The sequence below is a fragment of the Eleutherodactylus coqui genome, chromosome 8 (assembly GCF_035609145.1).
Source record: "Eleutherodactylus coqui strain aEleCoq1 chromosome 8, aEleCoq1.hap1, whole genome shotgun sequence".
Classification (NCBI taxonomy): Eukaryota; Metazoa; Chordata; class Amphibia; order Anura; family Eleutherodactylidae; genus Eleutherodactylus; species Eleutherodactylus coqui.
Window position 1 is genome coordinate 200,460,684 of NC_089844.1, and position 72,089 is coordinate 200,532,772.

Consider the following 72,089-nt stretch of genomic DNA (forward strand, 5'->3'; position numbering starts at 1 on the left):
ATTTCCCTTGTTTGAAAAAGATGAAGAGCCAGTTCCGATAGTGCCAACCACGTACGTTACCAGAAGAATGGAGAAATGTACTAGTACTGCGCCTGCCCCGATCTTCTAAGATGGATTGTCAGTGGAATTCCCATTTCCTAGGGATAGTGCAGAAGACCTTAGGTTCCGGCGAGGGCGCACCCTGTGGGGTGTTAACTTGTAAAGATAGAGGGTATGGATGCCCGGAAATGAGCCCAGGGAATCCATGGCCTCCTTCTGAGGTGAGTAGGGATCCCCCCTCCTAGGAGTAGGGCCTTACGGGCAGTGGGAAAACCCTGACGCAAGGGAGAGGCGACCGAGGAAGAGTGCAAGGCCTGGTGCTTGATCTCCATATTAAGTTTTTAGGGGGGTTTGTGAGGATATATGTATATATTGCCATATGTTTTTTATGCTTTTATACTTATATGTAAGTTCTATTCAATTCCAAATGAGAAAAACTTAATCTGTCGCCTTACATCAGATATTCCAAAAGCCTTGCAAGGCGAAGACCAAATGTATCTTAAACACCGCAAGGAAGAACCGGATACGAAGGCCGTGTGCTTGGCTGTTTTCCCAGAAGCGCCGTATCTGGATAACGACTGTTCAACTACGTATATAGCTTTCACTGTCTCAGGCGGAAATCCGGACTTTACATATATGCTTATGCGGTGAATTTGAGCCAATGAGACCATCATCCATTCCTAGTGATGAGACCAAAGGGTATAAGATCCCATGTAATCTGTAATAAAGTGTGCAGTTATGTCCCCGTGTGAGGAACTATACCAGACCTCCGTGTTTGGTGTCTCTTCTTTACCGCCGGCAGCGGGGCATTGGGGTGGGCCTGATTGGTGCTGTACGCAGAATTTCCCTGACACAACAGTGAGTGATACGAGGCCCTGCTAAATCTAAAGTCAGGGAAAATACAAGTAACCCCATTCTCCATAACTACAAATGTCTGTAAAGCAATCCTTTGGACACAACGCTCAGATAACTTAGACTGATGGGATTCTGTCTTGAGTAAACTTAAACAAAAAGAGAGCGAGAGTGTTGAAAATAAAGTTGCTTGTGATGTTGATGTACTGGAAGAACGTTATTTGAATGCTGAACTTAACCCTGCATCACAGTGGACTGTGTAATTTCTTCGTTATTTAACACATTGCTGAGTAAACTGTGTACCTTCAGTTTGCAACTAAGCTACAGTGGACTTGTCTCAATTATTTCATTACCATCTACTGAAGTTCACCCCCCAAAAGGTACTGGCGTCACCGTGACACAACCGTTAACTTAATTGCTAAAAGTTATTATCCCTGTTCCACTGCGCGGCTGAGCTGGGCCGTTTTGCCACCAGTGTAGGCAGAGTTTACAGAGCCACCCGTAACATCCATCTTTATTACCCGCGGTCTCCCACGCATTAGTCTGCCTGCCGCCTGGACGCCGGATATGTTATATCAATATACATATATTTACAGGATTATTATAAATTAGTTTCCCAACGTGAAAATCTCATAACTCACGTTTAATTTTCAAAAAAGTGCTAATAAAATCATCATGCCATCATTTCTATGCATCTCTGTTGAGTAACTCCAAGGAATCCACAACGCTATTTCCCACCCAAAATATATAAGCGCTGTGGAATTTGCAGGTTGCAGGGAAATTGGATTTGAAAGGGTTAAACATGAGCCAACGACTGGACGCGAACGAGCATTGTGTGGTTTTTGTTTGTCATTGAGTTTCAGCTGACATGAAAATCAACGCCAGGCGGTGTGTCGGTCGGGCAGTTTAAACACTGAATGATGAGCGCCCGAGCGACGCTAGTGCGAGTGAGCTGGTGATCTCGTCAACAGCTCGTACCATGGGACAAACGAGAATTGTGAGATTCTCGGCCCACGTAAAGGGCATTACAGTGTTTTTACTACAGCTGAGGATGACAAGCCGGCGCTGATATATCCAGCTATGCTGATAATTCCATTATGGTTCTACATCGAAGCTGTGCTATATTGGACTGTGGAGCTGTCATAGCCATCTTGCTAAAGCTGGACAGCAGTGATCAGATAAGCAAAAAGTAAATTGTCAGTGTCCCTGCTAGTGAGTCTATGGGTGAAGCAGCAGTGCCCTTCTTGCTAAAAGTCGCACTGTTAAAAAGGTACCTTTTTTGCCTCATTGCCAACTTGGAAAGTGGTGCACTATAATGGGAGAAGCACATTAGGCTTCCTAATCAGACAGGGATTCATTGTTCTGCATTCTATGTGCTGTGTTTGGTCTTTTTATTGGCACATTGTGCCAACACTGGGGCAGAACGCTGTGCTGTAGAGCCTGCATCCCAATTAATGGGGGGGGGGGGGGAGCTATTTAAACCATAGGATGTGTGCAAGGTAAGCATCCTTCTCTCTCTGCCTATTGCTGATCAGTGATTCTTTTGTAGAATTATATCTAGTGAGGACTTCAAAAAGACATCATGCATCTTGTAAGAATTGTGTAATACCACTTCCAGATGGCTGTCGAGATTGGCTTTGCAGTAAAGGTTTTTTTCTTTTTTGCCTAACCTTCCTTAGCATTGAAGGTAAGAGATTTTAATCTATAATCCTATCCTTCTCCTTAGGGGACTTTCTAAATTGGGAGTCAGCACTAGCTTCCTCTACCACCTATCAGGGAATGATGTCCTGGGTAAAGGACCTTGTTCGCACATCCATGAGGGAGCTACGCGAGAACTTGCAAGACCAGGGATCTTCTCAAGAGTGCCGATGGGGTAAAAGTCTAACTTCCTGCCCCTCTGAAAGAGATTTTCAAGTCAGTAAATGAAGTTGGCTGCTCCTCTTCAGAGGTGAGGAGCTAACAGAGTTGCAATTTCCTTTTGATCACATTGAGAAGATTTAAAAGCCTGAACTCACAGGTACAGGCATTGTTGATACCGGGTCAAGTCTCATTTCGCTAGGTGATGACAGGTCCAGGGATGATGTCTGCAACTAACAGGCTGTTTCATGGACTATATGGCACTTCAGGGTCCTACAGAAATGGTCCACATTCGGGAAAAGCTGAACATATGGGTTGATTATCTAAGCTGGTTTCAACTGATTCCAGGTAAATAGGCACTATACCCAAAAGTGTTTGCTGTCAGGTCAATTTTGGGTTGATCCCATCTGCCCACCAGCTGTTGAATGAGGGCCAACACTAAGCTTGAGAAATTTAACTCTATCACCGGGAGAAACCGTACTTGCTAGATGCCTTTTCCATCGTGCGGAACTTTCAGCTGGCTTCTGTGTTGCCTCTTGTGCCGATGGTCTCAAGAGTCGTGGCAAAGGTCAGGCAAGACCAAGCCCCAGTGTTTGCCGTCATACCATTTTGGCCGTGAAGAGCGTGGTTTCCCCTGCTCTTGAGACAAGAAACCTAATGGAGTCTTCCGCTTAGACCGCTCATGGTGTACCAGAACAGATTGTTGTCCAAGGACATTAATATATTCAGCCTGACGACATGGAGATTGACGGGCCCCTAATAGGGAAACCTAGGCCAGTCAGACTCAGTAGTCTCAACCTTGATGGCTGCCAGAGATGTTGCAAAAAATAAGGCCTACTCCATTATGGTGTCCACCTTTAAATATGGTGTGACCAAAGAAGGCTTTCAGCAGAACAACCCTCAATAGCAAACCTGTTACAATTCTTAATAGGATGTATTTGAAAAAGGGCTTAGACTTAATACTATTAGGGTTCAGGGCTCGACTTTATCAGCTTTCTTTGGAAGATCTCTTGCCAAGCACCCATGGTAAAAAAAAAGGGTTTCTGGTGGCCATCCAAAAGCTTTGTCAATCCACAACCAATCTTTTTTTCAAAACAGGACCTGCCGTTGGTACTAAGAAGATTGCATGAACCACTCTGAGCCATTGCAGAAGCAGAGTTATCATCTCTTACAGAAAGGTTGTATTCTTAGTATCAATTACATCGGCCAAGAGGATGAGTGAATTGCAAGCACTAGCTGCAAAAGAACCCTTTCTATTGTTTCACCAAGACAAGGTGCTACTAAGAACTCTCCTCTCATTCAAACCCAAGTGTCCTTCCCATACCAACATTGAACCATTCTTGAAGAAGGAAAGGCACTACAGACACTGAATGTATGAAAAAAAGGGGGTTTGGTACTGTGTTAGCCAGTAGAGCAAAGTGTGATTGTTCTCATTAAGAGAAACCAGTTAATCTTGTAGCTATGATACCTTTTAATGGCCAACAAAAATACATGATGCTAAATACATGATATACTGAAGGGCACCTTCAAGTCACAGCGTCACAGAATAATATGGGGGTATAAATTTATGGCAATGTCTGATACCCTCAAGAATGGAATGAACCTCAGCCCGAGATTTTTGCATAAGTGGAGAATATGAAAGGTCTGAAGAAAGTCAAGACTTTGTCCTCTTCACAACCATTGTCTGTGTTTTGGTTTTCTAATAAAAATTCTGAAATTTATTGTAGGAATGTTGCCATCCAATAGGTGGTGCTACAGAGCTAGTATTACCATCTTTCCATATGCAGTTCAAGTAAAAATAAGAGACATCATAAAACTGTCACATTCTGCAGCTCAGTGGACTAATTAAGCATCTGTGTCTTTGTTTAGATTGAGCGATAAACTAAAACCAAAAAACGTTGAGCGATCACCTTGCGCTTCAAGCGGGGGATGCAGAAGACAAGCCGGATCGCTTGTCTTCTGCATCCAGCTGTTCTCTGCTTGGAGCGCCGAGCTGTTATACAGCTGAGCGCTCCGAGCGGGGTATGAAGAACGCAGCTGGACAGCTGTGTTCTTCATACCTCGCCTGTCTTCAGGTAGCGGGATACAGCTGAAACAATAGTATCAGCTGTATCCCGCTGTGAATCACTGATAAGTTGTTGCTGAAGGATCAGCAATCAGTTAACGAAAACTGCACAATCTCAGTGCAGTTAGACCGAACGATTATCGCTCAAAAGATGGCTTTGAGCGATTTGAGGGAAAGATCGGTGTCCAAGTCAGCCTTAAGTCTCAAATTTCTGTTTGTGAACATTTATTTAGATCAAAAGGTGTATCTCCCACCCCTCCCCCTCACCTCCGCATCTGTGTGTTATAATTGTGTGCCATCCAAACCAGTTTCATTTTAGCCTGATGAAGTGTGGATAACAGAACCATCCGAAAGCCTGCTGTAACATCATGTATTTTTGTTAGCCATTAAAAGGTATCATATCTACAAGATTGCCTGGTTTCTCTTACTGAGAACAATCACACTGGACATTGGATGTAAGCAGAAGTCTAAGGATCTATCTGGCCCGGACAGAAGTCTTCTGGAGGACAGATCATCTTTTGTGCTCAATAGTGGCCCAAAAAAGGGGGATAAGACCTCAAAATTAACCATAGCTTGATGGTTGCTACCAGATCTTGTTATAGCAGAAAGGAATATTTCCCTCTGATGGAATTCAGGTTCATCTACTAGACCAACAGCAACTTTATGAGCAGGAGGTGCTCAAGTTCCAACTGAAAGCATCTGCCGGGTGACATGGTGGAGAACTCTTAATACCTCCATTTGCCATTATAGACTAGACTTCTCAGCAAGGGAAGAATCTTCCGTTGGACCTTCAATATAAAATTTTTGGTATTTCCCACCCTTAAGAAATTGTGCTATAATATACATACACACTAATATATATATATATATATATATATGAGCTGCTGTTTCAGATGGTAGAATTTATTATGCTAGCCTTTGTTGCTGTACTCCAAACAGCAGCACTTAACTTCCCTCCCAATCAAGTTTTTTTTTAGTTAATGTTTCTGGTACCTTCTTTTAAAATACACAAAGGGGGAGGGGCTTAGGACCCTTTTATAGGGCTGCTCTATACCTTTTAACTCTGTGTCATCTGTTCAAAACATGAGGTAGGGGAATAAATATGTATATGCGCTGCTTTTGAACTACAGGAAAGAACATATTAAACTCACCCTATATAACCACCTTATAATGTGGCAGGCTTAGGTACAGCGGATCTGTTCTAGTTTACCTATAAATAATGCAGTCACCATATAATGTACTCAATTAACAGCTCTCTACAGTGATAGTCATTACAGTGCAGTTACCTCCAGTGATCACAGGTGACATTTCAGCTTGGAATCGTCCATATACGGTTTTCTTCTCTCTATAGAGAATAGGGACTTTCACCTTACCCCCCATGAATGACCCAACTCCGTAATAGGGACTCCCTCTCCCCATATGCATGCCCCTACTGGGTAATTATGACACTCCCATATGCATGGCCCCACTCTGTAACAGGAACCCCCCCCCCCCCATGCATGGCCCACTCAGTAATAGGGACTCCCTCCTTACCCCCCCACAAATGACCCCACTCGGTAATAGGGACTTCCCCCCCCCCCCAATATTCATGGCCCCACTTGGTAATAGGAACTCCCCCCCTTCCCTCAAATGACCAAACTCAGTAATAGGGTCTTTCTCCCCCTTCCCCATCCCTATATGCATGGTCCCACTCGGTAATAGGGAATCCCACATATGCATCTCCCCACTAGGTAATAGGGACCCCGCCCATATGCATTTCCCCACTCAGTAATAGGGATTCACCCATCCTCCACATGCATGGCCTCACTAGGTAACAGGGACTCCCCCCAATGTAAATAAACCACATATTGGCTTAACAAAGCAGTTAGCAACCGAAACGTCTTTTCTTACATGGGCTCAATAAAGACTCAGTCCCTTTTATGGATGTGACAATTACCTCATATACACGGACACCCTAGGATACTGCTTTAGAGGTAACAAATGTGTGGGACCCCCCTCATATGCATGGCCCCAATTTGTAATACGGATACCCCATATGCATGGCTCCATTCAGTAATAGGGACTCCCCCCCCCCCTTACCACCCATTAATGACCCAACTCTGTAATAGGGACTCTTCACCCCCACCCCCCATATGCATGGCCCCACTCGGTAATAGGGACTCTTCCGTATGCATTGCTCCACTCGGTAATAGGGACACCCCCCTTACCCCTCATAAATGACCCAACTCATTATTAGGGACTCCCCCACCCCCATATGCATAACCCAACTTGGTAAAAGGAACTCCCTCCCCCCTCATCCCCATATGCATGGCCCCACTAGATAATAGGGACTTCCCCCTTACCCCCTGAATGACCCAACTCGGTAATAGGGACTTACATCCCCCCCCATATGCATGGCCCCACTCGGTAATAGGGACTCCTCCCCTCCCTCCCCTATATGTAGGCCCCACTAGGTGATAGGGACACCCACCCATGCATGCCCCCACTCGGTAATAGGGACTTCCCTGCCCCCATGCATAGCCCAACTCGTAATAGGGACTCCCTCCACGCATGGCCCTACTCAGTGATATGGTCTCCCCTCCCATATGCATTGCCCCACTCAGTAATAGGGTTTCCCCTCCCATATGCATGGCCCACTCGGTAATAGGGTCTCCCCCCCCCAATGTATTGCCCCACTCGATAACAGGGACCCCCCTTCACCATATGCATGGCCCTACTGGGTAATAGGGACTACCCCCCTATGCATGGCCCCACTAGGTAATAGGGACTCACCACTTACCCCCATCCATTGTACGTCTCTCTACCCAAGACAAGATATATCTCAAACTACACACTCAACATGTTGATTCTGGTGTGTGCATACACCAATAAATACCTCTCCCCAGACACGACTATCTGCCTTGGCTCTCGGTCCACAACAATGATGGTTCAGAAGTCATGTCTGAAAGAATCACACACTGTATACTCCTGACTGAAGGAATTAAAATGAAATTGAATCTAAATATTCATACATTCAGTAGTTTCCTGACACTCGGGAATAGGGATCCCCTATGTGGCCCCACTTGGTAATAAAGATCCCACTATGTAGACCCACCTTTATAATGAGACACCCTCTGTGGTCCCGCCTAATAATTGGACCCTCTGTGTAGGCCCATCTAGTAAAAGGGATCCCGCTACGTAGATCCACCCTTAGTGGCCCCACCTAATAATTGGACCCTCTGTGTGGCCCCATCTAGTAACAGAACTCCCTTTATCACCCCAGAACTGGTATCTGATCCATGGTGGAGATTACCTTCATCATTAATACACACAATAGCAGTCTGGCAATGTTACACGCATAGCTTCGTTACTCCTCCTCTCCCCGGTACTCGCTGTACTCCGAGCACTGGAGCCAGGAGGAGGAGTAAAAAAGCTATACGGTGCACATCGCACGCAGCATCAGACAGCTAGTGCGTGTATTAATGATGAAGGTAATCTCCACTACAGACCTAATCAGGTGTGGGGGTCATTAAGGTGCCGAAAGCCCGACAGCACTGTTACCTCCTCGCCCCCAGCCTAGACTTTAAGTAATGACCCGTACACAAATTGGCTGCCATTTACCTGCCAGAAGACGTATTCCTCCACTGCTATAAATCATGAAATGTCTTTATTTTTGGAACGGGGTAAATACAGAAGAAAAGGTGATAAGAAGTCATGGGGCAGTAATAGTATTCTTTAGGATGTCTGTCCATGTGCAATGCGGGCAGAGACTGGGAATGGAAGCGAGACAGTCAGCAGGTCATTGACTCAGACCTCGAAGCGGAAGGTCAGGTCGGTGTCAGACATCTCCCTCTTATAACAGGCATCAAGTAATTCATTGTGAGCCACAGTGAGATGGTTCTTCCAGTCGCCGCAAATTCCTAGAAAGGCAGAAGTGCAGGATTTAGTGACCATAAGTAACACGCTATCAGTAGTTAATAGTAACGCGGAAATAGACGGTACCTTTCCTCATGAAAGGAGAGACCTCGTGGTCCATAACATGGGTCGGGATGGAGCTGTAGTTGGCCATGTGGTTTTCCTTCATGGTCTTGAAGGTTGTACGCTGGTGGATCTTCTCCAGAACATCCTCAGGTAGATACTTCCCCATGTACTTCATCACCTTCCTGATCTCACGTTTTGAGTCCTGTACCAAGCAGATGGAGAAGTTTAGAAAACCGCCTCAACCCCTCATCCAAGGGTACGTCAAGGGTAAGAAAGTTGCACAGAATTTGTAGAGTATCATTAAAGGAGCTGTACAAGAATTTCAAGTTATTCCCTATCCACAGGGCAAAGTGTAACTTGCTGATCGATGGGTCTCATGTCCCCCATCCTCCTCAGTGCGATGTTACTGCACCCCCCAGTAAGGAAGAGACTGAATGAAGCGCTGGTCATATAAGTATACCAGTGATACATTCACTTCTCGCTCGGGTATTTCCATCAGCCCCATTGAAGTGAATGGAGTACTGACCGCACATGAGCAGCCAATGCTGCATTCAGAGTGACGTCACTGCGGGGAGAGAAGCGATCCCCATAAGGACAGGAGAGCAGGACATGGGAGTCCTGTTCTCAAGATTGAGGTGAGACCCCCATTAATCAGTTATTCCCTATCATGTGGTTAGTGGATAACTTGAAATTCTCTTCTGCGCAGCAACGACCCCAGTTGGGACTAGTTGAACAGTGAGCGTCTTCTTCTTGTTGAACTAAATGATCTGGCTCAGCAAAAAGCGAAAAAAACTGTCATCATTGCAGGTTATGTGGGCTTAGAGCGGCATCTATGGGTGTGTGGCACCGCTCCATGAAGTCCTACTTCCCCCACCCCCATCGTTTACTTACAGGAGCCGGCTCGTTAGCGGCCGGCCCATCACTACTAACAGGGACTGTGCAATTCTATGAAACCAAAGGTTACTCGGTGACTAAATGTACCTTCATACTGTGCAGCAGGGGTGCTATAACATTGCTGCTTCCTGGGTCACTGTACTGACCGCAGGAGACGGGAGAGAGGAGACATGTTAAACTCTACATAGAGCGCTCAGCATCAAGCAACAGACAGCGCAACGCATGTGGGATTGTTAGGCTGAAGCCTGTATTGGGTGGTGGCTGGGCACTTTAGTAAGCAGAATCAAAGAAGGGGCACTATAAGCAGATGGGGCCACAGAGGGGACACTAGTAGTAACTGGGGCCACAGTGGGGACAACTAGGAATTAGGGCCATAGATGGGGCAATATTACAAATTTGGGCATTAATAAGAAGCTGGGCCTTAGAAGGGACACTACTAGGAAGCAGGGCCACAGAGGGGACATTATGGGGAATTGGTAAAGTCATCTTGGTATTCTGGGTCGGATGGAGAAGAAAAGGGAAAGTGAACAACTCCAGTCAGAGAGGACATAACCTGTTATCATTAGAGGTAACGGTACTGTAATTACTGATATGGTCTGCAGAGAGCCTGTCTAGAGCAGATATCTACCACTATATAGCGGCAATATTGGTCTTTGTATAGTATTTTTCTCAGTAACAGTATGGCGGTATTATTTGGCTCTTATATAGTTTCACTATTAGCAGTACTGATCTTTGCAGTGGTCTTACTTTAGTAACACTATGGTGGTATTAGTTACTATATGGTGATACTATGTGATCATGGTGGGTCCTTTTTTTCTTGTTTAGAGGTTGGTATGTAGATATCTTGGTTCTGTTATCGTATCTATGGAATGAGCTTGGTTCTGGTATTGTCTCTGTAGTAAATATCAGATTATTATAGAACTTTAGACTCCTTGGGGGTCCACAGTTTCCAGACAGGCCAAGACCCTTGGTAACCGTAATCGGCCCCTGGTGTGCACAATATAGCTACTGATTTGGCTAACCCCCGTCTGTCTAATATAAAGTGAACATTATCTTGGTCATTTCCAGGGTGCTCTGCACTCGGATCTAATCCACAATGGATACCTAGGATGAGTAAATATCTATTGCTACCTCTAACAGGTCCTCGTAGAACAGGTAGAGGACGTCCTTCTGCTGTCTGATCTTCCACCAGCACTTCACATGGTCACTCCATGGCCCAAAGGCAACTATGGGAGAAAGGACAAGTATGAGCATGGACAGGACATCTAGAAGGTGCCTGCTGAGGGTCGTAATTCTATAACAGCGGGGGTCTCACAGGCTGCAGACCACCGGTTTAGTAACTGGTATGTGTTTGGTAGAGGAAGCATTTCCTTGCACCAGAGAAGGCTGCAGTCTAGTTCCCCTACTACAGACCCCTATAGGAGTTAACCCTTATGCTACCAGCATAATGAGAGGATACATTACTTGTACCTGTTCCTTTTAGGATCTTCTGGATATTCTTCAAGCGTCCCCGGATCTGGGTGCACATAGGACATGCGATAAGAGTGATAATATGACACAAATACATCCTTAGGGTTCCGAGCCACGTAAATTATCTGCAGGGAGAAAAGGCGACAAGAAGTTACTGATTCTGCCATGAAAGGAGGGCGAACTAGAGATAGAGATGTGATCGGCCTGATGAGGGAACACATTGAGTTATGAACCAGGCTCTACGCAAGAGAGATGGCCCTGGGTATAGGAGCAGGGGGTGATCAGGGTCTACAGGAGGGGAGAAAGCTATTGAACGTGTATGACCACCTTAACTCCTTGACACTAAATGGCATACATATACGCCCAGCAGCAGCAGGGTTTGTATGGATGGTGAGCCCATCCTGCTCCATACACAGCGAGGGCCAACTGCCTCTGACACCATCCACAACAACTGCAAGCAGCAGTCACACCACTTTTGACAGCGGAATTCAAATGACCCAATCGGCATTAGGGTGTCCCGAATGGCTCCACAGTGATGAGATTGTGCAACACTCCAGAGGGGTGACCCTGGGCACCTGGCTAACGTGAAGAGCTGGGAAGGTTAAGTGCTGACGTGTCACTCGCCATGCTCTGGTCCCGGAGGGATGACATGCTGCCAAGGCCAGTGTAGATTGCATGCCAGGCTTCAACACTCCTTTGGCTGGGAGTGCCAATAAAGGGGATGATAGTGGTGTGTGTGGGTGTTGTAGTAGATATCACTTGTGATGCAACCGTTCCCACATACCATTATTCTATGCGGCGGAGTAATAAACACAGAGATAGATATAGATATATAACCTCGAGTCCTTAGGAACAGTTAAGGCCCAGTATAACTTTTACCTGAAAAAAGACTTGCACAGGTATTACAGGTACAAGTCACTTGACGTACTGACAGGCTATAGCTCAGAGGTAGGGAGGATACACAGGATCAATACAGTCCAGAGGAGGAGGAGGGGGGAGGGGGTAAGGAGTCCCCCCACAGACTCTTTGGCAGGCAGTTACTCCAGAAAAGGCTTAGCCTAGATACACCCCACATACGCATGGGTGTCACAATCAAGCACCTCTGTGCGGTGATCCTAGAGTCGGATGGCCGCATAGAAAAACACCTGTATTGTGAATGGGTACCTGCTTTTTTTTTTTTTAAGAAGTTGGGGTCGGTTCTCTCTCCTCACATCAACACTACATGGTGAACATAATAAACATTTAAATACTAATAAATAAAAAAAGGCAAAATTGCACTTCTATTGGTCATCCCATCTCCAAGTAGAAACTTAATGAAGTGATCAAAAAGTCGTAAAAAAAATAAAAAAATAAAATTATATATGTATAAATTTGGTGTCGTCGTAATCCCACTGACCCATGGAATAAAGTTATCATGTAATTTTTGCCGCTGTGTGTACACTGTAAAAACAATTCCCTCCCACCAAAGATATTGAAATAGTGTCTTCTTCCATTTTACACCATATATAAATGTTTACATTAATGTGAATGATACATTAAAAATAGTAGAATTGAAAAATATAACTTGCCCCACAAAAATAAGCCCTCAGACAGCCACATTGTTGGAAAAATAAGAGTTAAGATTTTTTGTAAGTTGGAGAAGAAGCAAAAAACAAAACAAAACAGTGCCTTTAAGGCACAGGTATCAAACACAAGGACCGCTGCCTCATTTTATGTGGCTCGCGGCGTGCCGACAGACGCTCACCACTGTAGTGATTACCAGCTGGGGTGCCGTAGCTCCCCACTGGAAATCACGTTGGCAGCGCTGATTCTGGCGCACACTCTGACGTCAGTGTGCAGCCAGGATCCTCCTCCCCTGAGTCCTCTGCTCCTCAGTTCCGCAGGAGAGGACTCAGGGAGGAAGTGTGCCAGGCTACACGCTGACGTCAGTGTGCATCCAGGCTCAGCGCGAGCAGAGGAGGAGCGGTGCTGACAGCAAGGAGGAAGTATATGGGTTGGGGTTAATATTGTTATGGGGTTAATATTACTGACGGGGATTTATTACTATGGGGGGTTACTATTACTGTGGGGGTACCCTGTTACTACTGGGGCTACTATGAGAGTCACTATGACTACTGCGACCACTAGAGGGGGGTGAGGGTGTCACCATTAGGGCTCGTTCACGAGGGCGTAATAGTGTTTCGGTCGTACAAATACACTGCGTATTTCCACAATAGAGAAAAAAAAAAACACGCAGATGGGCCCACTGAAATGGTGCGCAAATAAGCAGTGAATACACAGGTTTCCTGCGCATTCACCATGTATTTGCGCGGCCCATTCACTTTAATGGCCTATTGCGGTACGTAGTATGTAACATAATAGGTCATGCTTTGTGAAAATCTATATTCATGTGAATGACTCATTGAAATCAATGGTTTCTATTCACTGCATATTTTGTACGCAAATACGCTGGTGTGAACAGGACCTCACTATACTGTCTTACAATCGGCCCTTTGAAGGTCACTATAAGCCTGATGTGGCCCTCGGTGAAAAGGAGTTTAACACCCCTGCTTTAAAAGGAAAAAGAGACTGTGCAACTCTTTATATAGGCTGTTTGCAGGCAAGTAGGCAGATTAGGTTCTACAGCAAGACCTGGATACATTGCAGTAGGGGGACCAAACTCTACAAGACAGATTTTGCTCAAGCAAGAAATGGACCAGACTCTTCCAATAGGCACTGCAAAAAAAACAGACCAGGTTCTAAGGGAAGACAGATAGCAAAAGTATCAGGCTGTAAAGAAGGAAAGACCGACCTGTTATATGGACCAGCCTGTTATCTAGAGAGAGGTAGACCTCATCATACAAGCCTTCTATACTGATAAATCAAGAACTACAGCAAGAGTTATAGGCCAGCCATTATAGCATAGGAGGGAAAATGTAAAAGGCCTGGCTATAAGGGGAGGAAATACGGGGATTCACACCAAAGTGAAGGAAATCAAGACTCCATATCAAACCAGACTCCAGTGAGATCAGCTGTGGTCTACAAAGAACTCACTACCTTGGACTTCTTCTACCAGAAGCTGCTTGGCAGGAGGTGCACGGGTAAATGAGTTTTAATCACACGGGGAGAGTCCATAGCATCAAGGATCTCCGTTCCTGAGGAAGAGGTGACAAGTTGGACTTATGTATGAAGGAATGTGATGACAACATAAGACATGGACTCCTACAAGGCCGATGGTTCATCGAGGTTTTGGTGTTACCTGCTCATTTATTGGGAAATTCAAACCCCAAAAAACACTGTAAAATAACTTTATTGGCACCACTTACCTGACGACATGTCAGGCACCGCATACTCCAGAAAGGGCACCCGCTCAAATATGGCTCCACGTTGGCTTTTTGCAACATCTCCATTTTGGAGCATTAAGTCCACAACCTTGCTCACCCAAGTGGTACCTGTAAAGAGTCAACATCTATTGAGCATGGTCATGTGAAGGTCCCCGTTGTCAATGGTAATTAGAGGAGTTGTGGGAATTGACACTGTGCACGGTGCCAATAGTCATGGGTTACTGCTCTACGACTTCAGTTATTGAAAACAGTCTGTAACTTTTGTTGTTAAGTGCAGTTATGCTAGAGAGATAATTCCACACCAAGCCAGGTACGTCTCCTGCCATCAAGCACACCATGGACACAGCTCAGCCGTACTGGAGGAAACGGCTGGCATGTCACTCACCACCAAGGGTGCTCAGCAGCTGACCAGGAGGAACCCGCCCTGCCGGCAGCCTCCCGAGTAGCTCCTGCAGCCATCCAGAAGGCACCTGCCCTGCCGGGGGCTTAAGTAGCCCCTGCACCCATCCTAGGGAAACCCGCCCTGCCGACAGCCTCCTAAATAGCCCCTGCACCCGACCCAGACCAGGAAGCTTCTCTATTCTGCCTGCCCCAGTCTTCCACACCAGTGTGGAAATCACCATGTGTCAAGCAGCTTAGGCTGCCTGTCCACGGGCATTGCGGTCGCCGCAGGAAACGGTAGACGGATCTCCCCTGTCAACCTATCTGACAGCTAGGCTGACCATGGAGAATCACAACTATTCGCGAAAGCTTCAGACAGCGTGATTTGCCAGCGATTTACCGCCAGCATCACGCCCGTGGACACCAGATGCATTTATGCAAACAAACCCATTCAAGTCAATGGCGGCACCAGGTTACGACCGTTGTCACACACGAACATGCCCGGTTGGAGGCTCAGCGGCGCAAGCCAGCGGTCGGTCTGCTCTGTCAGACCCTGCAGCAGTTCGTGGGCCATGTGCCTCTTCTCTCCTAAGCTGAGTAGTTTCAGCACGGCCTGCTGACGCTTGCCCACCGCTGTGCTGCCACGCCGCGCGACACCAACTCCTGGCGACGTGCTGCTGCTGACACATCTTGATTGCGAGACAGAGGTTGCGTAGGAGGAGGAGGAGGAGGGTGGTTTAGTGGAGGAAGCATACACCGCCGCAGATACCACCACCGAGCTGGGGCCCGCAATTCTGGGGGTGGGTAGGACGTGAGCGGTCCCAGGCTCTGACTCTTTCCCAGCCTCCACTAAATTCACCCAATGTGCCGTCAGGGAGATATAGTGGCCCTGCCCGCCTGTGCTTGTCCACGTGTCTGTTGTTAAGTGGACCTTGGCAGTAACCGCGTTGGTGAGGGCGCGTACAATGTTGCGGGAGACGTGGTCGTGCAGGGCTGGGACGGCACATCGGGAAAAGTAGTGGCGACTGGGAACTGAGTAGCACGGGGCCGCCGCCACCATCATACCTTTGAAAGCCTCCGTTTCCACAGGCCTATACGGCAGCATCTCCAGGCTGATAAATTTGGCTATGTGCACGTTTAACGCTTGAGCGTGCGGGTGCGTGGCGGCATACTTGCACTTGCGCTCCAACACTTGCGCTAGCGACGGCTGGACGGTGCACTGAGAGACATTGGTGGATGGGGCCGAGGACAGCGGAGGTGAGGGTGTGGGTGCAGGCCAGGAGACGGTAGTGCCTGTGTCCTGAGAGGGGGGTTGGATCTCAGTGGCAGATTGGGGCACAGGGGGAGAGGCAGCGGTGCAAACCGGAGGCGGTGAACGGCCTTCGTCCCACCTTGTGGGGTGCTTGGCCATCATATGTCTGCGCATGCTGGTGGTGGTGAGGCTGGTGGTGGTGGCTCCCTGGCTGATCTTGGCGCGACAAAGGTTGCACACCACTGCTCGTCGGTCGTCAGGCGTCTCAGTGAAAAACTGCCAGACCTTTGAGCACCTCGGCCTCTGCAGGGTGGCATGGCGCGAGGGGGCGCTTTGGGAAACAGTTGGTGGATTATTTGGTCTAGCCCTGCCTCTACCCCTGGCCACCGCACTGCCTCTTGCAACCTGCCCTGCTGCTGCCCTTGCCTCCCCCTCTGAAGACCTGTCCTCAGTAGGCGTAGCAAACCAGGTGGGGTCAGTCACCTCATCGTCCTGCTGCTCTTCCTCCAAATCTCTGTGCGCTTCTCCCTCGGACTTACTCCAATTACTACTACCTGAGTGATAGACAACTGTGTCTCATCGTCATCGTCCTCCTCACCCACTGAAAGCTCTTGAGACAGTTGCCGGAAGTCCCCAGCCTCATCCCCCGGACCCCGGGAACTTTCCAAAGGTTGGGCATCGGTCACGACAAGCTCCTCCAGTGGGAGAGGATTCGGAACCATTGCTGCCCATTCTGGGCAGGGGCCCGAGAACAGTTCCTGGGAGTCTGCCTGCTCCTCGGAATGTGTCATTGTAATAGAGTGAGGAGGCTGGGAGGAAGGAGGAGCAGCAGCCAGAGGATTCAGAGTTGCAGCAGTGGACGGCGCAGAATTCTGGGTGGTCGATAGATTGCTGGATGCACTTTCTGCCATCCACGACAGGACCTGCTCACACTGCTCATTTTCTAATAAAGGTCTACCGCGTGGACCCATTAATTGTGAGATGAATGTGGGGACGCCAGAAACGTGCCTCTCTCCTAATCCCGCAGCAGTCGGCTGCGATACACCTGGATCAGGAGCTCGGCCTGTGCCCACACCCTGACTTGGGCCTCCGCATCCTCACCCGCGTCCACGTCCTCTAGGCCTGCCCCTACCCCTCAGCATGGTGTATTACCAGTAGTGCAGAAACAGAATGCTGTAATTAAATGTGCCGCTTATTGGCCTGTGGTTGGAGGCTGACTTCGTTTACGGAACGCACAGCAGAGCCAGGAAAGAATTTTGCGCAAGCCTGCTGTAACACTTAGCTGGCTGCTTATTAATTAGGACTACTACCCCCAGCAGAGACGCAGTACACTGAGGACGGTCACAGGCAGCCCAAATAGATTTTTTTTCCCCAAATTCTTTGGAACAAGTCCACTGCCTATATAGACAGTATATCTCTTTCACCTTTTTCACTGTCCCTGCCTCAGCACTACTGGCCCTATACTCTGTAAAATTACTGCAGACTGTTTCCCTCTGGAGAGGATGACAGCAGTGATGTGTAACGCACAGCAGAGCCAGGAAAGAATTTTGCGCAAGCCTGCTCTAACACTTAGCTGGCTGCGTATTAATTAGGACTACTACCCCCAGCAGAGACGCAGTACACTCAGGACGGTCACAGGCAGCCCAAATAGAATGTTTTTTCCCAAATTGTTTTGGAAAAGCCCACTGCCTATATACACAGTATATCTCTTTCACTGTCCCTGGCTCACCACTACTGGCCCTGGACTATGTAAAATTACTGCAGACTGTTTCCCTCTGGACAGGATGACAGTGGTGATGTGTAATGCACAGCAGAGCCAGGAAAGAATTTTGCGCAAGCCTGCTCTAACACTTAGCTGGCTGCGTATTAATTAGGACTACTACCCCCAGCAGAGACGCAGTACACTCAGGACGGTCACAGCAGCCCAAATAGAATGTTTTTTCACAAATGTTTTTGGAAAAGCCCACTGCCTATATACACAGTATATCTCTTTCACTGTCCCTGGCTCACCACTACTGGCCCTGGACTATGTAAAATTACTGCAGACTGTTTCCCTCTGGACAGGATGACAGCAGTGATGTGTAACGCACAGCAGAGCCAGGAAAGAATTTTGCGCAAGCCTGCTCTAACACTTAGCTGGCTGCGTATTAATTAGGACTACTATCCCCAGCAGAGACGCAGTACACTCAGGACGGTCACAGCAGCCCAAATAGAATGTTTTTTCACAAATGTTTTTGGAAAAGCCCACTGCCTATATACACAGTATATCTCTTTCACTGTCCCTGGCTCACCACTACTGGCCCTGGACTATGTAAAATTACTGCAGACTGTTTCCCTCTGGACAGGATGACAGCGGTGATGTGTAACGCACAGCAGAGCCAGGAAAGAATTTTGCGCAAGCCTGCTCTAACACTTAGCTGGCTGCGTATTAATTAGGACTACTACCCCCAGCAGAGATGCAGTACACTCAGGATGGTCACAGCAGCCCAAATAGAATGTTTTTTCACAAATGTTTTTGGAAAAGCCCACTGCCTATATACACAGTATATCACTTTCACTGTCCCTGCCTCACCACTACTGGCCCTGGACTATGTAAAATTACTGCAGACTGAGGACGCAATGCTCTGCATGGCCGATATACAAAAAAAAAAAAAAGTGCAACACTGCAAAAAGCAGCCTCAACAGTACTGCACACAGTCAGATGTGGCCCTAAGAAGGACCGTTGGGGTTCTTGAAGCCTAAAATCACTCCTAACACTCTCCCTATAGCAGCTCCACCATCAGCAGCACTTTCCCTGAGCTATGTCAGAATGCATCTGTGGCGAGCCGCGGGAGGGGCTGATTTATATACTCGGGTGACACCTGATCTCGCCAGCCACTCACTGCAGGGGGGTGGTATAGGGCTTAAACGTCGCAGGGGGAAGTTGTAATGCCTTCCCTGTCTTTCTATTGGCCAGAAAAGCGCGCTAACGTCTCAGAGATGAAAGTGAAAGTAACTCGAACATCGAGTGGTGCTCGCCTCTAGTAACGAGCATCTCGAACACGCTAATACTCGAACGAGTATCAAGCTCGGACGAGTACGTTCGCTCATCTCTAGTACCGATCCATCTGGTGAGAATTTGATGGATGCAGATAAGGCTTGTAAGATATCAGTACAAATAACAAAAGACATGAATTACAACAAGCCCCTGCAGAACATTCTCTCAGAGACAGTACAGTACTAACAGCATTCAGCAGTGATACAGACATCCAACCAATCACAGAACTGACATTTACCCAAAAAGCAAAAACATACCTCAAAATCCCTACATGCTTTCCACTTTCAAGACAATTAATTTATGTAATTCATTACAAGTTTCTTATTTCATCAACATCTTTCTTTCTATGACCTTGAATTTTATCTCTCTATGAAATAGAACAACAACCAAGACTCTAGAAAGTGGCCAGAACATTCAGACTCCAAACAACACCAATCATTAGCAACAACAAGAGGTATATTTCTCTGCACAGACTATCAAACACGGACGGCAGGGGAATAGTTAAATACATAGAAAAGACAACATGCTAAGCGCTTTTGACATGGCAGCATTTTTAACCCTTGTATTCTTAAAAGCCCCCACAGCCGTGAGGAGGGTATAACTTTCTTACACTTTCTTACACTTGTATGACGGAGACTAAGACGTACAACAAAGATTAGATTACATAACATCAAGACATACAAGACAAACAATGATGGTTATTTGTCACATAATTGTCAACAGATTCTGCATGAACTTGCTTTATGTCCCAAAGGAACACAGACTATAAAGGATTCCCTTTCTCTGATAACTGCCGTATCTACACTTGCCTCAATCCATCTGTCTAGCTTACTTTTATCCAACCTTTGACTATCTCTGAATCTTTCCCAAACTCGTTGGTCTAAGGTTCCCAAAATTCTAAACACCTGCTTTTCTCAACAACTTACTACATTCTCTAGCTGTTTTCTATATTGTCTGTTCTTTTTAAGTCCTATCTGTTGATATATTTTATAGGCTTGCCTACAAATGTCCTTCCCTTTCCCCAATCTTATTATTTCAATGGGTGTCAAGAAAGTCTGAGACTGGTCGGACCCCATTCTAACTATGGACTTAGCTCTCGATTTACCACTATTGTCCCTACTGCCGAGTCCGCAACTGGCAGGATACTTATGGACTTTTCAGTCCCTTCTGCCACGTCCGCAACGGGCAGGATATTTATTTAGGGCCCTCCTGCCAAGTATTGGCAGGATACTTCTCTTCTGCGAGTCCGCAACTGGCAGAAATACTTATGGACTTTTCAGTCCCTTCTGCTACGTCCGCAACAGGCAGGATATTCATTCGCAATATCTTTACTTCTTACGGGGATAGAGGAAGGACCACAGCTTGCCTTGCTGGGCGGCTTTTAGTAATCTTATTACAAATTACAGCTAACATTATGAGTGCGGCAAAAAGCAATAATTTCTACAGCAGACAGCATGGCAATATACACACAAGGGTTCTTCCGTCTAGCACGGTTACTAAGAACACCGTAAATAACAGGCAGTAGCGTCCTATAAAGATGCAGCGACTCACCTCCTGTCAACACGTTACCGAAGTCAGGGGAGCCCAGAGCTGAAGTGGTAAGTCAAGGGCTTACCTTACACCGGTGTTTTGTAGATCTGGGGTCCCGTGGCCTCTGGTCCGGCTGGTCGGCAGGTAGGGTCGTCAGGTATCGGCTGCAGGTAAGAAGTTAACTTTTGCCCCACGTTCTGGCGCCAAGTAATGTTAGGGGGGTCACAAGAGGACCCGTCAGCTGATGCTGTCTGCTTCCCAATCTGTTTGAATCTTGCAAATATACTCTGAGGAGTTCAATGGATACCACACCGTATGTTTTAACCAAAGAAATGCCTGTTTAATGTACAATGTATTCAATCTTCATACATTTCTATGAAGCAAGTGGCTTTATGCCAGATACAATTACAATTAATAAGCACATGTATTGATTTAAAACATCTCAGCCTCTTATCAGTATGTCTTCCTCTGTGTAGGTGTAATCGGGAGGTACAGACCATATGACTGCCCTTCTGACCTCCTGCCACCATACACACCATATGACTGCCCCACTGACCTCCTGCTGCAATACTGACCATAAGACTGCCCCAATGACCTCCTGCCACCATACAGACCATATGACTGCCCCACTGACCTCCTGCCACCATACAGACCATACGACTGGCCCACTGACCTCCTGGCACCATAAAGACCATATGACTGCCCCACTGACATTCTGCCTCCATACACACCATATGACTGCCCCACTGACCTCCTGCCTCCATATACACAATATGACTGCCCCACTGACCTCCTGTCTCCATATACACAATATGACAGCCCCACTGACCTCCAACCACCATACACACCATACGACTGCCCCACTGATCTCCAACCACCATACACACCATATGACAGCCACATTGATGACCTGCGTCCATACACACCATATGACTGCCCCACTGACGAGCTGCCACCATAAACACCATATGACTGCCCCACTGACCTCCTGCAACCATATAGACCATATGACTGCCCCACTGACCTCCTGCCACCATACAGACCATATGACTGCCCCACTGACCTCCTGCCACCATACAGATCATATGACTGCCCCATTAACCTCCTGCTGCAATACTGACCATAGGACTGCCCCACTGACCTCCTGCCACCATACAGCCCATATCACTGCCCCACTGACCTCCTGCCACCATACAGCCCATATCACTGCCCCACTGACCTCCTGCCACCATACAGCCCATATCACTGCCCCACTGACCTCCTGCCACCATACAGCCCATATCACTGCCCCACTGACCTCCTGCCACCATACAGCCCATATCACTGCCCCACTGACCTCCTGCCACCATACAGCCCATATCACTGCCCCACTGACCTCCTGCCACCATACAGACCATACGACTGGCCCACTGACCTCCTGGCACCATAAAGACCATATGACTGCCCCACTGACATTCTGCCTCCATACACACCATATGACTGCCCCACTGACCTCCTGCCTCCATATACACAATATGACTGCCCCACTGACCTCCTGCCTCCATATACACAATATGACAGCCCCACTGACCTCCAACCACCATACACACCATATGACTGCCCCACTGATCTCCAACCACCATACACACCATATGACAGCCACATTGATGACCTGCGTCCATACACACCATATGACTGCCCCACTGACGAGCTGCCACCATAAACACCATATGACTGCCCCACTGACCTCCTGCAACCATATAGACCATATGACTGCCCCACTGACCTCCTGCCACCATACAGACCATATGACTGCCCCACTGACCTCCTGCCACCATACAGATCATATGACTGCCCCATTAACCTCCTGCTGCAATACTGACCATAGGACTGCCCCACTGACCTCCTGCCACCATACAGCCCATATCACTGCCCCACTGACCTCCTGCCACCATACAGCCCATATCACTGCCCCACTGACCTCCTGCCACCATACAGCCCATATCACTGCCCCACTGACCTCCTGCCACCATACAGCCCATATCACTGCCCCACTGACCTCCTGCCACCATACAGCCCATATCACTGCCCCACTGACCTCCTGCCACCATACAGCCCATATCACTGCCCCACTGACCTCCTGCCACCATACAGCCCATATCACTGCCCCACTGACCTTCTGCCACCATACAGACCATATCACTGCCCCACTGACCTCCTGCCACCATACAGCCCATATCACTGCCCCACTGACCTCCTGCCACCATACAGCCCATATCACTGCCCCACTGACCTCCTGCCACCATACAGCCCATATCACTGCCCCACTGACCTCCTGCCACCATACAGCCCATATCACTGCCCCACTGACCTTCTGCCACCATACAGACCATATCACTGCCCCACTGACCTCCTGCCACCATCGAGACCATATGACTGCCGCACTGACCTCCTGCCACCATACAGAACATATCACTGCCGCACTGACCTCCTGCCACCATACAGCCCATATCACTGCCCCACTGACCTCCTGCCACCATACAGACCATACGACTGGCCCACTGACCTCCTGGCACCATAAAGACCATATGACTGCCCCACTGACATTCTGCCTCCATACACACCATATGACTGCCCCACTGACCTCCTGCCTCCATATACACAATATGACAGCCCCACTGACCTCCAACCACCATACACACCATACGACTGCCCCACTGATCTCCAACCACCATACACACCATATGACAGCCACATTGATGACCTGCGTCCATACACACCATATGACTGCCCCACTGACGAGCTGCCACCATAAACACCATATGACTGCCCCACTGACCTCCTGCAACCATATAGACCATATGACTGCCCCACTGACCTCCTGCCACCATACAGACCATATGACTGCCCCACTGACCTCCTGCCACCATACAGATCATATGACTGCCCCATTAACCTCCTGCTGCAATACTGACCATAGGACTGCCCCACTGACCTCCTGCCACCATACAGCCCATATCACTGCCCCACTGACCTCCTGCCACCATACAGCCCATATCACTGCCCCACTGACCTCCTGCCACCATACAGCCCATATCACTGCCCCACTGACCTCCTGCCACCATACAGCCCATATCACTGCCCCACTGACCTCCTGCCACCATACAGCCCATATCACTGCCCCACTGACCTCCTGCCACCATACAGCCCATATCACTGCCCCACTGACCTCCTGCCACCATACAGACCATACGACTGGCCCACTGACCTCCTGGCAGCATAAAGACCATATGACTGCCCCACTGACATTCTGCCTCCATACACACCATATGACTGCCCCACTGACCTCCTGCCTCCATATACACAATATGACTGCCCCACTGACCTCCTGCCTCCATATACACAATATGACAGCCCCACTGACCTCCAACCACCATACACACCATACGACTGCCCCACTGATCTCCAACCACCATACACACCATATGACAGCCACATTGATGACCTGCGTCCATACACACCATATGACTGCCCCACTGACGAGCTGCCACCATAAACACCATATGACTGCCCCACTGACCTCCTGCAACCATATAGACCATATGACTGCCCCACTGACCTCCTGCCACCATACAGACCATATGACTGCCCCACTGACCTCCTGCCACCATACAGATCATATGACTGCCCCATTAACCTCCTGCTGCAATACTGACCATAGGACTGCCCCACTGACCTCCTGCCACCATACAGCCCATATCACTGCCCCACTGACCTCCTGCCACCATACAGCCCATATCACTGCCCCACTGACCTCCTGCCACCATACAGCCCATATCACTGCCCCACTGACCTCCTGCCACCATACAGCCCATATCACTGCCCCACTGACCTCCTGCCACCATACAGCCCATATCACTGCCCCACTGACCTCCTGCCACCATACAGCCCATATCACTGCCCCACTGACCTCCTGCCACCATACAGCCCATATCACTGCCCCACTGACCTTCTGCCACCATACAGACCATATCACTGCCCCACTGACCTCCTGCCACCATAGAGACCATATGACTGCCGCACTGACCTCCTGCCACCATACAGAACATATCACTGCCGCACTGACCTCCTGCCACCATACACACCATATGACTGCCCCACTGACCTCCTGCTGCAATACTGACCATATGACTGCCCCACTGACCTCCTGGCACCATGCAGACCATATCATTGCCCCACTGACCTCCTGCCACCATACAGACCATATGACTGCCCCACTGACCTCCTGCCACCATGCAGACCATATCACTGCCCCACTGACTTCCTGCCACCATAGAGACCATATGACTGCCCCACCGACCTCCTGCCACCATACAGACCATATGACTGCCCCACTGACCTCCTGCCACCATACAGACCATATGACTGTCCCACTGACCTCCTGCGAACAAACAGGCCATATGTAAGCCCCATTGACCTGCTGCTGTACAGACCATATGACTGCCCCACTGACCTCCTGCCACAGTACAGACCATATGACTGCCCCACTGACCTCCTGCCACCATACAGACCTTATGACTGCCCCACTGACCTCCTGCCACCATACAGACCATATGACTGCCCCACTGACCTCCTGCCACCATACACAACATATGACTGCCCCACTGACCTCCTGCCACCATACAGACCATATGACTGCCCCACTGACCTCCTGCCACCATAGAATGTGACTGCCCCACTGACCTCCTCCCACCATACAGACCATATGACTGCCCCACTGACCTCCCGCCACCATACAGACCATATGACTGCCCCACTGACCTCCTGCTACCATACAGACCATATGACTGCCCAACTGACCTCCCGCCACCATACAGACCATATGACTGCCCCACTGACCTCCTGCCACCATGCAGACCATATCATTGCCCCACTGACCTCCTGCCACCATACAGACCATATGACTGCCCCACTGACCTCCTGCCACCATACAGACCATATGACTGCCCCACTGACCTCCTGCTACCATACAGCCCATATGACTGCCCCACTGACCTCCTGCCACCTCCTGCAAAAATGACTTTCATGATGGTAAGGGGAAAACAGTTATAAACTACAAGAAAGTAAACTACTGGTGACAGGACAAAATTGTTTGATAATTCCTATGCATAAATGGAGGTGTGCAGCCTCTACAAAGGGGAGGAGCCATCATAAAGGGGAGGGACCTGTAGAACAGCTTTGACATTAAATACACGGTAATATATTAAACACAATCCACATTCCGTGTAGAAACACTAGGTGGCAGCAGCACACCATTGCATTGTACTAGTGAGAGCCTTAGTAGTGCAATGTCGCCACCTCGTGGTAGAAGATACTGATTACAAACTAATACAAACAGAACTGTAATCAGTGATTCTTTATAAATCGTTCTTCTGCTCAGCGATCCTGTCTGCACCGTGTATATAGTGCATCCCTTATATATAATACATCACTCAAGTATAAATAGGGGGAAATAAGATTATATGGGAACAATGGATACATTACCTCTATAATATACTGTGTATGCAGAGACCCCTCCGCCATGCAGACCATATGACTGCCCCACAGACCTCCTGCCACCATACACACCATATGACTGCCCCACTGACCTCCTGCTGCAATACTGACCATATGACTGCCCCACAGACCTCCTGCCACCATACACACTATATCACTGCCCCACATACCTCCTGCCTCCATACACACCATATGACTGCCACACTGACCTCCTGCCACCATACAGACAATATGACTGCCCCACTGACCTCCTGCTGCAATACTGACCATATGATTGCCCCACTGACCTCCTGCCACCATACAGACCATATCACTGGCCCATTGATCTCCTGCCACCATACAGACCATATGCCTGCCCCACTGACCTCCCGCCACCATACAGACTATATGACTGCCCTACTGACCTCCTGCTGCAATACTGACCATATGACTGCCCCACTGACCTCCTGCCACCTCGTTTGCCTCCTGCTGCAATACTGACCATATGATTGCCGCACTGACCTCCTGCTGCAATACTGAGCATATGACTGCCCCACTGACCTCCTGCCACCATTCAGACCATATGACTGCCCCACTGACCTCCTGCTGCAATACTGAGCATATGACTGCCCCACTGACCTCCTGCCACCATTCAGACCATATGCCTGCCCCACTGACCTCCCGCCACCATACAGACTATATGACTGCCCTACTGACCTCCTGCTGCAATACTGACCATATGACTGCCCCACTGACCTCCTGCCACCTCGTTTGCCTCCTGCTGCAATACTGACCATATGATTGCCGCACTGACCTCCTGCTGCAATACTGAGCATATGACTGCCCCACTGACCTCCTGCCACCATTCAGACCATATGACTGCCCCACTGACCTCCTGCTGCAATACTGACCATATGACTCCCCCACTGACCTCCTGCCACCATAAAGACCATATGACTGCCCCACTGACCTCCTGCCACCATACAGACCATATGACTGCCCCACTGACCTCCTGCCACCATACAGACCATATGACTGCCCCACTGACCTCCTGCCAATATACAGACCATATGACTGCCCCACTGACCTCCTGCCAATATACAGACCATATGACTGCCCCACTGACCTCCTGCCAATATACAGACCATATAACTGCCCCACTGACCTCCTGCCAACATACAGACCATATCACTGCCCCACTGACCTCCTGCCACCATACAGACCATATCCCTGCCTCACTGACCTCCTGCCACCATACAGACCATATGACTGCCCCACTGACCTCCTGCCACCATACAGACCATATGACTGCCCCACTGACCTCCTGCCTCCATATACACAATATGACTGCCCCACTGACCTCCTGCCTCCATATACACAATATGACTGCCCCACTGACCTCCAACCACCATACACACCATACGACTGCCCCACTGATCTCCAACCACCATACACACCATATGACAGCCACATTGATGACCTGCGTCCATACACACCATATGACTGCCCCACTGACGAACTGCCACCATGCACACCATATGACTGCCCCACTGACCTCCTGCAACCATACAGACCATATGACTGCCCCACTGACCTCCTGCCACCATACAGATCATATGACTGCCCCACTAACCTCCTGCTGCAATACTGACCATAGGACTGCCCCACTGACCTCCTGCCACCATACAGACCATATGACTGCCACACTGACCTCCTGCTGCAATACTGACCAAATGACTGCCCCACTGACCACCTGCCACCATACAGACCATATGACTGCCCCACTGACCTCCTGCCACCATACAGACCATACGACTGCCACACTGACCTCCTGCTGCAATAATGACCATATGACTGCCCCACTGACCTCCTGCTGCAATACTGACCATATGACTGCCCCACTTACCTCCTGCCACCATACAGCCCATATCACTGCCCCACTGACCTCCTGCCACCATACAGCCCATATCACTGCCCCACTGACCTCCTGCCACCATAGAGACCATATGACTGCCCCACTGACCTCCTGCCACCATACACACCATATGACTGCCCCACTGACCTCCTGCTGCAATACTGACCATATGACTGCCCCACTGACCTCCTGCCACCATACAGACCATATCATTGCCCCACTGACCTCCTGCCACCTCCTGCAAAAATGACTTACATGATGGTAAGGGGAAAACAGTTATAAACTACAAGAAAGTAAACTACTGGTGACAGGACAAAATTGTTTGATAATTCCTATGCATAAATGGAGGCGTGCAGCCTTTACAAAGGGGAGGAGCCATCATAAAGGGGAGGGACCTGTAGAACAGCTTTGACATTAAATACACGGTAATATATTAAACACAATCCACATTCCGTGTAGAAACACTAGGTGGCAGCAACACACCATTGCATTGTACTAGTGAGAGCCTTAGTAGTGCAATGTCGCCACCTAGTGGTAGTAGATACTGATTAAAAACTAATACAAACAGAACTGTAATCAGTGATTTTTTATAAATCGTTCTTCTGCTCAGCGATCCTGTCTGCACCGTGTATATAGTGCATCCCTTATATATAATACATCACTCAAGTATAAATAGGGGGCAATAAGATTATATGGGAACAATGGATACATTACCTCCACAATACACTGTGCATGCAGAGACCCCTCCGCCATGCAGACCATATGACTGCCCCACAGACCTCCTGCCACCATACACACCATATGACTGCCCCACTGACCTCCTGCTGCAATACTGACCATATGATTGCCCCACTGACCTCCTGCCACCATACAGACCATATCACTGGCCCATTGATCTCCTGCCACCATACAGACCATATGCCTGCCCCACTGACCTCCCGCCACCATACAGACCATATGACTGCCCTACTGACCTCCTGCTGCAATACTGACCATATGACTGCCCCACTGACCTCCTGCCACCATACACACCATATCACTGGCCCATTGATCTCCTGCCACCATACAGACCATATGACTGCCTCGTTCGCCTCCTGCTGCAATACTAACCATATGACTGCCCCACTGACCTCCTGCCACCATACAGACCATATGACTGCCTCGTTTGCCTCCTGCTGCAATACTGACCATATGATTGCCGCACTGACCTCCTGCTGCAATACTGACCATATGACTGCCCCATTGATCTCCGGCCACCATACACACCATATGACTGCCCCACTGACCTCCTGCCACCATACAGACCATATGCCTGCCCCACTGACCTCCTGCCACCATACACACCATATCACTGCCCCACTGACCTCCTGCTGCAATACTGAGCATATGACTGACTGCCCCACTGACCTCCTGCCACCATTCAGACCATATGACTGCCCCACTGACCTCCTGCTGCAATCCTGACCATATGACTCCCCCACTGACCTCCTGCCACCATACAGACCATATGACTGCCCCACTGACCTCCTGTCACCATACAGACCATATGACTGCCCCACTGACCTCCTGCCAACATACAGACCATATGACTGCCCCACTGACCTCCTGTCACCATACAGACCATATGACTGCCCCACTGACCTCCTGCCAACATACAGACCATATGACTGCCCCACTGACCTCCTGCCAACATACAGACCATATCACTGCCCCACTGACCTCCTGCCACCATACAGACCATATCCCGGCCTCACTGACCTCCTGCCACCATACAGACGACATGACTGCCCCACTGACCTCCTGCCACCATACAGACCATATGACTGCCCCACTGACCTCAACCACCATACACACCATATGACTGCCCCACTGACCTCCTGCCACCATACAGACCATATGACTGCCACACTGACCTCCTGCCTCCATACACACCATATGACTGCCACACTGACCTCCTGCCTCCATACAGACCATATGACTGCCCCACTGACGACCTGCCACCATACAGACCATAAGACTGCCCCACTGACCTCCTGCCACCATACAGACCATATGACGGCCACACTGACCTCCTGCCTCCATACAGACCATATGACTGCTCCACTGACGACCTGCCACCATACAGACCATAAGACTGCCCCACTCACCTCCTGCCACCATACAGACCATATGACTGCCCCACTGACCTCCTGCCACCATACAGACCATATGACTGCCCCACTGACCTCCTGCCACTATACAGACCATATGACTGCCCTACTGACCTCCTGCCACTATACAGACCATATGACTGCCCCACTGACCTCCTGCCACTATACAGACCATATGACTGCCCCACTGACCTCCTGCCACTATACAGACCATATGACTGCCCTACTGACCTCCTGCAAAAATGACTTTCATGATGCTAAGGGCAAAACAGTTATAAACCACAAGAAAGTGAACTACTGGTGACAGGACAAAATTATTTGATAATTCCTATGCATAAATGGAGGGGTGCAGCCTCTACAAAGGGGAGGAGCCATCATAAAGGGGAGGGACCTGTAGAACAGCTTTCACATTAAATACAGGGTAATATAGTAAACGCAAGCCACATTCCGTGTAGAAACACTAGGTGGCAGGAACACACCATTGAATTGTACTAGTGAGTGCCTCAGCAGTACAATGTCGCCACTTGGTGGTAGAAGATACTGATTACAAACAGAACTGTAATACGTGCTTTTTATAAATCGTTCTTCTGCTCAGCGATCCTGTCTGCACCGTGGATATAGTGCATCCCTTATATATAACACATCACTCAAGTATAAATAGGGGGAAATAAGATTATATGGGAACATTGGATACATTACCTCCACAGTACACTGTGCATGCAGAGACCCCTCCGCCATGCAGACCATATGACGGCCCCACTGACCTCCTGCCACCATACACACCATATGACTGCCCCACTGACCTCCTGCTGCAATACTGACCATATGACTGCCCCACTGACCTCCTGCTGCAATACTGACCATATGACTGCCCCACTGACCTCCTGCTGCAATACTGATGATATGACTGCCCCACTGACCTCCTGCCACCATACACACCATATGACTGCCCCACTGACCTCCTGACACCATACACACCATATGACTGCCCCACAGACCTCCTACCACCATACACACCATATGACTGCCCCACTGACCTCCTGCTACCATACAGACCATATGACTGCCCCACTGACCTGCTGCCACCATACAGACCATATGACTGCCCCACTGACCTCCTGCCACCATACAGACCATATGACTGCCCCACTGACCTCCTGCCACCATACAGACCCATATGACTGCCCCACTGACCTCCTGCCGCCATACAGACCATATGACTGCCCCACTGATCTCCTGCTGCCATAGAGACCATATGACTGCCCCACTGACCTCCTGCCACCATACAGACCATATGACTCCCCCACTGACCTCCTGCCACCATACAGACCATATGACTGCCCCACTGACCTCCTGCCACCATACACACCATATGACTGCCCCACTGACCTCCAGCCACCATACACACCATATGACGGCCACACTGACCTCCTGCCTCCATACACACCATATGACGGCCACACTGACCTCCTGCCTCCATACACACCATATGACTGCCCCACTGACCTACCGCCAACAAACACACCATATGATGGCCACACTGACCTCCTGCCTCCATACACACCATATGACTGCCCCACTGACCTCCCGCCAACATACACACCATATGATGGCCACACTGACCTGCTGTCACCATACAGACCATATGACTGCCCCACTGACCTCCTGCCACCACACAGACCATATGACTTCCCCACTGACCTCCTGCCACCATACAGACCATATGACTGCCCCACTGACCTCCTGCCACCATACAGACCATATGACTGCCCCACTGACCTCCTGCCACCATACAGACCATATGACTGCCCCACAGACCTCCTGCCACCATACACACCATATTGTCAGGGTAAAATATTCTAAGTACAGCACCAATCGGGCCCACCCCACTTGCCCCATTGCCGGCGGTAAGAAGAGACACCACACAGGGAGGTCTAGTATAATTCCTCACACGGGACATGGCTGCGCTTTGCCGACGTGTCGAGCTTTATTACAGATTACATGAGATCTTATACCCTTTGTCCCATCACCATCAAGGGGTGATGGGCTAATAACCATATATGGGCAGTCCGGATTTCCGGCCTGAGACAGTGAAAATTATGTACATGGTTGAACATCTTGATATCTTGTTCCAGCGCTTCTGGGAAAACGGCCAAGTACACGCGGCCTTCATGTCTGGTTCGGTATCATCTCTGAATTTCTAGAACATCTCTCAGCCTTGCAAAGCCTTGGAATATCTGATGTAAGGCGACATATAAGTTTTTTCTCATTTGGAATTGAATAAAACTTGCATATAGGTATAAAGCATAAAAAACATATGGCAATATATATACCCTCACAAACCCCCCTAAAAAACTTAATATGGAGATCAAGCATCAGACCTTGCACTCTTCCTCGGTCTCCCTTGCGTCAGGGTTTCTCCACTGCCCGTAAGTCCCTACTCCTAAAAGGGAGGGATCCCTACCTCACCTCAGAAGGAGGCCATGGATTCCCTGGGCTTATTTCCAGGCATCCATACCCTCTATCTGTACGAGTTAGCACCCCGCAGGGTGTGCCCTCGTCGGAACCTAAGGTCTTCTGCACTTTCCCTAGGCAAATGGGAAGTCCACTGACAGTCCATCTTATGAGACCGGGGCGGCGCAGTACTAGTCCATCTCTCCATTCTTCTGGTAACGTACCTGGTTGGCATTATCGGAACTGGCTCTTCATCTTTTTTCAAACAAGGGAAATTTTGGTGTCACATTGTCCAGTCCCTTACTCATACTCTTTTTGATCAAAGGGATAATACACGTACAGGAAGTTACATACCCCACCTCTTTCTGCTAAAATCATATCCAGGGCCACTCTATTTTGGAACACCATGGATGCAGTGGGCCCTAACTGGTCAGCTAACCCTTGTAAAGCATCTCTGGTGTAGTTTACAAACCTCTGCTGATTGTAAAAGATATAATTCATCCAATCTACATTATTATTAACAGTGACAAAAGCAAATAAGGACTCAAAACCTGCTTTAACCTGATCTCTAGAATTAAATTCATCTGGCACCCCCCTTGGCACTCCTATAGCATCTATGTATACATGTGGATCAAAGTTACCACCTGGAGCGTCAACTTCCCTCTTAGCACGATGCGGTGTTGGATTCTCACCCTCAGTGTAGTCTTCATATTGCACATTTGATTGTATTAATTTGTTCTGAAACAGGGGGCTAGTGTGCAGTAGTCAAAGGTGTGTGTTAGAGGAATTGTACCACATTATAGCATGTAAAGGATCAGGATCATTAGGTTTTTCAGTGCGAAGTGTGGATCCAAGTGGGCTCTCCTTCAAGCTTGACTGCAGTTGGGGTGGTGAACAACATCTGGTAAGGACATTCAAACCGGGTTTCTCGCTCAAACTTTTTCACATAGACCCTGTCACCTGGTTTCAGATTGTGACACTCATCTGTAGGACCTGGGAGAAAAGCAGAGACTGCAGAATGCATTATTGACAATTCCTTAGAGAGGCCTATGACAAAATTAACAAGAAAATCAATCCCCAAACTGTGCTACTGAGGCATGTACCCTCCTAAGAAAAAGAAAAACTAATAGAAGACACTCAATTCAAAATTTTACCATTTTCTTCATTGCCTTTTGTATCTACTTTCCCACTACTCCGCGGATGGTAGGGTGTGTGAAAAACCTGGAATATACCCAAAGCAGACATGATGTGTTGCATTATTTCACCTGTGAAGTGTGTACCTTTGTTTGACTCAATTACTTCCGGTACCCCATATCTGCGGATTACCTCATTCATGAGCTTCTGTGCGGTTACCTGCTTATTTACTTTGGTAACAGAGTAGGTCCCCAACCTGAAAAACATCAACAACAACAAGCACATATTCATGCTTCCCAACAAGTAGGAGGTGAGTGTAGCCAATTTGCAATCCCTGAAATGGGTAGAGTGGTCTAGGCAAGTGTGATGTGGCAAATTTACTTCTGCCCTGTTGCTTTACGGCAAAGATCATGCAAAACTGGACAAATGATGCAGTAGCTACAGAAAACCAAGGAGCCACCCGTCCTCGTTCAAGCATCGACATCATTGCTGCTTTGAGAGGTGCGTCTTTTCGTGCGTCAGCTGGGCCATCATTGGGCACAGGGACCGTGGTGGGCAAGTGCTGTTGACTGTTCACCATACGCCGTCCCTTTTTAGTCCATTTGTCTTTTTCTTAACTGTAAAGTCTTTAGCATATCAAAGTCCAAGTTTTTATCAAAGTCCAAGTTTTTATCAAAGTCCAAGTTCATATCAAAGTCAAAAGTTATTGTCAAATTCTTCTTTTCTTCTTTCTTCCACGGCTTGAGGGCCGCTGCTTTTGCTGTGTGGTCTGTGATGGCGTTGCCTCTCGCTTCTCCGGTGTAGGAACTGGTGTGAGCTTTCCACTTTGTCAGGTAGAAGTAGGGCCTCCATGAGGCTCTGCACCGCTGCATCATTCTTAATTGGCTGTCCTGCTGTGGTAAAAAACTGTCTGGCCTTCCATGTTGGGCCGTAATCATGAGCTATGCCAAATGCATACCGGGAGTCAGTGTAAATGGTTGCCGTCTTACCTTCCTCCACTCTACACGCCTCAGCGAGTGCTTTTAATTCCGCTTCTTGTACTGCGACATGTGGAGACATTCTGCTTTTAGGACATCTTGTTGTGTAACCACTGTATATCCAGTGTGGAGTCGTCAATCACCCTGGGTACCATCTATAAAAAACAACTCAAAATATGCATTATTAACAAGGGCTTTCAGTAACTTTTTTAAACTTAAATTTTCTTGTTGCATCACTGCTAGACAATCATGCTGGTATTTTATTTCAAAAAGATCAGAACCTTGTTGTAAAAAATAAAAAAATGGCTTGCAAAAAATTTAAAAATGGCTGAATTTAAAAATGGCTGACTTGCAATACCTAGATCACCTATGCCTTCTCCTCCCCCCCTTTAAACCAGGGTACTCAATTGGAACAATAGTACCCGGTTTAAGGTAGTACAACATTGTAAAAAGATTTGATGGATGCAGATAAGGCCTGTAAGATGTTAGCACCTATAACAGACACATGAGTTACATCGGGGCAGAATAATCTACAAACACCTATTAATATTGGAAATGTGAGATCCCTTTAAGTGAATTCATTATTAGTCTGTTCCTGCCTGCAATGTCTTAGACGGGAGAAAAAAAAAACAAAACAAAAACTTTTACTAGCTGCTCACGCTCCTCACCCCTCCCTTGGACAAGAAGGATGAAACATTACTACGTACTATTACATCATCTAGCTCCACCCCTTCGATATTGGCTCCGTGCGTCCGTCTTCTCAGCTCATTTCAGCTTAACCGTCTACACGTCCACATCTCAACCAAGCAAAGTCCCATGCATGGGGGGACTTTTATCTCCAGTCATTACCTGCATCACACATTCCACACAGCCCGAACACGGGTTACTAACTCTCATCCATCCATGCTCTCAAGTCTGCTCCGTCACCCCCTATTGAAGGTGTACCAGTACACACAGATGCACGGACAAAAAAAAGGTTTGACAAACATACATACATCAGCTGAAAAACATTGAGGTGAGTGCTATAACTTACATTATTCTATTGAGATGAGATTGTGAATGAGCGCTATCTTTGACAAATTATGTGAAAAAAAGTTTGCTGAGTGACTGAGATATTCTATATTTCTTATCTACTGAAGCTATTATATGCTGTATTAAACGCTGAAGTGTTTTAGAATCTGTGACCCTGAATTTGGAGTGAATTCTGAAAGCCCCCACCTTTTTAAAACAAACTGTTATCTCTCTACGAATATGAAACACAGACTGCACAGCCCTGCATTTGAACTCATAATTAACACATATGCTGGGACCTTGCAACATTCATTTTCAACCCCTGTATAAGTAAGAATATATGTTAGAAATTGCTATATTTCTTGCCTACTAAGACAGTATAATTAATTAAATTCATTTCAATTCATTTTAAGCAAGCAAAGATATTATCCAGGGTTATTATTGCATTCTTTCTCTCGCTTCGTTATCTCTTGACCTTGAAGACTAAACATAAGCTCGCAGCTACATGTCAACAAAACTCTTCTCCCCTAAAAGCAAGCTCAGTTAACTATTTGCACATACAGTATATACATATATACACATATATATCCATATCTATTATCTATCTTGTATTATACACATTTTCTTCTTTCTTTGCCAACAAATCACATGCATTGTAACTTTCTTATCGACTTGCTTGTTTCTCATACTTCTCTCCCTTACCTAACTGTCAATATAACCTTCAATAGACACTCTCCCGACACCCTCTTGATCACTTACTGTACTTTTCAACATTTCACTTACGGACACTTTCTTAAACAAATAATGTGTACATACTTTCTCTGACTGTCTCTCTCTCTCTCCTCCTCCTCCAGCATTTTCTAGCAAACCTTGATCTTCCAAGGCACCTCTCGGTCCTAAAGACCTCCCTCCCAGACACCATTTTGTAATCTGCCGTGCGGGTCGGTGTCACACATTTTCATTAGAGTTTTCTTACATTTTACAGATTCATCCGCACGGCGGCAGCCCTTGAGGGGCTCTATCTTCTTTAATAAGATCTTACGCATATTACAACAACAACAACAATAAAAATAACACGCTCCATAGAGTGCATCCCTCTTAATTTTATATACCGGCAAGACAACCGAGGGCATCTTCTTCCATGGAACCAGTCCCATAAAAATGCATCTCTCTGAAATCAAATCGTTAGCCCCATATATAAGGCAAAACAACCGAGAGTCCCTTTTTCTATGAGACTTATCTCATAGAGTGCGTCTCCTCCTCAGCTAAACCATTAACTAACTAAACTAAACCCCAGGGTCCCTTCTTCTATGAGACAAAATAAAAAGAAAGAGAAAAAAACTTCTGCAGATACAACAAACAATCTCCACTATTGTTAAAACACTACGGACTTCAACAACAAATAGACTACAGACTAGTTTCTGGGTGACCGATTGGTGCGCATATCACGGTCAGTGGTCCGTGACGGCAAACCCGGAGCCCACACGAGTTACCGTGTAGAACTCTTAACCCAACCCGTCTGGTCACAAACCACAGATAGTCAGTCCCACTGCAAGACTCGCAGTGTAAAACACAACATAAATATATGCTGGCCTTACCTGGAGTTCTAAGTGAGTTGATCAGGCTCGGTTTGCAGCAGGACGGCTTCTCAGTGGCGTGGATCCGGGTGGAATGCGTTGTAGGCTCTGGCTTTGTCGCCCCAGTTGGTTGCGCCATTTGTCAATATAATAAAATATTCTAAGTACAGCACCAATCGGGCCCACCCCACTTGCCCCGTTGCCGGCGGTAAGAAGAGACACCACACAGGGAGGTCTGGTATAATTCCTCACACGGGACATGGCTGCGCTTTGCCGACGTGTCGAGCTTTATTACAGATTACATGAGATCTTATACCCTTTGTCCCATCACCATCAAGGGGTGATGGGCTAATAACCATATATGGGCAGTCCGGATTTCCGGCCTGAGACAGTGAAAATTATGTACATGGTTGAACATCTTGATATCTTGTTCCAGCGCTTCTAGGGAAACGGCCAAGTACACGCGGCCTTCATGTCTGGTTCGGTATCATCTCTGAATTTCTAGAACATCTCTCAGCCTTGCAAAGCCTTGGAATATCTGATGTAAGGTGACATATAAGTTTTTTCTCATTTGGAATTGAATAAAACTTGCATATAGGTATAAAGCATAAAAAAACATATGGCAATATATATATATATACCCTTACAATATGACTGCCCCACTGACCTCCTGCTACCATACAGACCATATGACTGACCCACAGACCTCCTACCACCATACAGATCATATGACTGCCCCACTGACCTCCTGCCACCATACAGACCATATGACTGCCCGACTGACCTCCTGCCTGTATATACACTATATGACTGCCCCATTGACCTCCCGCCACCATACGCACCATATGACTGCCCCACTGACCTCCAGCCACCATACACACCATATGACTGCCACACTGACCGCCTGCCTCCATACACACCATATGACTGCCCCACAGACCTCCTACCACCATACACACCATATGATTTCCCCACTGACCTCCTGGTGCAATACTTACCATATGACTGCCCCACTGACGACCTGCCACCATACAGACCATATGACTGCCCCACTGACCTCCTGCCACCATACAGACCATATGACTGCCCAACTAAGCCCCGGCCACAATACAGACCACATGACTGCCCCACTGACCTCCTGCCACCATACACACCATATGACTGCCCCACTGACCTCCTGTCACCATACAGACCATATGACTGCCTCAGTGACCTCCTGCTGCAATACTTACCATGTGACTTCCCCACTGACCTCCTGCCACCATACAGACCATATGACTGCCCCACTGACCTCCTGCCACCATACAGACCATATGACTGCCCCACTGACCTCCTGCCACCATACAGACCATATGACTGCCCCACTGACCTCCTGCCACTATACAGACCATATGACCGCCCTACTGACCTCCTACCTCCATTCAGACCATATGACTGCCCCACTGACCTCCTGCCACCTCCTGCAAAAATGACTTTTTTATGATGGTAAGGGCAAAACAGTTATAAACTACAAGAAAGTAAACTACTGGTGACAGGACAAAATTGTTTGATAATTCCTATGCATAAATGGAGGGGTGCAGCCTCTACAAAGAGGAGGAGCCATTATAAAGGGGAGGGACCTGTAGAACAGCTTTGACATTAAATACACGGTAATATATTAAACACAATCCACATTCCGTGTAGAAACACTAGGTGGCAGCAACACACCATTGCATTGTACTAGTGAGTGCCTCAGCAGTGCAATGTCGCCACCTGGTGGTAGAAGATACTGATTACAAACTAATACAAACACAACTGTAATCAGTGATTTTTTATAAATCGTTCTTCTGCTCAGCGATCCTGTCTGCACCGTGTATATAGTGCATCCCTTATATATAATACATCACTCAAGTATAAATAGGGGGAAATAAGATTATATGGGAACAATGGATACATTACCTCTATAATACACTGTGTATGCAGAGACCCCTCCGCCATGCAGACCATATGACTGCCCCACTGACCTCCTGCTGCAATACTGACCATATGACTGCCCCACTGACCTCCTGCTGCAATACTGACCATATGACTGCCCCACTGACCTCCTGCCACCATACAGACCATATCACTGCCCCCCTGACCTACTGCCACCATACACACCATATTGTTTGGGGGGGGTCACAAGGGGACCCGTCAGCTGATGCTGTCTGCTTCCCAATCTGTTTGAATCTTGCGAGTATACTCTGAGGAGTTCAATGGACACCACACCGTATGTGTTAACCAAAGAAATGCCTGTTTAATGTACAATGTATTCAATCTTTATACATTTCTACGAAGCAAGTGGCTTTATGCAAGATACAATTACAATTAATAAGCACATGTATTGATTTAAAACATCTCAGCCTCTTATCGGTATGTCTTCCTCTGTGTAGGTGTAATCGGGAGGTACATTCCTGTAAGCTTGTTACTAAGTTTCAACTAGAATTATTTAAAGATAAGAACAGGACAGAAACCTAGTGGTAATCCAATTAATATTTCCAGGTGGATCATTCTAACTGAAATCTAACATTTTTCTCAAGTGAAAGTTGAAATTAATACAAAATATATGTGTATTATAGCAGACAAGCAAAGAGACAAAATGGAGTCTTTGTAGTCCATTTTAAAAGCGTCAACCCTTACACGTATTTGTGGTTAAGCTTAAGAAGATGAAATACACTTATCTTTCTCTTTAGAAAAGCATAAACACGAATTAACCCCTCACATTCCCCCATTTGGACATAGGGTCCACCATCATGCTAGGTACTTCACCCGAGTGGTGCCAGCTCCTGCCAGATTCCCTAGAGTCATGTGGTGGTCCCAAAGTCCATCTGGGTTAAAGTTTAGCAAAAGCTTTTTCACTACAACGTGTGGTACAAGACGTGATTAACTTTAAAGCAATATATATGTGACGAGCAAAATCATTGCTACTTGAAGCATACCTTGTAAAATTCCCATGAACCACCCTCCCAGACCAGAGAACCAATTGGCAGGGTTCAAAGAACTAAATGTGTTACCCCACCAGCTATCTCAGATTTCTGAGTTTTCATTTGTCCATGTAAGCAATTCTTTCGGCGGAACAGTAACAACCAGGAAAAGAAAACTAGTGGCACCAGGTGTGTGTGTGCAAGTCCAACAGTCCTTCACCTGTGCGGTGTTCAGTCCATCTACCAGTATTTGGTGGTGTCTAACAAAGTGGTTCTGGGCATTGTCATTTTGCACCCTCTCATAGGGGCGAAGCATGGAGTGAGGAGTCCAAAAAGTCCATCAATAAACAAAATGTCCTTCATTTTTCCTTCTCATGGGGGGGGGGGGGGGGCAAAGCAGGGCGTGAAAAGTCCCATTAGTCCCAAGACAAGCAACAGTTCCTTCAACTTTTACTGAAGTAGGTGTGGTCAGCAGGACTTGATAGGGCCCCTTGAATCTGGGCCCTAGGGATTTCCGGACACGCCTCTTTACGAGCACCCAGTCTCCAGGTTGTAGAGAGTGTGATACCTCTAAATTGTCTGGGTCTGGAATGGAAGAAAAAGACTAGATTCTGTGTTATTGTTAGTTGGTCACACAGGTGCTTTACATATCCGGCTACTGTGTCATAGCCCTGCTGTAGGGCCTGTGGATGATACAGCCCCAATCTTGGCATAGAGCCAAACAACACTTCTTTCAACTTAAGCGTACCATTTAGTCTTTCAACCTTGTCTGAACTCTGCGGGTGGTATGGGGTGTGAAACGCTTGTTCCACCCCAAACGCTGACATCACCTCTCGCATCACTTCACCTGTAAAATGTGTACCTCTGTCACTCTCAATTGTCTCTAATACCCCGTATCTGCGGATTACCTCATTCATGAGCTTCTGTGCAGTTACCTGCTTATTTACTTTAGTAACAGGGTAGGTCTCCAACCTGAAAAGAAATCAACAACAACAAGCACATATTCATACTTCCCAACAAGTGGGAGCTAAATGTAGTCAATTTGCAATCCTTGAAATGGGTAGAGTGGTCTAGGCAAGTGTTATGTGGCAAATTTACTTCTGCCCTGTTGCTTAAGGCAAAGATCATGCAAAATTGGACAAATGATGCAGCAGCTACAGAAAACCCAGGAGCCACCCTTCCTTGTTCAAGCGTCGACATCATTGCTACTTTGAGAGGTGCGTCTTTCCGGGCATCAGCTGGGCCATCATGGGGCACAGGGACTGTGGTAGGCAAGTTCTGTCGACTGTCCGCCATACACCGTACTGTTTCTGCTGCTCCCATATTAAGTCCATTTGTCTTTTCCTTCCTTGCTGGCTTTTAACTGTAAAGTCTTTAGCATATCAAAGTCCAAAGTTTTTGTCAATGTCCAAAGTTTTTGTCAAATTCTTCTTTTCTTCCACGGCTTGAGGGCCGCTGCCTTTGCTGTGTGGTCTGTGATGACGTTGCCTCTTGCTTCTCTGATGTAGGAATTGGTGTGAGCTCTCCACTTTGTCAGGTAGAAGTAGGGCTTCCAAGAGACTCTGCACCGCTGCATGATTCTTAATTGGCTGTCCTGCTGAGGTTAAAAAACTGTCTGGCCTTCCATGTTGGGCCGTAATCATGAGCTATGCCAAATGCATACCGGGAGTCAGTGTAAATGTTTGCCATCTTACCTTCTGCCACTCTACATGCCTCAGTGAGGGCCTTCAGTTCCGCTTCTTGTGCTGAGACATGCGGAGGCATTCTGCTTTTAGGACATCTTGTTGTGTGACCACTGCATATCCAGTGTGGAGTTGTCCATCCTCACCCTGGGACCATGTATATAAAAAAAAAACAACTCAAAATATGCATTTGTTAACAGGGGCTTCAGTAACCTTTATTATGGCCACCTGTTCTGGCAAGATGATGGCTTTCATTAGTAAACTTACAGCTTTTCTATTCTTGATCGGCTTGCCTTGAGCTGTGAAGCTCTGCGCGCGCCAGATAGGCCCATAGTCGTGTGCAATACCAAAGGCGTACCTGGAATCAGTGTAGATGTTAGCAGTGGTATCCTTCGCGATTGTACAGGCCTGCGCTGACATGTGTGGCGGCAGTGGTTTTGTACAAGTATCTCATTCAGTGTGACTACTTCAAAACCGGTTACAAACCTTCCTTCGTCATTCATGTATCTGGATCCATCCACAAACAGCTCAAACTGGGGGTTCTGCAGGGGCTTGTCTGTGACATGCGCAAACCCAGCCATTTCCTGGGCCATGAGGGCCACACAGTCATGCTGGTTTCGGGTGTCAAATGCCTCCTGTTCGTCACTCAGGGAGTTGTAAAACAACTGGTCCCCTGTACTTACTCCCCCCATTTGAATCTACGTCACCTAGTAAACGTAAGGTGGCTGGATTCAAGGTGGTGCACCTTTGGAATGAGATGTTCGAGGAGGAATGCACTGCGAGTTCAATTTTTATCTGTCTGGCAAGAGACAGATGTCTATGGCTTACCTGTGTCAGGATACCATGTATGTCATGTGGGGTGTAGATCACCATGGTCTGATCTAGGACAACGTCAGAACTTTTGTCCAGTAGCGCCTGGACTGTTAGAACCGCTCGGACGCATGATAGAGACCCTCTAGCCACCGCGTCAAGATGGGCACTGTAGTATGCTACAGGTCGCTTTTTGTCACCATGCATTTGTGTCAGTACAGCGGTGGCGTGTCCCGCCATCTCAGTGATGTACATTTGGAAAGGTTTGTCATAGTCTGGCAGTCTGGTTATCTGTACTTTCAGCTGATGGAAGGCTGACTCGGCCTGCGGGGTTAGGGCAAATGGCCGTGAACCCAAACAGTCGTACAGAGGCTGCATGGTCATGGAGGCAGAGCGTATCCACGGACGACAGTATGAAACCAGTACCAAGAAGGTACGCAACTGGGCATGGGAGGTGGGAAGTTGCATGTCACTTACCACCTTCGTGCGCTCTGGCGTCAGGTGTTTAGCACCTGGACCTAGGCAGTGGCCCAGGAACACTACGTGAGATTTGCAGAACTGAAGTTTGTCTTTGCTGGCTTTGCAGCCATTCTACTCTGATGGAGGAAACACAGAAGGCTTACTGATGAATTGAGGTAACTATTTGGGTCAGGAGTACATAAAAAAAAGTAAATCATCAACATATTACAAGAGGGCGGTGCCCTCGGGAATTGGCCAGGCATCTAATACCAGCTTCATGCATCTGGTGAACTGGTTTTGGGCTATTCTGTGCCCCTTATGGCAGCACTGTCCAACAGTACTGCTTTCCTCTGAAAATAAATGCAAACAAATACTGACAGTCTGGCTGGCCCTTTAAACTCTTTCTCTTTAACGGGGAACAAAAGGGGTATTGGCTGGGAAGACACAGTCCTTAAGGGCATTAAGTTAACATAAAGAAGAGACAGTGTCTGCAATTGTATCTTCCTGGACATGTGCCAGGGGGTACTGACGGACCAAGGGGGCTTTTTCCCCTTCCTTTAGGTAGACCATTACCAATGAGACTGACAGTCTGCCAAGGTCCGTCTGTCTGGTAGCCCAAAGGCTCGGAGAATGACATTAAAATCTTGCTCCTCTGCGTGCATAAGAGTGAGGACAGGGAGAGGTGTCGCTTGGTCTGCTGCCATCCGACAGAAGGTCGGGTGACTTTCAGACCCGGGGTGTATACGAGCCTCACCGGACGGGTGAAGTTCGATACAACATCCCAAGGGTCCCATCACATCGGTTCCCAATATGCTTTCAGGACCTTCCAGCACAAGGAAGCGCATGGGGCATCGCGACCCTTTAAACATTACCTCAAGCGGTTCAGTTTCTGCCAGCTGAATTGGAACTCCTGAAACCCCTTGCACCGATTACCGCTAGACAATCAAGCTGGTATTCTATTTCAAACAGATTAGAACCTTGTGTAAAAATAGCTGACCTGCAATACCTAGATCACCTATGTCTTCTCCTCCCCCCCTTTTGAACTAGGATACTTAATTGGAAGAAGAGTAGCCGGGTTCAAGGTAGTAGTAACATTGAAAAGAATGACAGGAGCACATTGTGGCTAGATTTGATGGGCCAGAAAGAAGTGCTTGGGTTGCACTTGCGTGTATATGCTCCGGATGTCATGAGGGGTGAGGACCACTACGGGGTAGTTCAATACCAACTCCGAAGATTTGTCAACCATTGCCTGTACTGCTGCCACCGCGCACATACATGAGGGAGCTCCTCGAGCCACTGGATCCAGCCTCATGGAGTAGTATCCAAGTGGCCGTGGTTGTCCCCCGTGCTTTTGTGTCAATACTGTCGTCATATGGCCAGAAAATTCAGTACAGAAAAGAATAAATGATAAAGTGTAAAAGGGTGCAGGGGTGAGAGAGAGAAAAGAATGATTGAAAGACAGTCATAGAGTAGTTGCATAAGAGAGGAAACAGAGTGGATCCATGGGCGGCAGCATGAAACAAAGCCCAGAAAGGTGCGGAGTTTAGAAGCAGGTGTAAGTACAGGTATGGCTTTTGTTCCTATGTCAGATGTCTAGTTCCTTGGGCTAAGCGATGACCCAGGAGAACCTTTGTTTTGCAGAATTGGACGTGGCTTACTATTTGTCAGGACCTGCGGAAAGCTCAGTTTCTGCAGTGGCTGTCAAGACAAATACATGAGCCGGATCCACCAAGAGAGCAGTTAGTTTACAAAACTCTTCTGAACTGGCACCTGAGGTCTCAACCCGTACCAATTAGAGATGAGCGAGCACCAAAATGCTTGGGTGCCTGTTACTCGGGACAAAAATTTCGCGATGCTCGAGGGTACGTTTCGAATAACGAACCCCATTGAAGTCAATGGGCGACCCGAGCATTTTTGTATATCGCTGATACTCGCTAAGGTTTCCATTTGTGAAAATCTGGGCAATTCAAGAAAGTGATTGGAACGACACAGCAACGGATAGGGCAGGCGAGGGGCTACATGTTGGGCTGCATCTCAAGTTCCCAGGTCCCACTATTAAGCCACAATAGCGGCAAGAGTCCCCCCCCCCAACAATTTTAACTTCTGAAAAGCCCTTATTAGCAATGCATACCTTAGCTAAGCACCACACTACCTCCAACAAAGCACAATCACTTCCTGCATGACACTCCGCTGCCACTTCTCCTGGGTTAGATGCTGCCCCCCCCGCCCGCACGACCCAGTGTCCACAGCACACACCAAAGTGTCTCTGCGCAGCCTTCAGCTGCCCCATGCCACGCCACCCTCATGTCTATTTATAAGTGCGTCTGCCATGAGGAGGAACCGCAGGCACACACTGCAGAGGGTTGGCACGGCTAGGCAGCGACCCTCTTTAAAAGGGGCAGGACGATAGCCCACAATGCTGTACAGAAGCAATGAGAAATATAATCCTGTGCCACCGCCATCAGGAGCTGCACACGTGGGCATAGCAATGGGGAACCTATGTGCCACACACTATTCATTCTGTCAAGGTGTCTGCATGCCCCAGTCAGACCGGGGTTTTTTATAAATAGTCACAGGCAGGTAGAACTCCGCAATGGGAATTCCGTGTGCACCCACAGCATGGGTGGCTCCCTGGAACCCACCGGCTGTACATAAATGTATCCCATTGCAGTGCCCTGGACAACAGGGCTAACGTCAGATTAAATGCAGGTGGGCTTCGGCCCACATTGCATGCCCCAGTCAGACTGGGGATTTTTATAAGTAGACACAGGCAGGTACAACTCCCTATTGTGAAGTCCGTGTGGACGAACAGCATGGGTGGCTCCCTGGAACCCACCGGCGGTACATAAATATATTCCATTGCATTGCCCATCACAGCTGAGGTAATGTCATGTTTAATGCAGGTGGGCTTGGGCCCACACTGCATGCCCCAGTCAGACTGGGGTTCTTTAGAAGTGGACACATGCAGTTACAACTCCGTGTGGACCGACAGCATGGGTGGGTCCCAGGAAGCCACCGGCGGTCCATAAGTATATCCCATTGCATTGCCCATCACAGCTGAGGTAATGTCATGTTTAATGCAGGTGGGCTTGGGCCCACACTGCATGCCCCAGTAAGACTGGGGTTCTTTAGAAGTGGACACATGCAGTTACAACTCCGTGTGGACCGACAGCATGGGTGGGTCCCAGGAAGCCACCGGCGGTCCATAAGTATATCCCATTGCATTGCCCATCACAGCTGAGGTAATGTCATGTTTAATGCAGGTGGGCTTGGGCCCACACTGCATGCCCCAGTCAGACTGGGGTTCTTTAGAAGTGGACACATGCAGTTACAACTCCGTGTGGACCGACAGCATGGGTGGCTCCCTGGAACCCACCAGTGGTACATAAATATATCCCATTGCAGTGCCCAGCACAGTTGATGTAACGTCAGCTTTAATGCAGGTGGGCAAAAAATTAATTGGATTACACTGTAGGTGAGGGCCCAAAAAAATTACCAACAGTACTAATGTACCTCAGAAAAATTGCCCATGCCCAACCAAGAGGGCAGGTGAAACCCATTAATCGCTGTGGTTAATGTGGCTTAATTTGTAACTAGGCCTGGAGGCAGCCCAGTTAAAATAAAAATTGGTTCAGGTGCAAGTTTCAACGCTTTAATGAGCATTGAAACGTATAAAAATTGTTTACAAAAATTATATGACTGAACCTTGTGGGCCTAAGAAAAATTGCCCGTTCGGCGTGATTACGTCAGGTTTCAGGAGGAGGAGCAGGAGGAGGAGGATGAATAGAATATACAGATTGATGAAGCTAAAAGGTCCCCGTTTTTGATGGTGATGGAGAACGATGCTTCCATCCGCGGGTGCAGCCTACGTATTGTTTAGGTATCGCTGATGTCCGCTGGTGGAGAAGAGAAGTCTGGGGAAATCCAGGCTTTGTTCATCTTGATGAGTGTAAGCCTGTCGGCACTGTCGGTTGACAGGCGGGTACGCTTATCCGTGATGATTCCCCAGCCGCACTAAACACCCTCTCTGACAAGACGCTAGCCGCAGGACAAGCAAGCACCTCCAGGGCATACAGCGCGAGTTCAGGCCACGTGTCCAGCTTCGACACCCAGTAGTTGCAGGGGGCAGAGGCATCACGGAGGACGGTCGTGCGATCGGCTACGTACTCCCTCACCATCATTTTACAGTGCTCCCGCCGACTTAGCCTTGACTGGGGAGCGGTGACACAGTCTTGCTGGGGAGCCAGAAAGCTGTCAAAGGCCTTAGAGAGTGTTCCCCTGCCTATGCTATACATGCTGCCTGATCTCCGCGCCTCCCCTGCTACCTGGCCCTCGGAACTGCGCCTTCTGCCACTAGCGCTGTCGGATGGGAATTTTACCGTCAGCTTGTCCGCCAGGGTCGTGTGGTATAGCATCACTCTCGAACCCCTTTCCTCTTCGGGTATGAGAGTGCAAAAGTTCTCCTTATACCGTGGGTTGAGCAGTGTGTACACCCAGTAATCCGTAGTGGCCAGAATGCGTGTAACGCGAGGGTCACGAGAAAGGCATCCTAACATGAAGTCAGCCATGTGTTCCAGGGTACCTGTACACAGCACATGGCTGTCCTCACTAGGAAGATCACTTTCAGGATCCTCCTCCTCCTCCTCCTCCTCCTCCTCCTCAGGCCATACACGCTGAAAGGATGACAGGCAAGCAGCATGGGTACCCTCAGCAGTGGGCCAAGCTGTTTCTTTCCCCTCCTCCTCATGCTCCTCCACCTCCTCCTCCTCCTCAACGCGCTGAGATATAGACAGGAGGGTGCTCTGACTATCCAGCGACATACTGTCTTCCCACGCCTCCGTTTCCGAGCGCAAAGCGTCTGCCTTTATGCTTTGCAGGGAACTTCTCAAGAGGCATAGCAGAGGAATGGTGACGTTAAAGATTGCAGCATCCCCGCTCACCATCTGATTAGACTCCTCAAAGTTTCCAAGGACCTGGCAGATGTCTGCCAACCAGGCCCACTCTTCTGTAAAGAATTGAGGAGGCTGACTCCAACTGCGCCGCCCATGTTGGAGTTCGTATTCCACTATAGCTCTACGCTGCTCATAGAGCCTGGCCAACATGTGGAGCGTAGAGTTCCACCATGTGGGCACGTCGCACAGCAGTCGGTGCACTGGCAGATTAAACCGATGTTGCAGGGTGCACAGGGTGGCAGCGTCTGTGTGGGACTTGCGGAAATGTGCGCAGAGCTGGCGCACCTTTCCGAGCAGGTCTGACAAGCGTGGGTAGCTTTTCAGAAAGCGCTGAACCACCAAATTAAAGACGTGGGCCAGGCATGGCACGTGCATGAGGCTACCGAGCTGCAGAGCGTTCTATTCACTACATATTGTACGTGCAAACACTTTGCAAATACATTCGTGTGATGCAGGCATAAGGCTGGTGGTCCATGGGCGGGTTTGGATTGTATTCCCTGTAGTGATAATTCGGCCGCAGGGAACGCAGTGAACCAGGGGCATACCTAAAGGCGTACCACGGGCCCGGGTGCAAAAGTTCAGCTTGGGCCGTCCGCCCTCCCCCCCAGGCCCTTTTTCCCCCCCTCCCTATACCTGAGGGCCAATGCCCACGTGCAGATTTTACTAATAAAACTGGCGCGTGGCCCCTGCAGGGAGATCCGTGCCTCTTGCTGCCCATAGGGATGCATTAGCATCAGTAAGGCAGCTAAAAGCATGCAGATGAATTCCTTCCTGGCGTGCGGGTCGCATGCACGAGAAGGAATCGCAGCATGCTCCATTTTCCTGTGGATCTGCCACACAGGCGGCTCCCGCAGCTTCCTTTGAAGCCTATGGAAGATGTCCGTATCCGCAGCTGTTTTTGTGCTGTGCCGCGGATATGCGGAAAGACAGATTTTTTAAAAGAAATTGGTGCGCATGTGCAGGATTCAGCAGTGAAATCCGTGCGTGCGAGTGGACATGAGGCCAGATAGATACTAGATAGATACCCCGGGGCCTGGACTACTTCTGTGGTGAGGAGAGCAGCTGTACACAGTGTCAGCAGGAGGGAAGCAGCAAGGAGAGGACCTCATCATCCATGCTCCATGCCATGCTGTGCACGAGTCTGTGTCCTCTCTGCTCCTTCCCTCATCCCCCCTCCTCTTCCCCTGTCCTCATCTAGTCCTTCCTCCTCCTACTCTCGTCTCTGGCTCATGCTGTCGGCCAGACCGCACTAATCAGGCGGCCGCAGACAGTGCGATCTGAAAGTGTACCTGTATATAGTGGAGGACGGCCTCTGGGCCCCCTCAAGCACAGGGGCTGGGTCGCCGGTTCAACCCCTGACAGTATGCGCATGCCCCCTGTCCACGAGTGGAGAATCATTGCGATTCTTCGCTGCAGCCAGCAAGTCGCAGCATGCTGTGATTTGCTGCGATTTTCTGCGGTCAGCCTATCTGTCAGATAGGCCGACAGCGGAGATCCGTCTGACAGCCCCTGCTCCCATATGGCAGAGATCTGCCGCAAGATACCACAACGCCCGTGGACAGGCAGCCTAAAGATGGTATTATGAAGCACTCAGGAGCGGGGCAGAGCACACAAGGGCAGGTTTATAGGGTAGGTCAGAGGTAGCGACAAGTCAGACCCGCAACAAGACTGGTGAAGCTACTAGGACAGTGGAAGAGGAGCGGTGCCACATACCGATACCCCAGCCAGCAGTGCTACTACCTGAAGAGCAGAGACTCTGGGACTGACAAGGATAGGGACGCCCCTGTGTATAAAGTTCCTCAGTCTCACCAGATTTCGGGTATGTAGCGATCAGCAAGTCCTCTTCTCTGGCCTGGAAACACTGAACACTCTCCCAGTTTTCTGCAAAAGGCCCTAGGAGGGGCATCCCACCGACCACCTTCATCGCAGGACGATTAGCCATGGCTGTAGCCTATATAAGAGAAGAGAATGCAGCTCTGGATGTGACTAGAGCATAATTATAGAACTTGTTTAACCCTTCCTGCTGCAGCCTTTCTCCGTTCTTTGGTGTACCCCATAATGTGCTGGAAAACTCTGAAGTATTAATGTGTGAAAAGACCTAGGAAATAAAATTGTGCCATTATTGGGGGGGGGGGGGGTTACAAGTTTTAATTTTCTTTCTAATATTTAATAAAAAACTCCTATAAACTTGTTTTTAATGGGATTTAAACTTGCAATCTTTTGATCGCTCATACAGTATACTGCAGTACAATAGTATTGCATTATACCGCGTTCTGAAAGGGTAATCTATGAAGGTGTGCCTTGATAGATGGTCATTCATGGCATCCCTGGGGGCCTTCAGGACGCCCTAGGCTGCCATGACAACTGATCCTAACTCTCCGATAACACTGAAGGCAGAGTGGGACGTTCAGGACCTCCAAACGCCGATTGGGGCATTTAAATGATGCAATGAGAGAGTGTGCAATGTACCAAATTGATAACACTTTTACCTTTTCAGTTGGAATTAGGAGGTGGTTGAGCGTTGGGTCTCACAGGGTGTATACCGGTGTGTAGGGTCCCCCAAAGGGCGCAAGGCCAAGACAGCCAGACTAGAGAAACCCAAAAGTGTGAGGCAGGAGCAGCGTTGTGCCTGCGGTGGAGCACCACCCGCCTGCAGGCTCCTTCACATCAGCATATCTGAGCAGTGCATTTGTAGTAGACATGAAGATTAGTTAGCGTAAAATGTCTATTGATTTGCAATAAACTAGAAGTATTGCACAGCTGTAGTGATTTAACTCTGTAGAGGCTAATGGCTGCATAATTTCATTATGGTAATTGCAGGACAATGGCATGATGAAAGATGTGTGTTTTATAACTTTAGCCTAATATAAAGCTCCACTACATAAGGAAAGAGTTAAATCACATTCCTATACTGTGTGTTTTACTTGTATGCATTTTGGGCGTTCTCCTCCCACCTCCCCCCACCTTCAACTTCTCCAACAAAGGAATTACTTTAAAGGGGTTGTCTCGAGGAAGCAGTGAATTTTTTTTTTGCCCAGTCCCCCTAATTAAGCATACATTACTAAGCCCCCCTGTAAATGACTTTTCTAGCTGGTTTGTACTTACAGTTCCAGCGTTTCAGCAACTTATAAAAATTTTCCCAAGATGGCCGCCGGCTCTTTTCCCGTCGCTTGCTGTAGCCCGACGTGCGCGCTCCCGAGACGCTACCAGCTGTGTCTCCCTGACAACCAGACGCCCCGCAGCCGCCGACCGGACCCCGGGATTGAACGCGGCCGACCAGTCACCCATCGCCAGGGAGCAGGTAACCGGCGCTAGCCCCCGGCTCCCCAGCGCTACGCCCCGGCTCCCCAGTGCTACGCCCCCGGCTCCCAAGCGCTACGCCCCGGCTCCCCAGCGGTAGGCCTCGGGGCCCAGCGGTAGGCTCCGGGGCCCAGCGGTAGGCTCTGGGGCCCAGCGGTAGGCTCCGGGGCCACAGCGGTAGGCTCGGGGGCTCAGCGGTAGGCTCCGGGGCCACAATGGTAGGCTCCGGGGCCACAGCGGCAGTCAGTCACGCGTCACCCCCGTCAGTCCGTCACCGATCACTTACCTGGGCGGCTGTGCTGGGCTGGGCAGCTCTGCTGGAGGGCTGGGCGGCTCTGCACCTTCCTCTAAGAGAGGATGGTAGCAGAATGGCCGCTCCAGCGCGCTCCCGAGAAGATACAGCTCGTCTGCGCATGCGCAAAAGAGCTGTAGCGGCGAGCACACTGAAGCGGCTCGTGCTCAGAGCAGAAGACCGGACTGCGCAAGCGCGTCTAAAAAAGCAAGCCGCCAGCGAATTTAGACGGAACCATGGAGACGAGGACGCTAGCAACGGAGCAGGTAAGTGAATAACTTCTGTATGGCTCATAATTAATGCACGATGTATATTACAAAGTGTATTAATATGGCCATACAGAAGTGTATAGCCCCACTTGATTTCGCGAGACAACCCCTTTAACTGACCGCATGCTGAGAGGACAAAGTCCACACGTACACTGGACTTGAGAGAAGGTGGGGAGGGAGGCAGGGAATTCTATATGACCCAGCGAATAAAAATATGTATACGTTACTGATGTAATCTGTTATACGCCCATAAAGGGCAGGTATTATGTGTTTCAATAAATTAGGGCTCTGGAATTGTAACTCCAGAGAGCTGGTTGAGCTTCAAGGCTGATGACTTTTGTCGGATTGGTTTCTTTCATTATGTGTGCACACTATACAATTAGGAAGCTACAGAATACCCTGAAACCTGCTGGAGAAAAATATGATCCAGTACAATTTGGCGTCCCTTGGTGGGCCGGGTAGATTTGTGATTTTTTTTTTATTCTGGAAAGATACAGAGACTGGTAGATAAAACGCAGAACTCAGGGGCCCGAAAATCTACGGAATATGGTAAGATAGCTTTATGTTAATCTACCTGTGTGAGATGACTTCTGTCTGTTTATCTGCCCACCTCTACAGCCAGAGTAATAAATCACTGAAAGGCAGGTAATATAGTTCTGTCTACCCGATTATCACCGTTTAACCTGTCTAGTGGTATTCTGTATGCTGTGAATGTTGTGTCTGAGGCGGTTAAAGATTGTGTATACAAGACCAAGAGACAGATTCTGTGAGGGTTAATGTGTCAGAAGGGCGGACTTGGCTGTATAAGCCTGAGGGAGCGCGCCCAGGGCGCACTCTCCTATGTAATAGTGCACGGTTTGCTCTAATACACTTGGAGAGCGAGGCCAGGAAAATTTTAAATAGGCGTATGCACTTGTATGATCGAGCGTGGTATATGCTCTCATACGTAAGGAGGGATATGCAGGGGTTAAAATAGGCGTATTTACCTGTATGATCGAGCGTGTTATGTTCTCATATGTGGAAAGGGATACGCGGGGATTATAGCCGTGGTGTGAGACGGCTTGATACTCCAAATACTGTTAGTCTTGGTCACTGAATATAATCGTCAGTCTTTGTGTATAGTCAAAGGTCTTGTTTAAAGAATGTGCAGTGTTTGTTACTGGGGGTTTTACTGATAAGAGAGTGGGCTGATGTTAAGCCACTGAGCATTTCCCAGTTAACCCGTCTGTTCCTTTTGTTTTGTGTTTATACAGTTAATGTACATTGTGATTTGCGAGGTAAGAAGAGATAGGTGGAATCTAGTAAAGTTTTACTGCGTCCAGAAATTTCAAATAGGATAGAATGAGCAGGCAGAATAGAATACGGCATAGATCTAGGTTGTCTAGGAATTCTAGAGAATGGTGGGAAAAAAAGCAAGCAAAGATAAGGATCAGGAAAGTTGCTGAAAGAAAGGAATGTTGGGTTGTAGACAGACCGCAGAAAGGTTTTCAGAAGATAAGCAGGAGGCCCTGGCAGACAGAATGGTGCTTTAGATTGCTAGGAGGTTGTATAATGTAGGAAAGGGGTTCGCGAGCAGAATTGGGGGGGGGGGGGAGTGTAGTGGGGGATGTGTATTGCCTGTATCATGAACAATGTAATGCCTTTGTGTTGACTATAGCCCATCCCTATAATGGCGGCTGCACTTGCAATGTTTAAAACCCCCACATAGTGTGACTCTGCAGCAAGTGTGGTGAGCCCTGCCCCCATCCTGAAATTACTTCCCCCCATTTGCTCACTTTCAGGGTGTGTGATGTTACTTCCAGTCATTCCGTACGGGACAGGACTAAGCCCCTGCCCCTTCCTCCTCCAGCAGCCATCTTGCCTCACCTGGGAGATTTGTAGCCCTGCCCCTTTCTGCCTCTGGTGGCCATCTTGCTGCACTTGGGAGGCCTACATTCCCCAATGCCACTGTATCTAGTGCTAACATCAAGATTGTCTGAAGTAAGGTCTTGTTTGACCAGACTTTGTTACACTCCAAAATGTGGCCACCTTGGATGTGTGATAAGTTCAGGGAAACAAACCTTTGTTCTTTGTGAAGATGCAGCTTAGGACATAGTAGATGACTAAGCTGGTTTATAGTGTATAGAAGATTGGAGTTGATGCATGGAGGACAGAAGCCGTGAACCCATGAGTAGGGGACGCCCTCTCATGGTGTGTTCCCAGGGGCTCTGTTTTCCGCTGCCTGCTTCTCCAATGGATGTTCAGACAGATGATGTTAAGGAAGGATCCTACAGATGGAATAATTTCCCTACAGTCACCCAGCAAACTTTTTTACGTAATTTGACGAAGTAGTTTTGGTTTTTACGTGAGAAAGAGGGACTTAATTGCTCAGAGTAGGATGTCAATTCATCCGCATTCTTTTTAGTTTTTTTCCTTATGTCTTTGTATATTCTAGTGTCAGTCTACACTGAAGGTATAATTATATTCTGACAGGATAGTGAAAGTTAAACGGTGAAATTCCCTGGATGCTATTTCACTGGGTGGCTGTAAATTTTGCTTGCGTTGCGCCTCCTTGTGTTAGAAATGCTAACTGCGACTTGAAAAAAAAGGATATTTTCGCTCAGACTTCGCTGCATACAATGTCACCTTGACCTACAAAGTGCTTGTTTTTGTGCCTCTTGGTTTCCTTTTTCAACGTTGTACTAGTTTGAACCCGACTACTCTTTTTTCAATTGAGTATTCCGGTTCAAAAGGGGGGAGGCATAGGTGATCTAGGTCATAGGTGATCTAGGTGTTGTAGATCAGCTATTGGATTTTTAAAAAATAAATAAATAAAATAAAAAGGAAATAAATGATTTTGTGCTACAAGACTCTGATCCATGTGAAATAGAACATCAACATGATTATTTAGTACTGATACAGCAAGAAACTGCAGGTATGCAAACAGTTACTGGAACCCCTGTTGACAATGCATATGTTGAGCTTTTTGCAGATGGTACTAGGGTGAGGATTGATGACTCCACATCGGATATGCAGTGGTCACACAACAAGATGTCCTAGAAGCAGAAGCTCTGCCTCCGCATGTCTCAGCACAAGAAGCGGAACTGAAAGCCCTCACTGAGGCATGTAGAGTGGCGAAAGGTAAGGCGGCAACCCTTTACACTGACTCCTGGTATGCATCTGGCATAGCTCATGATTACGGCCCAATATGGAAGGCCAGACAGTTTTTTACCTTAGCAGGACAACCAATTGAGAATGGTGCAGCGGTGCAGAGTCTCATGGAGGCCCTACTACTACCTGGCAGAGGAGAGTTCACACGGATTCCTACAATGGAGAAGTGAGAGACGACACCCTCGCCGACAGCACAGCAAAGGCAGCGGCCCTCAAGCCGTGGAAGAAAGAAGAAAAGATACTGACAGCATGAGTCAGTGGCAAAAACTTTGGACATTGACAGAATTTGGACTTTGATATGCTAAAGACTTTACAGTTACAAGCCAGCAAGGAAGGAAAGGATAAATGGACTAAAATGGGAGCAGCAGAAATAGAACCGTGTATGGTGAACAGTCAACAGCACTTACCTACCACAGTTCCTGTATCCCATGATGGCCCAGCTGACGCACGGAAAGACCCACCTAGTAAAGCAGCAATGACGTCGATGCTTGAAAGAGGACGAGCGACTCCTGGGTTCTCTGTAGCTGCTGCATCATTTGTCCAGTTTAGCATGATCTATGCCATAGGTGAGACAGGGCAGAAGTAAATTTGCCACATCACACTTGCCTAGACCACTCTACCCATTTCAGGGATTGCAAATTGACTACATTCAGCTCCCACTTGTTGGGAAGTATGAATATGCGCTTGTTGTTGTTGATGTCTTTGCAGGTTGGAGGCCGACCCTGTTACCAAGGCAAACAAGTAAGTAACCGCAAAGAAGCTCATGAACGAGGTAAACTGTGAATATGGGGTACCAGAAGTGATTCAGAGTCAGACAGAGGTACAAACTTCGCAGGTGAATGTAACATGTCATGTCTGCTCTGGGTGTATCCCAGGCCTGTTGCACACTCTACCACCCTTAGAGTAGTGGAAAGGTGGAGAGACTTGGTGGCACGCTAAAAAGCACGATACTTAAAATGACGCCGAGAATGGGGCTACTTTGGAAAGACTGTCATCCAATAGCCCTATTCAGTGTTAGATATGAACCCAGGGGGGATCATGCATTATCTCCCTACGAGATTGTTTGGGCTAGCCCCAAGGCTAGGTTGCTACTATCCTCAGTAGTTACAATTACAATCTGATGTGTTGACTAAGTATGTGATGTCCGTTGTTAAAGCACTAACCAAAACCTATGCACAGGTGTTCTCTTCCAGACTTAGAGGCAGACACTGCGACACATATCTTGCAGCCTGGGGATTGGGTGTGTGTCAAGAAGTTCCTCAGGAAGCACCCTCTTGAGCCCCGATTTGATGGTCCCTACCAGGTGCTTCTGACTACTGCCACAGCTGTGAAACTAGCTGAAAGACCTATATGGATCCACGCTTCATACTGTAAGAAAGCCTCAGATCCGGGAGACCAGTCTTAGTTGTGCCGAGGACATTACTCTGGTTGGGGCTAGTGAGAGAGGAGGGTGGCAACTGGAATCCTTAGTCGGAAGAATATGAGGGTACGGTTACCTTCTGGTATAACTCGTCCAACACTCAAGTGGCCGCATATTCCTTCGACTATTGTACTGTGGTCCAGTGTCTAGGCGCAAAATCCCACCGCAGATCAGATTTAGCTCAGTCCAGCTGGTTATATGACTTATATACCCGGGGAATACAATATGTGTGCGCCACTGATAATGTCTGGGGAGAAGACTGCCGTTATTGGGGATCAGTGGGATGGAACACAGGAACTGACTGGTCCTATAAAGTGCCTTAAATAAGAATAATAAGGATAGCGGGAAATCCCTAATGAGTAGTATGACCCTCCTTAAGACAGTGGGTATTGGAAGGCTGAACTTAGTATGTTACTTGGTTTTAATATGGTTCTTACACTAACCATGAAAAATCCAAGCCCGGGGGACTTACAGTTTTGGGACATACCGGTACGGGAGGACAGATCCCTTAGGGAAGTTTAAAATAAGGTATATGGTAGATGCTCCCGAATGGAGGCCTTCACTTAGTCCTCTGCCCATAATTAACCCTCTCCGCCGTAAGATAAAGACCTTAAAGAACATGATGATCATAGCCGACCCTACCTTTGAGGACACCTTGACAGAAGAGACTGGCTACTCCGACCAGAATCTCTGGTTGGAGTTGATGAGGTACAATGATAACAAGAGCAACAAGTCTAACTGTTGCGTGTGCGGTAGTGCCCGACCACACTCAGGGATGGTCCCCCTAAATCTCACTGTAGATGCTAAAGAGTGTTTCCTTAGTTTCGTCATTAACACTTCCACCAATTACACTGTTTGTGAGAAGTGGAAAAAGGAATACTCTATAACTACTTAAGTGTTTTGCACCAGAGAGAGTATTACTGACTACCCTGGAAACTACACCTGCCATGCAAACGGGCAGGGGGGAGGGAGATTTTTGGGGAATTCACTAACGGGTATTGCTCCTCCTACGGTACGATAGGAGGGGAATGGATGCAGAATCAGGTCCAGTCCTTAGGAGACGTTTACTGGCTTTGTGGGAACATGAGGTGCAGGACCCGCCTGGAAGGTAATTGGGCAGGGGAGTGTGCCTTAGTAAAGCACTTATGCTCCTCCACATCCTGTCAGACAGCATTGAGGATAATGAGGTTACCCCCAATAGTTACTTTATCTCGATCCAACTCTGCTGTGTTCTGTGGTTATCCTGTCATGTTGGTCTATCCTTGTTTTCTGCATAGGTACGGCGGTTCCTTCCAGTCTTGTCACTAGGCAGTATAGGGTCAGTGTTGGCGGCCTGGACCTGACCACCTTCAGGGCTATCTCCAGGAGGGACATTGGTGTGGGTGAAGATCAGGGAGTCCCACGCTGTGCGTACCTGTGCACACTACTAGTATTGTAACATTACACTAGAGCGAGAAGAAAGACCCCTGGTGGTAGTTTTGATCTTCACGCATACATTGACGTCATAGGACAGCCAAGGGGGGTACCTGACGAGTTTTAAAAATTAGAGGCCGAGTTAAAGCTGGATTCGAGTCCATTTTTCCGATCATTATGGTAAATAAAATGTTGACTGGATTAATTATGTTTATTATAATTAGCAGCGGTTTATAAATTACACTGGAGATGCCTTATAGGGACTAGTTGACCAATTAGGACTTACCTCGACTATGACTTTTCAAAATAGAATGGCCTTAGATATGATTTTAACTGAAAAAGGGGAGTGTCTGTAAGATGATAGGGGAGACTTGTTGTACCTACATCTCAGACGACACGTGACCCGCGGGTAAAGACGCAGTTGCCATTAAGAAGCTGACCGTACTAACTAAAAAGAGCTAACCTTCGGGACCAGTACTTTCCATGGATGAGCGGTGGCAAAGGATCCTGGCTCAGATAGGTGTTGCTGTTGTATGTGAACTGATTATCTTTTCCGTTCTAGTCTGCTGTGTTATCCCGTGTCAGAGAGACCTGTGAAACTGATGCTGGAAAAGCCGCTTCCACAATGAGTTTGCTGGATGTATCTCCAGAAGGAGTGGACAAGTCCTACACCGCCTTGAAGACCCTAAATCGAACCTTCAACGTGCTCCAGTTATAGGCTCACGCGCAGAGAACTGGGAAAACTTGACGGGGAGAGTTAGAGAATAGACATTTTAAGGGGGGATTGTAGTAGACATGATGATTAGTTAGCGTAAAATGTCTATTGATTTGTAATAAACTAGATGTATTACTCAGCTGTAGTGATTTAACTCTGTAGAGGCAAATGGCTGCATAATCTCATTATGGTAATTGCTGGACAATGGCATAGTGAAAGATGTGTGTGTTTTATAATGTTAGACTAATACAAAGTTCCACAGCAGCTTCTAAGAGTTAAATCACAATACTATATGTATACTTGTATTCATTATTGGGTGCTTCCCCAGCTCTACCTCCCCCAGACTGAAACTTCTCAAAGGAATTCCTTTAGCTTGAGCGCATGCTGAGAGGACAAAGTCCACAGCTACACTTGAGACTTGAGAGAAGGTGGGGAGGGGGGCGGGGAATTCTATATGACCCAGCGAATAAGAATATGTGTATGTTACTCATGTAATCTGTTGCACGCCCATAAAGGGCAGGTAAATGTGTTTCAATAAATTAGGGCTCTGGGAATTGTAACTCCGGAGAGCTGGTTGAGATTCAAGGCTGATGGCTTGTGTCCGATTGGTTTCTTTCATTATCTGTGCAATTAGGAAGCTACAGAATACCCTGAAACCTGCTGGAGGAAAATAAGATCCAGTACAATGGAGCATGCTGCGGGTGATTTGCCGCACGTGCGATCCACACGGTAGGGAAAAAGGACACCCGCAGGTATTTACTTACCTGCGGGTGTCCAATGCATCCCTATGGGCGCGGATCACGTGTGCGGGACACCAGCGCGGATTTCCTAAATCTATTTAACCAGTGGACACGAGGCCTAAAGAGGTGAAATCTGCTGTGGATATGGACCAAAATACGTATCAAAATCCACAGAAAATGGGACAGAAAATCCCCCCAAACCGTCCGTGTGTGAACAGCCCCCAGGGGGGCCGCTGCTCATGGGCCAGTGCTCAGTGGCCGGCCGGTCCCTGCTGAGCAGGATAGAGTCACACGCTCTAGGCTCGGGTCACTTTCTACAATCTGCTTTGGGCTCTCAAATGGGTTTTCTTCCTACTTACAGCAGCGGCAGTGTTTAGCGCCATTTTATGTTATTCGCCGTTTTTGTATCACTTGGTTTATTTCAGAGGAAACAGGAATTCCCGGATGGTAACTTTCATCACATTCAGCCGCGTTCAGATGGGCGTATTTTACTTCCGTATTTGGTCCGTGTTTTGCGGACTGTAATGCGGCGCTAATGTAAATCTGTGCATCTCTTCACTCCGACGTATTTTTCGCAGCCATTTTTTGAAAATTCAGCATTTTTTCTGTTTTCGCCTCGTTTTGTTGTTCTTTCCTATTGGACAAATCTGGATCGGTATTCGTCCAGTAGGAGAAAATATGCGGAATCCAAAACCTCCAATGCTGATGGCGTCCGGCTGTGATGTCACCTGCAGCATGTGCGTATGACGGATACGTATTGTGGGCGTGTGATAATATGCGCGGCTCAGCCTTAGGCCTGCGTCACACCAGCGGAAGCGGATTTGCGGTCGCATTTGTGCTGCGGTTTTTCGGAATGAGCGTTGCGTATTTGTGCGTGCAGAAAAACACGTAACGATGCCGCAGCCAGTGAAATGGCCAATCAGTGTAATGGGCTCACGATGAGTTCTCTTCCTGTGCAAATGTGGAGGAAAATGGAGCGAGCCGCGTTTATTGTTTGAGATATGGAATTACGCAAGCAAAACCGCACTTGTGCGTGAACGCATACGGGTTCTATGTTCTGTATATCGCGCGCACAAAATGTTCAGACGCAAAAACCGCATGCAAATGTGCCCATTTGTGGCAAGTCTCAGGGCGGAGTCACACGGGCGCATTTGCGCATTACATTTTCGTCTGTGCGATATGCTGAGAACAGAACCGCTGATTTCAGTGAATTTGCGCACAAGCGCTTTTTTTTGCGTACACAATTACGTTGCACGAACAAACAGCGCGCTCTATTTCCCTGCGCAGTAAATGAACATGTTTGGCGCACATCAAATAATTTGGCCGTTTTGCTGGCTGGAAGCGTCGGCGGTCGTTTTTCACACACAATTGCGCACGACTTGCTTGTGCAAAAAGTTCAGTAAAACCTGCAGTTGTGGCGCAAATACTCATCCGCAAAAACACGTCCGCGCGTGAATCCGGTCCGGGACCAACGCCCTGGGGGTGGGGCCCAATACATAGCCGTGGCTGCTAACACCGCGCACATTGCGGCTATGTCCGCACGGATTTGCAGAATTCGCCCTTCATCTGACGAGGCGAATCGGCACAAGATCCGGCGCTATGATTGGCATTCGGCGGACCCACAATCCCCTCCGCAGTCAATGTCCGCGGCGGATCTCGTCCCCGGCGTGTGGATGACAGTGCGAGGGGCCATGTGGTACATCCACGGCAGATCCCCTGCGTGTGAACACGGCCTAAGGCCTCTCACACGGGCGCAGTTAGCTGCGTGCCAGGAGGTATGCAGTGACATGGGTACTTGCTGCGTGCCGCCATGCCCCGTACCCAGTATTGATGGGTATGTGTGCCAACATGGAGCGCGCCATGATGTTTTGCGCACGTATTTCTCATGCTGAGTCACAGTAAAGTCTATGGGAGATCGGTCCTGCGTATTACACCACACACTGCAGACGTAATACAGTGACCAGACGCTGGGGGGAGGGATTGCTAGTCCAGCCATGTCCTGCCCTCTTCTGCCATCTGAGGTAATATCCCCCACACTGTGGCCCCCGGGGCCCCTGCACAGACATATAGCGGGGCATGTATCACTCTCTCACGTTCTCCTTCCTTCATCCCGGCTGTCACTTTGACAGAAACTGCGTTTTCCCGCGTGAAATTTGCCGTCCTCTCATTGGCTGGCGAGAAGGAGTACTTGACAGTGATTGGCCAATCGCTGCGTGTGCCTCTGGATGATTGGACAGTAAGATTTCAGCACCCAGCTATGGCTGTCAGACTGTGCCGCGTTGTGGGACCGGGAGCAGACAGGGGGCGGCGGAGAGGTGAGTGACCGGGGAGGGTGTACGGGGGGCAGCCCGGGGGTCCACAGAGGAGCTGGGGGCGCGGGCGGGCTGTACTGTGATATCAAGTTGGCTGTCATTGAGGTCCGCCTCGGCGGACGGGGATTGTCTGAGCGAAGGAAGGTCGGCTTCAGCCCCGGCGGACGAGGGTTGTCGGGGGAAGGTCGGCTTCAGCCCCGGCGGACGAGGGTTGTCGGGGGAAGGTCGGCTTCAGCCCCGGCGGACGAGGGTTGTCGGGGGAAGGTCGGCTTCAGCCCCGGCGGACGAGGGTTGTCGGGGGAAGGTCGGCTTCAGCCCCGGCGGACGAGGGTTGTCGGGGGAAGGTCGGCCTCTGCCCCTGCGGTCGGGTGCTGTCAGGAGGAGGGGGAGGAGGTCACCTTTGCCCCGGCAGATGGGGATTTAGTTTGTGGTACCCTTCTTTAAGTAGTGTGATTGCTGGTGAGCCGCAGCGGGTACAAAGGTTGGTCCCAAGTTGCCCCTTAACCCTTTAAGGACGCCGTCCTCTTTTCCATCTTGGTTTTTCCCGCCTCCGTTATTGCCCGTTGCTGTCGCTGTTATCAGGGTGTTTTGTTGTAGTTTTCCGCGGTTCCATATAATGTACAGGAATCCTAAATGCAGTAAGATGAATAATCCGACATTCCGCCGTTTTCTCGTTTGTCTCGTTTCTACGGCACAAAAACCGCAACAAAAGTGACAGAACGTTATTTTCTGTGAGATTCTTGTTTTTCAGCCATTTAATGTTTTTGAGTTGTTCTGCCGCCGTCCTCCGACCGCTGTATCTTAGTTATTTCCCCGTCGCTGTGCGAGGGCTCATTCTGCGCGGTACGTCCTGTTGTTTGCGTTGCCGCCATCTTGGAATACATACAACTGTTTGATCGCTTCTCATTGCATTTTTACTTTCAGACGGGGGGGGGGGGGGGCGCATTTCTGGTGTTCTGTACTATTTTTTTCCCGGCCGTTTACCATGTGACATAAATAACGTGTTACTCTGATAGATCAGACTCTTACGGACGCGGCGATACCAGATATGGATTTTTGTTTTATTACTCAGGTTTTTATTGTAAACATGGAAAAAAATTTTTTTAAACTTATCATTTTTTTTTAATAATTAGTAAAATTTTTTTAAAATTTTTTCCTTTTTAGCCCCCACAGGGGACCACAGCTGGCGATGCTTTACATCATACTGCGATCGGGCATCCCCACGGGGGCGGCTTGAAAGGCATTCTGCCAAGACAGCCCTGGGGCCTTTCAGAAGACCCCCAGTTGCCATGACACCCACACTGCTCCCTGCGATCTCATCTCGGGTAGGGGGGCAATATGGGACCACTGAACACCATTGAGGGCATTTAAAGTGTAAATAGTGCCAAGCAGCCACGTGGCTGATTGCAGCTATTGCCCGCAGGTGTCCGCTGTAATAAAGATCCGGCGCCCTGCAGCGTTAAGGGGTTAAAGAGCGCTTTGCCTTGTTCCCTCAGACCCCGGTATCTGGGTGTTTGGTCCGGCTTCGCAGAGGATTACCCGGACCGGATACAACTCTGGGAGTAAACAAGAATGCTTCCATTCATTAACAGCAAGCAAAGATCTTGAAATGCTGCAGAATTAAAGCTTTGTGTTTTTGTCTTTGCTCCAGGGGTGAAGTATCTGAGGCAGGATGACGGCCGACTCCCCGGTGATGAATGGCGGGCATGCCGATCTGTGGGCATCTCATAACCAGATGGTCCTGGAACCTCCTGAAACAAATGGTCCAGAGGTCAGACATCGAGGCGCTCCGCTCTGACTGCACTATAGGCGCTTCTACACAGAAGACGGATCCCCTGCTGGCTGTAATGAGCGGCTGACAGTATAGCCGGCCGATCAGTCCTCGCTCTGCCGCTCGCGGCGCGGAGGATCACTAGTATTGGGGGGAACGGTCACTAATATTGGTGATCCTTCACCAGCAGCAGCTCTTGTCCGCAGCTGCCCCCCTAATTACACGGAGGATGTCCTGCCCACGGATAAGACCCGGTCAGCCGGTGAGCGGGCGTTCTGGATGTTCATCAGCTGATTGGGGCGCATTCAGGCGGGCGGATGATCGGGGAGATAACCTTCTGACAAATGTTTGTTCCCATGTAAAAGGGTCTTACAGAATGACCCGCACATCCAAGTCTCCAAGGCATCTTGGTTCCCTCCATCGGGTAATAGATGCCGGGTGCTGACCACTAATGCTACGTCACAGAAGGGGAAACCTAAAACAATCACAGGTAACGGCCATATACTTACTGACTAAGGAGGGCAGATTGCTGCATCCTCTCACCATGCAGGTAGCAGACTACCAGATGAGGGAGCTAATTACACCTGTGAGGGACACCGATGAGACAGCCACTCACAGCCTCCTATATAGTGGGGGGGCGGCTGCTTGGTGTATACTCCCACACAGAGTAAATACAAAGTGGCAGACCATTCTGATACATGTAGTGCACCATGCAGACCAGCAACCTATTAATGACGCTATAATAGTTTGGCAGGTTGCCCTGCACTTCCATCAGTGAACCACATTGGTACTGCCACGCTGGGCTCCCCCTGGAGTCTTAAAGCCGCACTGCATGTGAATGATAGATAATAAATGCAAGGCATTAGTTGGATTTTGGCCAAGATACATCGGCCCACTAACCTCGTCAAGGTTCCTTGCATGTAGTGTTCCTCACAGGTGTAATTAGCTCCCTCATCTGGTAGTCGGCTACCTGCATGGTGAGAGGATGCAGCAATCTGCCCTCCTTAGGGCTTATTCAGACGACCGTATATCGACCGTGTATTCACGCAGGCCGATATACGGCGTCTCTCTCTGCAGGGGGAGGAGGCTGGAAGAGCCAGGAGCAGTGCTCTGAGCTCCCGCCCCCTCTCTGCCTCCTCTCCACCCCTCTGCACTATTTGCAATGAGAGGAGGTGGGACGGGGGCGGTGCTAATTGAACAAAACCCCACAACTTAGCCCCGCCCTGTCCCGCCTCCTCTCATTGCAGATAGTGCCGAGGGGCGGAGAGGGGGTGGAGAGGAGGCAGAGAGGTGGCAGGAGCTCAGAGCACTGCTCCCGACTCTTCCTCCTCCCCCTGCAGAGAGAGACAATCCCGGCAGCGGTGTCCATCATGGAATGGGAGTAACATTTTGTAATTTAGTGAAATGTCTAAATGTGAGTATTGTTTTAGCTTATGTTCTGCTTGAAAAGGGCGAGCTTAGGAACTTGCCGAAACGTGTTGCATGTAAAGTAAAGAAGTAATATACGGACGGCAGAGTCCTACAGCGTATCCTTGGGATCCATGAGCGCGGGGAACTTTTTGTTTATTTTTTGGATTGCTGCTTTGTATCACAGCCCGTGGTGGGCTGCATCCCTTAGTCGACTCTTCGCAATTCGGATTTGGAACCCAGGGTGGTTTACGGGCGATCGTGGATATGGGGTGCCAGCGGGCTCTCAGGTTGGGAGTCCCGCTGAGCACCAGGTGAGTTTGTTCATTATTCACCGAGATTGAAATCTCTAAAAACTATGAGCCGCTGACACCCAACCATTATATACTGCAGAGAGAGACGGCGGGAATACCCGGCCGAAATACGGTCGTCTGCATAAGCCCTCAGTCAGTAAGTATATGGCCATTTCCTGTGATTGTTGTTGTGCTGACCACTAATGGAATCCATTACGGTGGCCATCGCAGTTGTCATCCAGCTTTCCATGGATTCTGCATGTCATGGACACCTGCATTATGCCATGTTACACTCCACAGTATTGGAGGTCTTTGTGCCATTCGGGCTGCTTTCATGCAGGCAAGAAAATCCCGCGTTGCGAGACGCACGACTATGAGCCCTGTTCTCTTGGTTGGGGTAATATGCATGAGCTTTTTGTTCTCCTCCCCCGCTGCCTGTCTTATCTCTGGGCGCCTCACCCCTTGTTTTTAATGGGGCTGGATATATTACACAGCGTGCTATGCGAGGTTTCCCATTGGATCGCAGCCGCACTGAAGTCATGGGAGGCGTTTTTGACACACATGCCCAGCATCCGCGGGGACATCGCACAAGCGTGATACTCGGACCAGTTTCCTTGCCCCAAATAGCGCTCGGCCGTGTGACACTAGTCTCAGTGGGGAAACTAAAGCCTGATGTAACCCTCCAGTCCTAGACAACCCAACATGGCCGCACTGGATCTCTGACTGCTGCACACTGTGAATGAGTACACATCGGTAGTCTAAGACACTACACCTGTTGTGATTGGCCAGCGTTGCCAACGTGCGCAGCATTAACCAGTCGGAGCAGCGTGCCGTGTCTCAGGATGTGGTCATTTACACATGGAGGTTTGGATGTGGATTTTGAAACCAGAACCAGGCGAGGCTCATAAAGGGAGAGACTCAAGGACGGACTGCGCATGTGAACACATCCTTAGACTGCGGCTGCACACTAACACACATGCGCATCAGATGGGCATAGCGGTCCGGCCGTCTGTTTGTCCGGGGCTGGAGGGTCGCTTTAAGGGGGTATTCCTATATTATACACTGGTGATATGTTGCTGATGGAGGTCGGCACTTTACCATCGCTGGGCTCCTCGCTGGTTGATGAAGTGACTGCAGCACTGATCTAGCACTGTGGCCCCTTCACTGCTTATCCGTGTCCAACAGCGCCCTCACCAGGCATTGTGCAGAAACTACAGTGTGGCCTGGTCACTTATATAGGGCTGGCTACACTTCCCTCACAGACGGGGGTCTTTTGTACGTGTTCCTGACTGAATAAAGGTTGCCAGAAGATGCGGACATCCGGGGTATTGTGGATGTGTTGTGGAGCGCTGGATCCGTCACCTGATGGACTTTATTGCTCTAATCTCCTTTTAACTTCTGGTTTCAGGTTCCCCTGCAAACGTTGCAGTGTACACGGCTCTGGTGGAGCCTCATGGACGGATCATGGGACTGGACCTGCCTGATGGGGGGCACCTTACCCATGGCTTCATGACTGGCAAGAAGAAAACCTCTGCCACATCCATCTTCTTTGGATCTATGCCGTACCGGGTAAGCAGCCATTGCAGCGGGTCCTTGCAGAGCTCTAGTGATGGCCGTTACACTGAGGGCATCCTTGTATGTCACTTATTCTCTGGTTTCATGCACTCTGTCTATATGGCTCTTCTATTATGAGATGATTTATGCGGCTGCGTTTCAGGTGAATCCAAACGCCGGTTATATAGACTGCGACAGACTAGAGGAAGATGCCCGCTTGTTTCATCCCAAACTAATGATTGCTGGTGAGCACTACAACTGCCATCCTCTAGTTACATCAATTCTACAAATGGCTCACCTGCATTGCTGCAAAAGTTTACAATAAGGGGCCAACTTTTTCCTTGCTGTTATTGTGGCTTGAGGGGTCGGCAAAGAGCGTAATGTTCTGGAAGGAGCTGATGATGCCCGCAGTTGTCTCGAGGCCCGCATCAGTTGGTCTTTAATATGAAAAAAGGGGATTCGTGCAATACTGTCTCGAGGGCAGGAAGTCGGAAGATTCTGAACTCTTGGTAGTTTGTGGGCTCGGTCGATGGTAAGATCTAAAGAGGAGCACTGTGGGATGACCGCCCGGATCAGGCAAGTTCAGTAGGGGGTGTTGATTCTGGGATACCTCTGGATTTGACGTTATTCCGGCGGTTTCTATCCTCGATATCCGCCGACTTGTTTCGCAAAGTTTCAACTTCTTCTTCTTAGTTGTGATGTGAGTCCACCAATGAGTTGTGGGCGAATTCTCCCATTTTACGCTCTGTATGGTCCACTTGACCTCCCAATTCTTCCACCGACGCGCTTATGCCAGCGAGGCTGTTGGCAATGTCTTTTTGTATTGAGGTGGGTAATGCCAGCATTGCTTCCTTCATCAACATTTCAGAGGCTGCTTGGTTGTAAGCTGGCATATCTTGTAGGGTCATTTCGGGCGAGTAATCGGGATTAGAGGAGTAGCGAGCTCGCTGCCTCAAGGGCTGGAAGAGTTTGATTTCTTGTTCTTTGTCACCTCTGTATTGGATGGCGAGTTCTGCTTTCCTCTCTTGCTGCTAGTCACGGCATAGTTGGCAGAGGAGATGTCGGTGTGGTTTTTGCATGCCCGGTTTGGGTGGCTGTTGTCAGCTATGGGTGCCAATTTACTCAGAGACTCCTCAGGAGAAGTTGCGTGAGGAGGGGCTCGTATGTCTGAAGAGGCATCATCCTCCCATGCTGGGTTATTGTGATCTTCCAGGAAAGTACCTGGCTTATGGAGTTCAGCATTTGAACTGGCCCAGGAAGCAGACACTGTATTGGTGAAGGCTTTAATTGTCGGCTTAAGACGGCTGTCAGCGTCCGCCCCAGGGCTGGCGGCCCAAAGACTGGCAGGAGATGCCTCCCGAAAGGGACTTCCCCTGCCCGCGGGGGCCCCAAAGGTAGGGTGCAGGCATTTATTGGGGCTTGAAGAAGCGATCCTGGCTGGGAGCCCCGCTACTGAGACAGTCCGGGGGCAGTCCACCATGTCAGCAGAAGTTGTATGCACCCGGTCTAAGTGAGCGGCAGCACTAACAGCAAGCGGCGCAGCTGCGTGCCCGGGAAGAGCAGGAGAGCCTTCATGCGTCTGGACGAGCTGTCACTGCCTGCCTCCATACAGATCGCGGCTGAAGATCCCGCAGGTGTGGCGCGGGACTCTGGTTCGAGCAGCCCTCGGCGCCGGCGTCAGGGTGCATAGCAGGGAAATCCACTGGGGAGCCGACCACATCAGCGGCAGGGGAATCTCCCGACTTCTGCTTTGAGCGGCAGCCCTCCATATCAGCGGCGACCACTGTCAGCAGTGTCTCACACGGTGAAACAGAGGGGAGATTCCTCCTTCCTGGAGGTAGTTTGGGAAAGCTTCTTCCTCCGCCGTGGCCCGTGTCTCCCCCAGCAGGTCCTATTATGGCGTCCTGTGGCCCCTCCTCTCCCACGGAGCACAGGAATCCGGGTCCGCCATCTTTAAGCTCCTCTCGCCGGCTTCGTGTGGCATAAAAGTTTCTTGGGGGAGAGCTTTTTCACCCTTTTGGGCATATTGTAAGAGGGTGGTGGTCTCCAGGGGTAGAATGGCGGTGATTTGAGCTGGTTTTGCCATCGCTTGTTCAGTCACTAGACAGATTAGGAGGAGAGCTGTGACAACGTGCGTCCATCCAGCTCCCCTTCCAGGCCACGCCCCCTGTGCCTTCTCCTTTTGTACACTGTGATGTTGGGACCACCACAACCCACAAGGCCCTGTGCGGCTGCCGAGCTGGCGTTATCTGTTACTGAAAGGGTGAGTTGTCCTCCTCAGGGGGATTGAATGAGGGACTTTTACGAATGCTGAACTAATGGGATTTCTTCAGGAGTTCGCAGTCTGGATCCAAAGACGGGGAAGAAAATGCTGTACAATTACAAGAGTCTGATTAATCAGCTGTGTTTCCTGGCTTACAAGGTGGACCCCATAATCACGCTATTGCAGGTACGACCCACCGACATTAAATGGGCTTTATGGTGTATCCACCACCCACCAAACCTTTCTGGTTTCATCCGATATATTCCATATGGTGATTTATTCCAGGTATTGCTGTGACACAAACAAGCCATGACCGCAGAGTTCAGGTTGTAGCAGAAAGGGGTCATCTCTAATTGCCGGGCGTTGGCAAGGGCATTGGAAGAACTTGGTTCTCACATTGTGACTGGTGGGATGCATTACAGCTTCTGCATTATGATGATATAGAAGCAGATGTGCCGATACACGGGGGGAATGTAAGAAATCACTACTGCTCATCAATGAGCGGGATGTTCTATATGTACAGGTCCGCTACTAAGTAACTGTGAGGAACATGAAGCAGTATGTGGCACCCGGTGACATCAGGTGTTTGTTTAAAGGGGTTTTCTGGGTCTTCCATATTGTCATAGGTCATCTATATCTAATCAGTGGGGTGGGCTGACTTCTGGCATCAGCTTTTTAATAGGGCTGCGATGCTTGGGTGAGCGCTGCGGCCTCTTTATTGTATACCAGGCTCAGTGTTGCGCAGTGTGTAGTGCTGGTTCCTTGTATTGCAGCTCAGTCCATTCACTTGAATGGGGCAGAGTTATATAAATGTCATGGCACGGATGAATGTGACATCACCGTCTGAGGAAGGCGGCCTGCAAGAATTCTCACAGCGGGATGCGACCCATGCCCCGGTATTCACCTATACTCACCCGTCTGGCATCTACTCTCTCTGCACTGGGATGTGCCGGCTGGCGCACAGCTGCTCATGCGCAGTGCAGAGTCGGCGCGTCAGCGGTGACGTTTCTGTGCGGGCCTCTGGGAAGCTTACACAAAAATAGGACGTGCCGTGATTTGTTTACCGTGTCAAATCATGGCTGTCTGCATATTACATTATCTAATACAATCCTATGGCAGCGGGCACAGGCGGAAATTCTGCGGGAAATCGTGCCACGGCATTTCTGCCTGTGTGCAGAGGGCTGAAGAGGTCATAGAGCTCACCCCTTTAACTCGTGGTTCTGAACTCTGTTACATTGTTTCTGGTTTTTAACCTGTTCCTAGTCTACTTGCTGCTCCTACTGCTTGTGTACAAACTGGCTAGCTTGGTGCCTGCGGGAGGGGAACAGCTGGCAGGAGGAGCTCACACTTTATTGCTTAGTGTCTGCCCCCTAGTGGCAGTAGCTATACCCCATGGTCCTAAGCTGTCCCCCAATAGACGAGACAGAGATTTTATTTTAGAGGCTTTAGTGTTTTTTTGCTTTTATTTATTTCCTATGGAGGTAAGTATATTAACGCCGGACCGTAAGCAGGCGGCACTTAGAGAAAAAGGCAACAGGGACCAAAAAGAGAATATATACCAAATGTAAGGAAATAACACACTGAAGGAGCGTGGCATTGTGTTTGAGGGCCCACTGCCCACTTGTAGAGCCCTTGAGTGGCCAAAAACAGAGACACCCCCCCCCCCCCCACAAATGACCCCATTTTGAAAACTAGACCCCTCTTCGAATTCCCCTAGGGGGGTGCAGCGTATTTTGACTGCACAGTTTTTGAATGAATCTAAGCAAATCAGAAGGAAAAAAATAGCAATTTTTCATTTTTTTGGGCAATTGTGTCATTTTAAAAACAGTTTTTGTTATTGTACAGCACACATCAGAATGAAGACTTTCACCCCAAAATGGATACCCCTGTTTGTCCTGTGTTCAGAGACATACCCATTGTGGCCCTAATCTTATGTCTGGATGCACAACGGGGCCCAAACCGAACTGAGTATCAAACTTCAACTGTCTTTTACCTGATGGCCATTGAGACGGCTCACCGCGGCCCTCGGTCACTGCTACAGGCTCTCCGCTACCTTCAGTAGCCAGGAGCAAGGACGTTTTACATTTCCCGGGCCCTCCCCAGCTTCTGCGCTTGTGTCTGCTATTTTGGCACAGGCGCATGCGCCAAAGCTGGGGAAAGGTCCGCTGTTAAAGATCTTGTCGGGGACATCGCCGGATGCCTTAGGTAACTAATTTCCCTTCACGGATCAGATCAGAGATGGGGGGTGAAACTTATTTTTTTTTTACTTTTACGTGATCGCTGTTTTTCTATTGAATAGCGACATTCACGCGACAAAGGACCACGCCCCCCCCTCCCCCTCTGATATGTAATTTCATCTCTCCTCATAGATATGATCCATGAGAGGAGATGAAACAAACTTTTTTTTTTTTTTTACACTTTTTTTTTAGCTTTAACATGATTGCTTTTATCCATTGGATAGCAGCGGTCATGTGACTGGGAACCGCATACAACGGCTCCTGGTGACAGCTCCCTGCTCTCGGCTACTCATACTAGCCGGGAGCAGAGAGCTTTTACATTTCCCTGGCCTGCCAGCCCTGTGTACATAACATAATGATGTCTGGCGCACATACGCAGACCCCGGCGTCTGGTCCTTGAGGACCAGAACGCTGCGGGACATCACGGAGGACGGGGGTGAGTATTCTCAGCTCCTCTCACGGATCCGGTCCGTAAGGGGAGCTGAAACTTTAACTTTTTTAACTTTGTATTGACTTTAATGCGATCGCCGGTATCCAGGTGGATAGCGGCAATTGTGTGACCGGGGAAAGCTTCCCATGGCAGCTCCAGGTTGTCAGCTACTTCCGGCAGCTGGCAGCATGGAGCTGTCATGTCCATAGCCTGCAGGTCTTTAATCCCCAGAGAAAGCGTGTTTTTACGACCCTGGGGATTAAAGCCCAGCAAACCAGGGAGCAAA

At 48.7% G+C, this 72,089-nt stretch overlaps 1 pseudogene; it reads right to left on the reverse strand.

The window, feature by feature from the left end:
- Positions 1 to 8,437: 8,437 nt before the first annotated feature.
- LOC136577347 (sulfotransferase 1A1-like) lies at positions 8,438 to 50,183 on the reverse strand (annotated as a pseudogene).
- Between the last annotated feature and the right edge of the window lie 21,906 nt (positions 50,184 to 72,089).